The sequence below is a fragment of the Gymnodraco acuticeps genome, unplaced genomic scaffold (genome assembly GCF_902827175.1).
Source record: "Gymnodraco acuticeps unplaced genomic scaffold, fGymAcu1.1, whole genome shotgun sequence".
In the NCBI taxonomy this organism is placed as follows: domain Eukaryota; kingdom Metazoa; phylum Chordata; class Actinopteri; order Perciformes; family Bathydraconidae; genus Gymnodraco; species Gymnodraco acuticeps.
This window is the reverse complement of record NW_022990919.1, coordinates 1,232,343-1,304,431: the sequence shown is the minus strand read 5'-3', so window position 1 is coordinate 1,304,431 and position 72,089 is coordinate 1,232,343. Positions and strand designations below refer to the sequence as shown.

At 42.1% G+C, this 72,089-nt stretch overlaps 2 long non-coding RNA genes across 6 annotated transcripts; one reads left to right on the top strand and one right to left on the bottom strand.

Moving 5' to 3' along the window:
* The first annotated feature begins 29,768 nt into the window (after positions 1-29,768).
* Positions 29,769-39,660, top strand: LOC117558023. 4 transcript variants are annotated; one of them, XR_004570781.1, is made up of 7 exons: positions 29,769-29,825; positions 30,268-30,309; positions 37,119-37,157; positions 37,392-37,538; positions 37,835-37,950; positions 38,286-38,381; positions 38,643-39,660. It is a non-coding gene; the product is annotated as an uncharacterized LOC117558023 (long non-coding RNA). The 4 variants fall into 4 exon arrangements; XR_004570783.1 differs by having other exon boundaries at positions 29,809-29,825; positions 37,467-37,538; XR_004570782.1 differs by lacking the exon at positions 30,268-30,309 and having other exon boundaries at positions 29,788-29,825.
* LOC117558022 lies at positions 32,479-36,168 on the bottom strand. Of its 2 annotated transcripts, XR_004570780.1 has the most exons (9): positions 36,059-36,168; positions 35,023-35,152; positions 34,611-34,875; positions 34,209-34,485; positions 33,683-33,860; positions 33,439-33,515; positions 33,154-33,335; positions 32,755-32,994; positions 32,479-32,618 (listed from the first exon to the last, which is right to left on the bottom strand). It is a non-coding gene; the product is annotated as an uncharacterized LOC117558022 (long non-coding RNA). The 2 variants fall into 2 exon arrangements; XR_004570779.1 differs by lacking the exon at positions 36,059-36,168 and having other exon boundaries at positions 35,023-35,208.
* Positions 39,661-72,089: the final 32,429 nt, after the last annotated feature.

Here is a 72,089-nt window from a genome sequence, read left to right as displayed (position 1 = left end):
TGCCAGTATGGATGGTAAAGTGAGGGGACAGAAAAACAATGATTGGCTGGTTGCCAAGGAGACAAGTAACAGTGAAAAGGTGTTTGTAAGGTCAGCTAGCTTTGTAAGTCTCCCAGCCAATGAAGGAACTACCTTTAGTGATTTGGCGAGTAATTCAAGAGGCAGTATTAAGGCTAGTAGTTTTGTTGGCACAGCTGCAAATTCATCAGGTAGGGTCAGTGGTAATGCAGACGCTGTCATTACAACTGGAGAAGAGGGAACTTTCAGGCAGGGAGGTGGAGACTGGAGGGTTTATGGCGGAAGTCTGGGATGCACAAGTACAACTTTACCCAGAACAGGGAGTGAAGAAAGCCTGTCAGGCAACACGCTCCCTGTAGCAAGCCGAACAGAAAAAGGGAGGTTCGACAGTAAAGGAACTGGGGAGTGGGTATTTTATGGTGGCAGTCTTGGACGAAAGAGCAGCCTTGATGGTGGCACTTGCTTACCAAGTGAAAGAAAAGAAGAAGGCCCATCAGTTGCCTCAAACCCTGCAACAAGTGCACCAGAAAAAAGAAGATTCAGCAATAGAGGGAATGGAGAATGGATGGTTTATGGAGGTAGTCTTGGCCGTGAAAGCAGCTTGCCCAGAACAGGGAGTGAAGAAAGTCCGTCTGTGGGAATGATCCCTGCTACAAGTCCACCAGACACAGGAAGGTTTGGAAGTGGAGGGAGTGGAGAGTGGATGGTTTCTAGCGGCAGTCTAAAATGCAGTGATATTGTACCCATTCCACAGAGCAGGGACAGCCAGTCAACTGCCATGCACCTTCCAACAAGTCCTACAGGAACAGGGAGATTTGGTCTCAGAGGGAGTGGCGAGTGGAGAGTCTATGGTCAGAGTTCTGGACGTATGAGCAGCAATACCTTACCCAATGCAGACAGCGTAGAAAGACCTTTTATGGCAGTGCAACAAGCAACAAGCCCACCAAGAGTGCAGAGGTTTGGCAGTGGAGATAGTGGAGAGTGGAGAGTGTATGGTGGGAGTAGTGGACGTTTGAGTAGTGCCAGTAATGCCAGTAATGCAGACAGGGTCAGTGTCAATGCGAATTTTGGCAAAGTCATCAGTCCGCCAAGTAGCTACATAAGTACTGGACGAAGGCTCAGCAGTACTGGTAGTGGTGGCAGGCTCAGCTCGGATAGTGTTGTTAGGCGCAGTAGCAGTGTAGGTAGTGGTGGTAGTTTAAGTCGCTCAGGAAGTGGAAGCAAACTCAGCAGCTCGCCCAGGAGCCACAGGATCAGCAGCTCTGGGAGATTCACCAGCACTGGCAGCGGCGACTCAACGCCAGTTTACAGCGCAGCCAAGGAAAGGAGGAGCACAGTGGGTATTGCAGGGCGATCAGGTGGAGGAGGGACAACCAACAGCCAACGAGCCCCTAGCCCCGGGTGGCTGAGCAGTTCACCAGCTGGCAGGAGAGGCATGGGAAGCCCTGGGACCGCGTCTAAAAACAGCAGTGGAGGTAGCAGCGACCAAATTATCAGCCGAGCCGATGTAGGGATAAGCAGCTCCCCTGGGTCAGGGGGTACTAAATGCACAGGGGGGAGGGTAATCAGCAGCAGCAACCGGACAATCAGGAGCACTGGCAGCGGAGCCGGAGGCAACAAGGAGAGAATCAGTGTGTGTAAGATGGCGGCTCTGTCAATCTCTGCAGCAGGAAGGGAGAGAAGTCAGGAAACACAAAGAAAAGCTCAACAAAAACAACAACAACAACAGGCTTCAGGTGAGGGACTAGTTTGACTTCAAGTAAACCAATATTTGTAAATGTGACCGTTGCCAGGAGAAATACTATAAAGCTTCTAGTTACTTAAAAACTGATTATAAAATAAACATTGTTGTAAGCCAGTATAATCAATTAAGAATAATCTTTCTCTTGCAGTTACCTCTCCCCTCGTGCAGCGCTGGCTGACTACAGGTGTCAGGGTTACAGGTGGCAAAGCTGACGACATCTTGTGAATGGACCACTAAAGCAGGGGTGGGGAACCTTTTTCCTCTCAAGGGCTATTTCAATTTTTTCAACATCCTCCGAGGGCCGTACAAATTATTGACCTCTGCTTAAAAATACTAAAATCACAGCCCATTAATTTCGCCTTTCTTTCATGCTGTGCAAAGAAAAAGCAACCTCTTAATCCAGATATCTTATCATGACTCACACATGCATTCACGTGCACAGTTGTGGCATGACCACCAAAACAGAAAGATATGGACACAAGATATGTGCAAATGTATTTAGTTTCCTATCCATGTGGACATGATTTAAGTGGGGGTGGGACCTAACCTCCTCTAGGGGCTTGCTCCCCCGGGAAGATTTTTTTTTAAATGTTGAAGTTAAAAGCATCAATCTGGTGCACTTTGAGAGCAACTTTAGGAGATCTATGGAAACATCTTTCAACACCCAGATGAAACAGAACTGTGAGCATATTTTATTTTTCTTTATGGATATTTGACAAATCACTCCCCTTTTAAACTGTATTCTTGTTTATTAATAACAACTTTGTTTTACTGTCATATAGTATTTTATACCTGTTTACTTTATTCTCTTATTTTTTTATAACTATAATGATCATATAAAGATGTGCCTTTACCTCATTGGTTGTAGAAAAAGCTTCTTATATTCGTTAGCTTAGCTAGCTAACCAGATGCTAATAACAACAAAGTTATTGACTGTATGATCAGTATGACAGATGAGCAGATCGCCACTGGGCTTTCAACTAAAGACACAGCCACGCAAAAACTGCGGCATGTATACAGCTCCTTATGGGTACTGCAATTTCTGAACTGCCGGAGCGGCGTTCCAATGCTCTCTGGCAGAACTACATCCGTGTCAGACGAGACATATACCACATTAGTGACGTGTCGGTCGCGAACGAGCCGATTCTTTTGAACGGCTCTTTGGTACGAACGAGGGGAACCGAGTCCTACTTGGTGAGAGCCGTTCTTGTTATCGTTCAATCGTTGGTCCGCAAATTCAAACTAATTCACTGGCATGAATGACATGGATATGGCACCACCTAGTGTTATGTTTACAATGCCGACTATTGACATTAGGTCTGGCAATACAGTCAATCATTATCCTGGTGATTATTTCGCAGAAAAACCTAGTAACCCCGCCCCCTTTAAAAACGACTCTTTTGAACGGCTCTTTGAAAGGAACGGAGCCATAAGATCCGGCTCCCTTCAAAGAGCCATAATTCCCATCACTATGACACATTAGGCTCGTGTTGTGTTCAAGGACCCTGACCTTGGCCAGGAAAAACAGGCACTCGCTTGTTTAATTCTTTTGCGGTCTAGATTTCTTTAATTTTTTGCGTGTTTTTATAAATTACCTCGAGGGCCGTACCAAATGGTCTCGCGGTCCGTATACGGCCCGGAGGTTCCCCACCCCTGCACTAAAGAGAAGCAGTGTGACATCATGTACAGTTATAAATGGTAGTTATGATGTGGTATTATGTGGTATATTAGTTCAGTGGTTCACAAGATACATTGGAGGAAATGTACTTCAATGTATCTTTTCTCCAAGCTTATCTGCTTTAGTGAAATATTTAGTATTTTCTGCCCCTGTTTGTGCCGAAACTCTTTTGATTAACTTCATTTGAAAAATGTACATCTTAATCTGTGTAATAACTCAACATAAAATGGAAATATTTAAGTAATTCACAAGTATCTCTAAATTGGACGGAAATCTTTCAACTAATTCCACCACTGAATAATACTGTCTTACATTTCCACAGGAGTAGTTTCAAATCTGGAGCGGGTTTAATCAAACTTAATAAAGATTATATTAGAATAACAACCATTGTGTAATTTAAAGTTGTATTGATTTTTTTTAAGCGACTTTAAGAGACTTTTAATCATAATCATCACTTTCTCTATTTTATATTTTTACGTTTTCAATTGTGTGGTGTTTCACAGATATTAAATGGGGTTTATATCAGTTTCTGAGTCTTTGTGTTGCATTCATCTTCACAATATAATTAATATTCAGCCTCACTTGTCATGTTGAATCTTACTTTTTATTAAAGATTTTATCTGGTCATGTTTCTGCTCATGCTGTTGTTCTATCTTTCAAGCATCATATCTAAATTGTACATTTTAATCTGAAAATAAAGAAGATAAATAACCAGACTTGTGTTCTCCTGCTCAGATAAAGGGTAAAGAAATCAACTCATACTGTAGATATCACAAAGAAACTTCCCCAGTTGATTACTTACATTCAGAGAATCAGTTTTCAAAAATATATGTTTTGAACATGCAAATGAGGAATTATCTTATTTAAAGTCTGCTTATTGGCAATACATTTCCAGAGCAGAAATGTGAACATTAGATAAAGACAGATTGAAAATTAATATTAATAAACATTTTACTGAGGCAATTTTGGTTATCCCTTTTGTATAATTTCATAAATCAGGAAGCACTGACATCAGTAAAAAGTCAATTCAGAGCACAATGCGTTGTTATCCAAAAACGAGTTTGCTCATTAGAAAGTCAGTCTCTCATCTCCTTGAAATATATGTCATTATTTCTAGCTAGCACGGATGGAGTACATTATAACACCACCTCAACAACAACAACAACAAAAACACATTATACTTCAAAATGTAAAATAAAATATCAATAGGTACATCAATCTATACAATTTGCATATCATAAATTGTTTAGAGTTAAACGGTTAAAATTGATGATAAAGTGTGGCAGAAGAAACTTCTGAAGTAATGGAGACAGGACTCAGAGACACAGGGAGAGCAGGAACGTTGATGGCAAACACTGATGGTTTATTTGGAGCTTCGGCCGGAGAATTCACAAGACATGTCATGTGCCACGAGTTGACACAGCGGATGCCAAACCAATTCTGAAGATTTCTAATAGAATAATCAACATGCTGCATAACAAGATAAAACAGGCAAAGCACTATAACACCTCTATCAGCTGATGCCAACAGGCAGGAACAGGGAGACAAAAACACTGAGAGCACAGCACCCAAGGCTACAGGTGCCTGTGCTCAGTGAGGTCAGTACAAACTGATAAACGAAAATATTTCCCCAACATATCCCAGTAGGAAAACACACTGCTCCTCAAAGTATTGTACCAACATATTTACAGTAAAATGTACTGAGTTACAGTACAAAGCTTCTTCCTGAAGCTTGCTGATGAAAGAGCAATGATATTTAACTTCTATAGCAGCAGAGCCAAAGACAGACCGACTTTTCCCTATTCATGAATTTCCCAATACTTGCTTTTATTTTTTTGATGCATCAATTTATTAAACAAAATGCCTTGTATTAGAAAAATGTGTAAAGAAGGAATGGTGTAAGACTACAAATTGCTAAAAACATTTATTTGTATTTACGCTTTAGATATTGAAGTACTTAAATTAAAAGAATCCACCACATGCACGTGATTGTTCAACACTATTTGTTGAAAAGATTTTAGCTTTTCAATTTAATTTAATTGAGCTGCTTTAGTTAAACTTTTTTAATGCATGCTAAAACATTTCTGACAGATTTCACAAACAGAAAAAAAGATTTTCTCATGTCTTTAATTCAAGGTGAGACCTGAATAATTTAAAAAGACAGGTAGAAAACAGAGTAGGTTTAATGCTAATATGTTGCTATTTAGTGGAAGGAATCAAGGCTAAGTTAGACAAAGGAGGGATAGTTGGAGCAGTGTTCCTTGACCTGCGAAAAGCATTTGACACAGTAAACCATATCAAACTTTCAAGCGTCGACGGAAGCGCCAGCCAATCAAATCATATGCCAGTACAAGCTCTAGCCAATCAAACCGCGTGCTTGTGTGTCCGGGGCGGGAGATTAATGTGATTGGTTGTTGGTCGCACGCCACACACGCCCACCGGCAAGCTTCAACGCACGCTGCCGTGTGGACGTACCGTAACATTACACTCACAACATAAACAGATAATTAAAGGATTTCTATTTCCACTGGATGGCGCTCTGAAAAAGCTTTTGAGAATAAGAGGCTTAAAACAAGGAAACCTAAAATACATTTATCAGGGGTGACTATTTCATCCTGGGCCACATCGGCAATACAAACTTAACACAAAAAGTAAGGCGATTTGTGTTTGGTACTTTGGATCCTATACTGTTGGAAAGCCTGTTTATTTACCTTTCAAATGGTGCCACATTTGGAACATGCATTTGTGGGATGAGAAGCAGAGCTGAGTCTGTGGGGTGCGCCCATTAAAAATGTGACAGAACTCTGCCAATGCCAAACAGATTTTTTTGTCTGTTGACTCTTGTTTGGTGGTGTTTGGTGGATTGGATAATTAAAGTCTGATGAATAAAGACATATTGGCAACAATTAATTTATGAACAATGTATTCATTTAACAAGCAGCCTCAGTAAGAAGAACCAAACACAGCCACAACAGCCTCTCCTCCTAATGCTGTCACCAACTGCTGTGGGATGGCATCCCATTCTTCAACCAGCATTTGTCCCAGGTCAGCCAACGTGGTTGTGTTGGTCACTCCGGCACGGACAACAGGGCCAAGTTGATTCCACAAGTGTTCAATGGGGTTGAGGTCAGGACTGCAGGCAGGCCATTCCATCCTCTCCACTCCCAAACTTTGGAAGAAGTCTCTGATAATCCTCGCTCTGTGGGGGGAGCGTTGTCATCTTGGAGGATGGAGTTTGGTCCCAGACTGTTGAGATATGCGATTGCCACTGGTTGCATAATTTCAGTGAAGGGTAGTCATGGCAGCCGTACGAGACCAGAGATTGGCTGCTGTGTGGCTTTGGCAGAGGAGATTTGTCAACACAAATGCATGTTCCTCACAAATGTGGCTTAATTTGAAAGGTAAATATACAGGCTTTCCAACGGTATAAGATGTATTGCCATGAAGCATTGTTACAACAAATAAATAATCTACTAAACACAGATTTACTTTTTGTATTAAGTTTAGTTACCCTCAAGGGCCGGTTGAAACTGAGAGACCATATACATTAATCGCTATCATGTCACATAATAGCCTATGCATTGGAATATTATTAGTTTTAGTAATAACTTAATAAATAACTACATCTGAAAGCATAAATCTAGGGAAATTCCTTGCAAGCTGTGTACAACTATTGTATAATTTGCTTTAAAAATGATTTTGGTAACAATAACACATGGCTGTGCATTGATACTGTGTGCATGTACGTGGACACACAAATACTTTGTGGGCACACACACTGACTTTTCTGTGTTTGCATAAAATAAACCCATTAATGTATTCGATTATAGCTCATTACTCATCCATCAAAGATAAAAAAAACTCAGTCAATTATCTGAATTTGGCTATTTGATATTCTGAAAGCCTGTTTTAAATTGAGATCGGAGAAAGACCCACTGGCCTGGAACATGCCATGTAACTATATCAGCACTGATTTCAGCCTGTCACTCATTATTTCAGCAAGGAATCGAGAGGGGGAGCGGCCTTGAGGAGGAACATGAGAGCAGACTGAGATCGCTGAAGTTGTCATGTCTCCTTAACAAGCAAATTAAAGGTTCATATTGTGAAAGCCGAGACTCTATTTGCTTATAATCAACACACGCTTTTGACACAAATCCGTGTTTGTTGCCACATCTGACTGATTTTGATGAAACGGGTCACATTCTGGTGAGAATGCAGGCTGCCTTTAACTCTTGGGCTTTTTGGACGGCTAAGGCTAGCATACTTGGCTCCGTTTTTGGTGTTGAAATGTTGTCGTTAATTGTATTCCTTACTGTCACTGCCTCGTACTGGAGCTAATAAAACATGCCGGCTCGTCTCCATTAAGCACAAACGTGTTTTTACGTTCTCATCTCTCATAAAATTGTCTTATCTTTGGCATCAATTTTTGGTACTAATTCCCTATTACTTAGCGAGAGTGATGCTGCTGGAAACAATTTATATAGAGACGCTTAGGGGCGCATTAAACAAAAATGAGATGAATTGTAGGACATGTAATTTCTTGATACCATCTTTAAAGTGGCAGATGTAAAATAAAATATATTCTTTACAAGCTCTCCTGGCCCACATAAAACTAGGTAGCGGGATGGTATTGGCCCGCTAGCCTTAGTTTTGACATACCTTATATATAATTCCTGGTATTCGCAGGTCACTGGGTCCGGTGCCGTTATACAACCAGATGCTTTCCACTTGGTGTGTATGTGTGTGTGTGTGTGTGTGTGTGTGTGTGTGTGTGTGTGTGTGTGTGTGTGTGTGTGTGTGTGTGTGTGTGTGTGAACATGTCCATTATAATCACAGGTATTTCCAAAAGAGCCTGTTGGAACAGAGCCTGTGAAGTATGGAAGGAGGTCAAACAAACAGAAAGTGCTCCTTGTGTCACACACATTCACACACTCCCAAAAAAGTATTAAGTGACAACGCCTAGACCTGGACGTGAATCAAACACAATATGAAGCACTTGAAACTCATTAACCTGTCATTTATCCAAATGATCTATTCTGTGAGAATATCACTAGCGGTTCAATCAGTGTAGTGTCCTTTATAGAAACCTTCTGAGCAGGGTTACAAGTCTTATAAAGTTTGTATTTGAGATTCACTGAAATGTGGTTAAGAATGTATATAGTTTGATGCCAAATAATAAAAAGAGCATTATTTTTCAGATAAACTACTTATTTTAAGAATGAGGAATAAAGCTGTAATTATGCCAATGCTTATCATAATTATGTTTTATTCCTTTAAAGATAAGATAAGTTTATTTTGTATCTGCTCAAATGTACATTTAAACAAATATAAATAAATAATCCTAAACAGTCAGTATACTAGTTAAGTCCCATGTGTCACTTACCCATTATATAAACGTTCTATTCATGGTTACTTTAAAAGAGTTATGCAATGATTAGAAATGAAATGTCAGTAACCTCTAAGAATGATTTTGAAGTTACTTGATCATTTTCATTACTATTTGATAACCTCTGTATCAAGCACAAGTACGGGCACGAGCAAAAAATAGGACTCAAGAGCACAACCAGGCAATAAGGTCTTTAGTCAAGCGTTTAATCCAAAAGGTAAAAATAAAACAGGCAATGATCAAAAAATGTACTGACTTGAAGTAACGAAAAACAACCAACTAAGTTGGCGGAAAACTACTAGAGAAGCAACAAAAAAACAACCAACTAGGTTGGTACAAATGCTAAGCAGCTAGAACAATAGCTTACGTCAGAAGAGAACCATGGAGCACTTTCTGCTATACCAGGGGTCTGCAACCTTTTTGACCAAAAGAGCCATTTTGCTCCTTTTTCCAAAACATTTTTTTGTCTGGAGCCGCAAAACATATTGCATAGTTTTTTATTGTTATATCAGAAAAAAACTACAGTTTTTTTGCATTTATTAGGCTATTTATTACATGATATAAAACTGTTAACCTCTAATAAGAAACAAAGAACTCTTATAAGGAGAATTATACAAAATAATACACAGGCCTACTTTAAAATAAATTAAACACAGCACTTGGGGAGTCCTCTGCACATTTGAAGGAAAAAAAAATATTATTAAAATGGGCCCACTTTGAAATAAATAAAACATATAGCTGCACCCTAAAAAGAGTTAAAGGTAGGGTCGGTAAGAATGGAGAAACCAGCTTGAGTGCGCTAGAATTTGAAAGTACACAACCGGAAACAATATGCCTCTTCCTTCAGACTTTCTTACAGAGTCCCTCCTCCAACACACACGAACGCGCACATGACCAATGAGGGCACGAGATAAGTTTGTGCACAGATGGAAGGCTAACAGGCAGTTAGGCCATCCAGTTATTTTAAACCGGGCCGGCTCAGATGATTGGTCGTGCTTTTTACAGCGCTATGGCTTCCAGAGATACATTTTTGTATGTATTTATTGTCAAAGCATTTAATATATTCATTGCTATCGGGACGTTAAGAGCATTCCATGGAATATAACAAAAATGTTTTCTGAAATAAATTACATACCCCCTTGAATTATGACTGAAGATCGTCAGCTGTCTTCCTCTCCCGTGTTGTTCCTCGATACGTAAAGGCTGCAGCACCTTTAACAACTTCTCTCTACATATCAGACATACCGGTAAACCAGCATCGTTTGCTGTGAAAGCATATAACTCTGTCCACACAGAATTAAATCCTGTGTTCCTCCGGTACTTTTCTTTGATTTATCCATAGTTCGCTCATCGAGCCGGGGGTCAGGTTATTCGCCTCCAAGAAAAGGCGCTCGCGCGGGACCGTAGCAGGATGTGACGCATATTTTAGTTGACCTAATTAAAACCGTTTTGTTTTTTATTTATGTGTCACAGTATCACCTCAAAATACGAAACATTTTCAACCATGCAACACAATATAAATAGTCCTACAAATACTTTTATTTTATTTCCTTCTTATTTTTGTCTAAGCTCAAGGGAGCCAGAGCAGAGGGCTTAAAGGGCTGCAGGTTGCAGACCCCTGTGCTATACAGACAAGACGAACTGGCACTGACCAAGGAAACAGCACAGACTAAACACACAGGTGAGGAGTGATCATTAGGGACAGCTGAGGCTCATTGAGACCAGGCAGGTGATTAACAGGGAGCGAAAATACACAGGTGAGGGAGTGAGGCGATCAGCCAGGGCCAGGATGTGACAGTACCCCCCCCCTCAACGACCGGCACCGGACGGTCCAGGCTCGTTTGGATGATGGCTGTGGAAATCCCGGATGAGGTCTGGGTCGACAATGTTCTTTGAAGATACCCATTCCCTCTCCTCAAGACCATAGCCCTCCCAATCCACCAGATACTGGCGTCCACGACCCCGCCGGCGAGCCGCTTGACAGAATAAACTGGCCCTCCATCGATGAACCGGGGGGGCGGTGGGGGTCTGGATGCAGGAACCAGAGGGCTCTCTTTGACCGGCTTGATCCGAGCCACATGGAACGTTGGGTGTGACCTCATGGACCTGGGAAGCTTGAGTCTCACAGCAACAGGATTAATAATCTTTGAGACAGGGGAAGGGACCAACAAAGCGAGGCGCCAACTTACGGGACTCGACTCGAAGAGGAAGGTCTTGAGTGGAGAGCCATACTCTCTGGCCGACACGATAGGTGGGAGCAAGGATCCGTCTGCGGTCTGCTGCCCTCTTGTACCGAGCAGACGTCCTAAGCAGCACTTGTCTAGCCCCAGTCCAGATGCGACTGCACCTCCGAATCAGTGCCAAGGCAGAAGGAACCCTGACCTCTCCCTCCAGGGACGGAAACAGGGGCGGTTGGTAGCCATAAGCACACTGAAATGGGGAAAGACCAGTAGAAGAGCAAGGCAATGTGTTGTGCGCATACTCAACCCAAATGAGATTCTTACTCCAAGTAGTGGGGTTCTGAGAGACGAGACAGCGCAGACCGGTCTCTAACTCCTGGTTGAGCCGCTCGGTCTGTCCGTTGGACTGAGGGTGATGGCCGGAGGAGAGGCTAACGGTGGCACCCAGGAGAGTGCAGAACTCCTTCCAAAACTTGGAGACGAACTGGGGACCCCGATCCGACACAACATCTTTAGGGAAGCCATGTAACCGGAAAACATTGGACAGGACAACCTCCGCCGTTTCCTTGGCAGAGGGTAACTTGGGCAGAGGAACAAAATGCACCAACTTTGAGAATCTGTCGACAATGGTCAAAATGGTTGTGTTACCTTGGGACAGGGGAAGACCCGTTAAAAAGTCCAGAGAAGTCCGACCAAGGGCGAGTAGGTACAGGAAGGGGACGTAGGAGACCAGGGGAAGGCCGACGAGAAACTTTGTTCCGAGCACACACTGGGCAGGCAGCAACATACTCCCCCACTTCACTCTCCATCTTGGGCCACCAGAAGCGTTGCTTGACCACAAACATGGTCCGTTTGATCCCCGGATGGCAGGAGAGAGGGGACGCATGAGCCCAGTGGATGACCTGAGAGCGAAGAGGAGAGGGCACAAACAACCTGTTCTGAGGGCAACCATTCGGCCCTGGGTTACCAACATTTGCTTCTCTGACCCTCTCCTCAATAGCCCAGGTAACAGCACCCACCATACATGAGGGAGGCAGGATGGTAGCAGGGGAAGAATGGTCAGAGCCCGTATCAAAGAGACAGGAGAGAGCATCAGGCTTAGTGTTTTTAGAACCAGGACGATAAGACAGTGAAAAGTTGAACCGATTAAAAAAAAGAGCCCACCTGGCTTGACGAGGGTTGAGTCTCTTCGCTGTGCGCAGGTACTCCAGGTTCTTGTGATCGGTCCACACAATAAATGGCACTTCAGCTCCCTCTAACCAGTGACGCCACTCCTCTAGTGCCACCTTAACAGCCAACAGCTCTCGATTCCCCACATCGTAATTCCTCTCAGCAGGAGAAAGCTTCCGGGAGAGCAAAGCACATGGGTGAACCTTGTTGTCCTCTCTGGAGCGCTGGGAGAGCACAGCACCAACCCCCACGTCTGAAGCGTCCACCTCCACCACAAACTGCCGACGTGGGTCCGGGAGGGTCAGTATAGGGGCCGTGGTGAAGGCCTTCTTGAGCCTCTGGAAGGCTTGGTCCGACTGAGAGGTCCACTGAAACCTTGTGTTTGGGGAGGTTAGTGCATGCTATGGAGCAGCAACAGTGCTAACGTTTCTTATGAATCGCCTATAGAAGTTGGCGAACCCTAAAAAACGCTGCACTTGCTTGCGGTTTGCAGGGACAGGCCATTCAGAGACATCATTAACCTTAGCCATCAAAACATTGCCCACTGACACAATAAAGCCCAAAAATGAAACGGTGGAAACATCAAACTCACACTTCTCGGCCTTGACAAAGAGGTGGTAGTCCAGGAGACGCTGTAGGACACGGCGTACATGATCTCTGTGGGTCGTTTTGTCAGGGAGAAGATGAGGATGTCATCCAGGTACACGAAAACAAAGATGTTAAGCATGTCTCGAAGTACATCATTGATCAAAGTCTGAAAAACAGCTGGGGCATTTGTGAGGCCAAAGGGGTGTTAAAAGCAGTTTTCCATTCATCCCCCTCCCTTATTCTCACCAGATGATAAGCATCTCTAAGATCTAACTTGGTAAAGATCTTAGCACCTTGTAACTGGTCGAAAGCTGATGACATAAGAGGAAGGGGATACCTGTTATTGATGGTAATGTCGTTCAAACCTCGATAGTCAATGCAGGGGCGAAGTGACTTGTCCTTCTTTGCCACAAAGAAAAATCCGGCTCCAGCGGGAGAGGAAGAAGGTCTAATTAATCCAAGACTCCACATATTCCTTCATCGCCCGTGTCTCTGGAGCAGATAGGGAATAAAGACGACCCCTGGGTGGTGAAGAGCCTGGTAACAAGTCTATAGCACAATCGTACACACGATGAGGGGGCAGCGAGGTGGCTCTGGCCTTGTTAAAAACCTCCTTAAGGTCATGTAACACTGAGGGACCTTGGAAATGTCAGGGTAATCAGGATCTGACATGTCTTGAATTACAGGGACAGCTGGAGGAGCAGTCAGGGAACATTTGGACGGAAAACAGGTACTCAAACATCCCTTACACCAAGCAATAATCTTGCCAGTGGACCAGTCTATGTGGGGGTTGTGTAGGGTAAGCCAGGGGTACCCCAAAATGATTGGGTGTTCCGGGGACCGAAAAACATGAAAGACGAGAAGCTCAGTGTGACCGTCCTGGAAACTTAGCTGAAGAGGTTGGGTGTGGTGAGTTACCCTACAGAGAAGACGGCCATCCAAGGCACTTGCTTCCATTGGTCTTGGAAGGGGAAAGGTCTCAAGGTTCAGCTTCTTAGCCAACTCAAAGTCTATAAAACTGGCATCTGAGCCAGAGTCTACCAAAACAGGATGCCTAAGAACCACAGAAGACGAAGACAGAGTGACATTTGGGAGACAACGTGAGGGACTAACATTAAGTGTAGTGCGGCTCACCAGTGCCCTCTTCTTTACTGGCGAGCCAGATCTTTTAGTAGGCGACAGTTGGCGACTGAGTGTCCCCGTTCACCACAGTAGAAGCACCTGCCCTCCCGCAGGCGGTGCTGTCGCTCCTCGGGAGTCAGCTTGGTCCTGCCGAGCTGCATGGGCTCCTCCGGAACAGCAGGGGCCGACAGAGGCCCAGTAGACGGAAACCAGGGCCTGGGGTGATTCCATGAGGACGAAGAGCTGGGCGAAGACTGCCTCTTGTGGGAGAAATAGGGAATCGCAGTGTCTCTCTCTCGCTCGCTTGTCAATCTTAATAGTCAATTAAATTAGGGAGTCAAAATCAGCTGGAAGCTCAAGGGGAGCTAACTGATCCTTTAATGTGCCGGACAATCTATAAAGGAAAGCATCAAACAATGCTGATTGGTTCCAGTCACTGTCTGCTGCCAGGGTATGGAACTTTATAGCATAGTCAGAAACCCTCTGCTTACCCTAGCGCAATCCAACGAGTGCTCTGGCTGCCTCCCGCCCTGGTGGGATGTGCTGGAAGATCTTGGTGAAGGTCTCAGAGAAGAGATCGAGGGAGTCACAAACAGGAGACCTTCGCACCCACTCTGCCGTTGCCCAAGCCTCAGCTCGGCCAGAAAGGTGGGAGACAATGTATGCCACCCTTGAGCGCTCAGATGGGTAGCATGCAGCCTGGAGCTCAAAGTGGAGGCCGCACTGAGCCAGGAAAGCCCGACAATCACCGGAATCCCCAGAAAACCGCTCTGGTCGGGAGAGGTGAGGGGACAGGGTCGGCGTTGGAGACTGGACTGGAGTAGGATCCACTGGGAAAACAGGCAATGGGGGAGCTGGAGGACTTGGCTGGAGTAATAGTTTTTGGATATTTTCGACCAAATAACAGACTTGCCCACCAAAAGACGACAAAACAGACTCCTGTCTCTCGGCCATCAACTTTAATTCCTGGCGAAGCCCGGTAAGTTCCTGCTCTTGGTGGTAAATCCTGCTCCCTTGACTCTGAAGAGCAGTCCGTACAGAATCCTGGTCGGCTGAGTCCATGCAGGCCAGTTCGTACTATCAAGCACAAGTACGGCACGAGCAAAAAATAGGACTCAAGAGCACAACCAGGCAATAAGGTCTTCAGTCAAGCGTTTAATCCAAAAGGTAAAAATAAAACAGGCAATGATCAAAAAATGTACTGACTTGAAGTAACGAAAAACAACCAACTAAGTTGGCGAAAAACTACTAGAGAAGCAACAAAAAAACAACCAACTAGGTTGGTACAAATGCTAAGCAGCTAGAATCTAATCTGATCTCAGAGCACGCTCCCCTCTCCTGCAGGGGGGCGTGGTCAGCTGCAGCTCACAGAATCAGCCCCCTGCAAAAACAGCGCTGGAAAAAGCAAATGGAGCTAAATGAGGCATGGCTAAAATGCAAGATATTTTTGGTATTTTGAAAAAAGAAAAATATTTATATACTTTATATAGGTCGATACAGTAAAAATAAAAATAGTTTGTATAGGTGTTGCTATCTGTTTTGTGTAGCGTGGTTCTACAAGCAAGTCAATGCATTCATTGGGTGGTATCAGAGATTTACACGGGTCTGTAAATGCAATGAAAACAATTGGCCACAGCAAATCATTTATATTAAACTTTATTTACTTTATTTACTCTTGAATACTTCAGTACAAAGGATGTATTGAATAATTTAAGTGATATATGTGTACACAGAGCTGCAGATCGGGTAGTCACAGGCAATGTGGCTGAGTTTTGTGCGCGTTCTGGAAAGTGAGAGAGTAAGCTACTACGGAGTCCCTTAAAGCAAAACAAATCTGCGGAGTCTAGAAATGTTTTTAAATCGCGATTTTTCGGTTCAGCCATTTCACAAACCGTAGGAAAGTAAAAATGCAAATTAATCGTTAAAACCGAAAAAATCGCCCAGCCCTACTTTAAAGTAAGAATTACACTGATAATGCTCGAACACTTCGATTAGGAAACAGGGTGCAAATCCAAAGCTCATACAACTTAGTACACCATTTACTTTTTACTTTTGATGTGGTTACACAACAGCGTTAGCGATCAGGTTTAATTTTGTACAATTTATAGTTTGATAGAAGTTTGGCAATAAAAACAAAACAGTGTTTTGAACTGTTACGTTTTAAATGTTAGCCAGTCTGCGACGGTGCTATTAGAGTGTTCAAACTCGGTAGTTGATTTAGCTATAAAAAAAGATCTGGTGATTTACAGACGTCTCTTTACCAATGTAAGTCAATGGAAGAAAGTATTTGTAGTCCAACTCCACAGACGTACACAAATTTGTAGTACCGTCGTTTGGCCACTAGTAAAATTTGCTTCAACGTTCGGCAAACTTGGTCCATCCGGGGGGCTTGGTGATAGTCGGCGGCCATGAACTCTAAGCGAAATAAAATGCTAATGCACTTAACACAGAACTCTAGGTATAAATCGATCGATATACTTATCGGATCTGCACAAACAAGCGTCGCTAGCAAGCTGAGATTCCACAGATTCTAGAAATATAAGATTATCACTGAGCGATTAGAACTGGCGACAGGGGAAGCAAATACAGACAACACACGACGTAGCTTTAGGTAGCAAAACACGGAGATATGCGTTGGAAGCTTTGAATGGGGTGACGTCACTTTTCGCCAAACTGCATTGTGGGAAGCAGAGCGGAGCTTTCCTGGCGTTTCAGGCTGCAAAAGTCGAGCAATGTTCAACTTTTGAAGTCTCGGCAGAAGCGTAAGCCAATCAAATCCCGTTTATGCAAATCTGCCAGTACAAGCACTAGCCAATCAAACCGCGTGTATGCTGGGAGTGACATACCGCAGTTCATTTCCATATTCCAAAGAAAATGGAGGAGAAATTAGTTATTGCGGTAGCAAATCACCCGGTTCTTTACGACCAGTCCCTATTTAATTACCGGGATACAAACCGGAGGAACCAGGCATGGAGGGAGGTGGCAGAGACAGTGGGTGAAACTGGTAGGTTTTCACCTGTTTGGGGAGTTTATATCCAGTTTACTTCGTTTTAACATTGAATGAACAGCTAGCAAGCATACAGTATATTTAGCCAGCATGGAATGTAGCATAAAATAGCACCATAAACATTCATATCATAAATGTTCTGCTTTGTATGTCGGGGGCGGGAGATTCATGTGATTGGTTGTTGGTCGCGTTGCTCGCATAAACTCCCCCAAGCTTCAGACACGCCCACCTCCAAGCTTTTTCCAAAGCCGCTGTGTGGACGGGCCGTCACTCCACCCTAACTCCGCGGCTCGTGTGGGTCTTCCCATCCCAGTGCGATTAGCCGGCTTCCCCGCTGACATCGTCTCTCCCTGCCGCCTACAGCCGGTGGCTATCAAGCTAGTTAACAAGCTAGTAGGCTGGTCACCCGGCTCCCACTCTGCACCAGGCTGTCAGCCCCTCCTACGATTCTCCTCCGGAAACCACTGGAATTATTCTCCTGATATGCTGTGGATTAGCCTTCTGATTTTACCTGGACTCACACCGCTCCTTCTTCCACGGCCATCCGGCTCCTGGTGCCCGGGTCCCCAGCATTAGCTAGTAAGTTTTTCTTTCATTCCACGTCTCGACACTCCATCCCGTCCATTCGGTTCTGTCGCATGCCCACACTACGCCATCACAACAAACAACACGTGAATCTGACCAATCTCCTTCCACTCCCCCGGTCCACACAACCCCCCCCCCCCCCCCCCAATGCAAAGTCACCTCAGAGCAGCCCTGCTCACACACGTTCCATCCACAATGAAAGCCACATTCTGAATGAATTCATTAAAGACAATAACCTGGACTTTCTGTATCTGACCGAAACGTGGCAAAACCCCCTGGACTATTTTTCTTTAAATCAAATCACCACAGCAGGATTCACATACAAACGCCCACGGCGGGGGTGGTGGTATAGCTGCTATTATCAGAAAGGAAATAAAAGCTACCATAATCCCCATCCCTGATGTTTCTTCATTTGAACACCTGATCTTCAAACTCTCTGGTCCCACTCCCCTGGTCACAGCCATCATCTACCGTCCTCCGAAGCCAAACCCCTCCTTTCTCACCGACCTCTCTGAAATTCTCACTCAGCTTTCTGCCATATCCCCATCTGTTCTCCTCTTAGGTGATTTTAACATTCATGTTGACGACCCAACCTGCAAATATGCCTCTGAATTTAAGGAAACCCTTCACTGCTGCAACTTCTCTCAACACATCAACTTCCCAACACACAGCCGTGGTCACATCCTGGACTTGGTCTGCTCCACTGGTCTCACCATCCATCATCTGTCCAGCCTCAATCTCCACATCTCTGATCACCTGGCCATCATCATGGACATCAACATCCCCATCCCCGCCCAAAAGCAAAAACGCACAATAACCTACAGAAATCTCAAATCCATCTCACCTTCAGCAATCACTGCCTCCATTACCTGCAAGATGTCTATCTCCCCCCCCACTTTCTGAAAACCCATCTGAACTTGTGGACTATTATAACAGCACCCTCTCCTGTCTCAATTAACTGGCCCCCACAAAAACCAAAAATGTCTCTTTCATACACTCCGCCCCCTGGTATAGCCCCGAACTCCGCCAAATGAAATCAAGGAAACGTCAACTGGAACGCCAACACAAGAAAACCACACTAACAGTCCATCTTCAAATCTACAAACACTATCTCCAACAGTACAGTAACGCACTCAAAGCAGCCCGGTCTAATTACTACTCACAACTCATTTAGTCTGGCTCCAGCAACCCCAAGCGTCTGTTCTCCACCATCAGCAAACTTCTCAAACCCTGTGACAACGCCACCTCGTCCTTCACCACCGAACAGTGCAACTCCTTCCTCTCGTTTTTCCAAACCAAAATCAGCAACATTTACAGCAATCTGACACCCTCATCACACCATCCTGCTGTCCCTCCTCGAATCATCGCTCAACATCACCGACACTGCACTTTCCTGGCTGAAATCCTACCTCACCGACAGACATCAGTTTATCAACATCAACAACTGCACCTCCTCCACTGCTCCTCTGTCCCAAGGTTGTCCCCCAGGGTTCGGTGCTTAGCCCCCTCCTCATCATCCTCTACATCAGTGTTTCCGCCAGACCAGGGCTGAGAGGGCGTTCACCCCGAGAGCGGGGGGGCGGGGGTTGTTTTGAATTTAGACTTGAGCCGTCCCTTATAGATACTGTCTTTTTACGTTAGTGAGTTGATCATTTGGCTCGGCTCTCTTAAAGCGCCGGCTGTTTCGGCTCCCAAACGGCTCTTCATGTTACCACAGTTTACCACGGAGCCTCAGTTTCGCCGCTGCAAGGCTCTGGTGCTCGCAGCTCATGCGTGTGCTCCACTAAAAAAACCCCACTCATCGCGTCCAAATCGCGCACGTTCCATGTTGTCCTGTAGCAGGTACCTTCGATGTCGGGGAAACGATCTTCAATACTCCGAAAATAATTCCACCAGACTCCTTTGCCCCTCCAACAGAGGGATGTCCTTGTCCTTTTTCCCTTTCGTCATTTCAAGCGACAAAAACTCTCGATCTTCTCTCGAATTATTAATATTTTTTGGACGCCCTCGGCTCGAGTTCAGGGCGTCCCGAGCTGAATAAGGGCGTCAAAGGACGGCAAGACGGCCCCCTGGCGGAAATGCTGCTCTACATGCTCCCCCTTGGCAAAATCATTCGTCGCCACAACCTTCAATTTCACTGCTACGCCGATGACATCCAACTTTATATCTCAACAAAAACCACAACACACTCCACTCTCACCAACTGTCTCTCAAAAATAAAAGCATGGATGCAAACAAACTATCTCCAACTGAACAATGCCAAATCAGACATCATCATCATCATCATCGGCCCCCCATCCAGTACCAAAGCCATCCAGAATTTCAACTTCACCATTGACAGCCACACTCTATCCCGCCCCCTCAAATCCGCAACCTCGGAGTCATCTTCGACAGTCAGCTCAAATTCAATCACCACATCAATCACATCACCAGGACCGCCTTTTTCCACCACAAAAACATTGCCCGTCTCCGCCCATCACTCTCCTCCTCTGCTGCTGAAACCCTGATTCATGCATTCATCACAACACGACTACTGCAATAGCATCCTCTACTACGGCATACCATCCAACCTCCTCAATAAACTCCAACATATCCAGAACTCTGCTGCCCGCCTCCAAAGAATCAACTTCAAAGTCCTCCTGATTACTTACAAAGCCCCAGGGACGCGGGAAGTCAGTCAGAGTTGGGGGTGTGGCGTGCGGGTGCGGTGGGAGGGGGATTTTTTTTAAATATTGAAGTTAAAAGCATCAATCTGGTGCATTTAGAACAAAATTAAGAGATCTATGGATAACTGTTTTTTATGTATTCTCTCTGGCTGTCCATCTCATAATGTTCACATAGAAACTAGCTGTCAATAGGAATATAATTCAGAACATCCATATATTTCAGTGCTAGGTTGATGCTTAGCTAAGCTAACTATGAAACACTTTAACTGACAGGACTCCGGATCAACGGTAAGATAGCTTCTAGCTTCATGTCGAACAGTAAGTCAACATTTCTTTGAAATCACCATGTAATGCTAAAAAACATTACGTTTAGATTGTATGACAAAGTGTTCATTTAATATCTCTGGCTAGCTATAGCTACTTGCTAACGGTTTAGCTTACCCCCGTGATTCAAAGTAACGTCAACGTAGCTGTAATTTATGCTTTGCTTACATGTTCGCATAACTTGGAAGTTGACTGACATTTACATACCTCGTTTACATGGCTCAAGTGGTGGATCTGGGTTGTTGTGTGAGCCACCACTTGAGAATTGTCGTCTTTTTTAAGAAAAAATGTTCTTATGTCCATCTTCAAAAACTCTGAGTCCGACTGACTGTTTAAACATTGTCACAGCTCACAGGATAGGTACCTGTCAGAGCCGTATTATAGAAGAGTTACGACAACGGAAGTCCAAAAACGGTTATCGTCACGTGGTTCATGTAGACGAGGATCGTTCCCCGGAAGTTCATGGCGGGCAATGTGAATAGACTGATAACAGGAGATAGAACTACGATTTTTGGTAATTATTAGTGAATAAAGGTTTTGATTTGCAATATTTATACAACAAATCGATATGTGTATGTATTTACATCAATATGTTTTAAATAAAATAGAATTTGCTAATATTAAGTGATAATATTAGGATTAGTGTGAACAACTAGTTTACATGGTAGGCTAACAGTGCCTTGGTTAAAGAGCCTGTTGCTGTTTATTTATAGCTTTGAATTCTTTAAAACCAATATTATCTTCTTAAACTTGTATGGTAGTCAGGAGCATCACTTTCTAATGTTTATTGATATATTTAGAGGGAGGGGATCTAAAGTAATGCTTTAAAATTCAGATTAGATTAATGTCTACCATTTTCTTAAATTCATGGTAGTTTCAGTAATCCCATGGTAATTGAGGACACAAGTTATCTAAATGACTAATGTCATCTTTATGGCTTTCAGAAAGGACAGGAGACCGACAGGTGACTATCAAAGGACTAGCAGCAGCAGCATGATGATGATGATGTTAAATGTGTTGTTTTAGGAACATCCATTGCAAATACATGGAATTCAATAAACATTGAATAGCATATCATGCAGTTTTTCTGTGCCTTTTCCTCCGTGTTGTCCTGGTTTGCTGTGCTGCCTCCCAGTCGCCACCATGGTTTGCTGTGCTGCCTGGGGATGCTCAAATCGCTCCGAGAAAGGAGTACGAATGTACGGCTTCCCCACTGACACAGAGCGGAGGAAAAAATGGCTGGCTCAAGTCAGCAGGAGCAATTTCACAACCAACAGCAAAAACATATGTGAGGTAATTATATACAAACACTGCATTTGCACTTTTTCACAAAACGAAAACCACACCATTGGGAAAGCTTAATGTTTTGTTTAATACAAAAAAACAGGGAAAGGCTTGAAAAACACAGAGTTGAGACTCAGGGTGCAGGGTGAGGGTCTCAGTGCAGGTATTCAGGCTCCATTGAATCCCCCTCTGGTTCTTGTGCTGAAAGAGGGATAAACAGACAGGAGAAAGGGTTATACACACCTATATAGCACACCTATTGGATGGGAAATTGCCTTGGGGAGATAAGGTGTGGTCTTTGTTCCCAACTGAAGTTATGGAACTTTATTATTTGTGAATTTAATAAAGTATGACAAATGGCATCAGTAACAGATGTGATATGAATTTCTATAAAGTTGTCTCACATTCTTGGTCAAATTTTATATACAGTATGTAATGAGTATAACATGTCCAGTAAGTATAAAGTGTTTCCTAATACTGTGTATTCAACCACTATGGAATATGTATGTGGGCAGACAAGATTCAGACACAGTTGTTCTGTGTGTGAAGTAACCTCAAGTCACTCCGCAGGCACATTTTGATGCAGACCAGTTTGTCAAGACAAAAAAGGGCAAGGCTGAGAGCAGAGGCTATACCCACCATCTTCGTGCATCGCCCTGTGGTCAAAAAGAGAAGGGCCCCTGCACCACGATTCACCCCGGGACCTGTATCTACAAAGCCCATAGCTCATGATCACAGCTATAGTGTGAAAGGTGACACAGGTATAATAAGTATGAACTCTTAGTAACAAAAGTAATATTTCTTATTTTTAAGTGGTATAATATTTTAAATGTTCGAACATTTACAGTGCCATGTCTTCTACTTACATTAGTCTCAAAGATTGAGGGAAGAAGGGATGAGGAGACTGAGAGAAAGGAAAGTGAGGGTGAAGAAAGAGGACATGGCTAGTGAGGAGAGACAGGGAGGGCGGACACCACCCACTCAGCAGCCAGTCAGCATACGAGGGAACCAGCAGCCAGTCAGCATACGAGGGAACCAGCAGCCATTCAAACAGATCTATTACAACAATTACAAATAAAATTAAAAGATGGCCATTTTGGAAGCAAGAGCCAATCCAAAAAGGTGAAAAGGAACAACAGCAGCCAAGCTACCACATCCAGCAACCCCCAAACATATCCACAGCTGCAATCATTTCCATTAGCCGTTGCAATGGAAATATTTGGACTAAACATTGCTCTTCCACCTGCCAGCACCCAGCTAACATCACTGCCCCTCCACCCGTAACATCACTGCCCCTCCACCCGTAACATCACTGCCCTCCACCTGCCAGCACCCAGCCAGAGGAGAGCAAACAACAAAAACAAGCAAGGTGTCCTGTCATGTACCTGGAAGTTTGGGTTGGCAAAATGGAGTAAGAGAGGGACTTGAAAAACCTTGGTGGCTCTCTACTCCTGTTGTTACAGTTGTCTTGGTTACAGCTCTCACGTGTTTTTTTGTTGCCATTTCCACATCTTTAGAAAATATGAAATACAAAATGGAAGTGAAATCAACCTCTTCTCTGGAGAACAAACTTTGATTTCTCTGTCTTGTGAGTTTGCAGTCTTGCTCCTCCACCTGTAACATCACTGCCCCTCCACCTGCCATACAGTAGGTTACTAACAAGATTACTTATATAATACAGTGATAGAATACATGTTTAGTATGCTTACTTATATAAAACAGTAGTATTAAACTTACCTTGTGTGTTCACTCTCACTTAAGTCCCTCTCCCTTTGCCATCAATCCAAAATCAGCTGAGCTGCAACATTATACAGGCAGGTAATAATCAACATAATCACAAGGACACAATATGGCTCTGCTAAAAACACTCACTCTTACACGCACCAAAGTTATATTTATCTAATATTTAACTCCCTCCACCCCCGCATACAATCCCGTTTAGAAGCCCCTCTTCTCTAATTCAACAACGTTGGACCAAATGACATTAAGAGAACGGAATTTACAATTAAAAGGTTCAACGTGTGTTGCTAACTTGCTTCGGTATCCTAGCTTGATCTGTTATCTGTAAACGTTCCCTAAATCTACTGATTTAGGGATAATCCACTGACATCCTTTAATACACATGTTAATTTGAATCAGATGTACTGATAATATCCGCAATATAAATCTTTAAACTTCTTCTTACCTTTAAAAGTCCGTCACGAACGGTTATTATGCTGCAACTCTACCGCTCTGCTAGCCTTGGCGCTAACTTCCGGGGAACGATTGAGAGGCTCCACGATCCGCCATTGCTGTAAAAAAGTGGTCCATTGGAGTGAACGGAGATGTCATAACTCTTCTATTATACGGCTCTGGTACCTGTCAGCCAATAAGACACGTTTATTTCCATGCAACTCTCTGGTTGGTCTGGTGCCTTGCCTCTGTTGCATTCACTGAACACGGGAAATTACAGTTCTACGGTCCTCTCATGATGAGGTTCAGGTAAAGCACGGTTAATGTATTATATTATTGAGGGAGAATTGTCCGGGGCTACAGAAAAAACATTCGGGGCTTTGGTCCAGTATAATAACGTCATATTAAATGCAGTCATTTGGTCTTCAGCAACATCTTGTGAGAGCAGTGCATTCATCGGTGTTCGTTTTAATGCTGCCAGTTTGTTGACGGCCTGTGTGTTGATGGGACTTCTCATGCTCCCTAAATGTTTCCCTGCCTTTCGCCAGTTCTTAAATCCTCCTTTCACAAAACTTCCATCCCAGATCGTGTCTGCACTGAAACAGAAGAAGCACACCGCATTATCACTTTCTCTTATTATTTAGTGAAGCTTTTTATTAACTGCTTACACTAAAATGCTAACTCAAAAATAGTAACTCAAAATGAAACTTTTGTATTGATTTGTTTAGTGAACTTTTTGGCGTTGCAGTTACAACTCTCCGCCAACAGATGGGGGTGCTGAAAAACTCACCTCTTCAAACTGGCTTTTAACCCTTAAAGACCTAGACGGAATTTTCGCCTGCCTGACTCTCCTGTATTTATTTGTTTCTCCTAACCTGTTCTAACCTTTTCTTGCAGTCAGCATCAAGTGCCTTACCTCATTTGATTCAGGAGAACCTCTAGTTCAAGTCTGGCTCATTTGAAATCCAAATTTTACCATAACTTTGTGTGATAATGGCTGAATTTACCAGCACTTTTCAAAAACGCCAGTACAAATGTTGTGTTTTTTTACTGTTTACTCCGCCAGGAACATAGGGATTTTCTTTTTTATTATTTACAAAGCTGCATTTAGATGTTTTAGGCTTTCAAATTAAATTTCATCTGCATATTATGTTCCCTGAGCAAGTTACAGCTATTTATTACAGTATTATCCTAGGCGTTTTTCACTGAAAAACGCCTAGGATCATATGGAATAATTAAAACGAAATGTATTTCCATATTTAAATGACTGATCATGTTTCTTCTGTCAAAAAAAGGTTGAGAGAGTAAACAATTAAACCATAACAGATGACATTGCAACAAAAATAACTTGTTTCAGAGATATATATTATCATTTGAAAATTTAAATACAAACACAAACAGTGAAACAAATTCAAAGTGCAAATTAACAAAGTGCAAATTATATTAAAACTATAAACAAAGTATTAGGAATATATAGAAAGTGCAAAAGTACAAAGAGCAAATGATCTTCAAACTATAACCAAAATATTAGAAAAATATATAAAGAGCAAAGGAAATGTATCCACATTCATCATGGTCTGGGTCGCTCAGGTGTACAGCTCTGCTGCTTGCCATGAACCTGTCTCTTGTCATGACAGAAGCAGGAAAGAGAACACTTAGGTGTGATCCCTTCCTCCAGTAGTCTCTTACTTTGAGCAGTTTTAGAAGTGCCATGAACATCATAAGGCCGACATACATGAGGAATTGTACCGGCTTTCCCAAACAAACTTTTCCCCCTTAGCCTGCTCCTTTTCAGCATTTTTGTTTGTGTTCTTGCAGATGATATTTACAGCTTGGTTGTTAAAACAATTTCTAAATATTTGTGCAGGAGTATACTCCACACCAACAAAACCTTGGACTCCAGGGGCTCTTTTCGGGCAAAAGTGTGGTAGTTGTTGGGCAGTATCTGGCACCTCAGGTCCGTTCCAAACAGCTCCTGGCTCTTCTGGGGTCAGAGATGTTTTTTTCCTCTTCCTCTTCCTCTCCCTTTCACTGTCAGGGGGGCTGGCATTGGTTTGGCCTTTTTTCTGGATGCTGCACCCTCCTGGCCGCATTATTTTCCCTCTCGGTTTGAAGGAGGCCTACTGATGGGGACAGTGGCTTGTGCATCCCCTCTCTCATCCTCTGTACTAAAATAAAAGGGAGGAAAATATACAGATATAAATGTCTGAATTTATTTTATTTCCTTTATTGCTTTTATTTCTCCAGGTGTCATCCTATCTGTTTTCTAAACACAGTCTCAACTTTTGATTTGATTCACACTTTATCTCTCTGCTAACATTACTAGTTGATGGAATCAGTAACTGAATTGTAATGCAATGAATATAATAACATTAGACCTCATAACAAACAACCAAAGAGGGCAAGCAGAATGAGGCAATAAATGAAAGGTATTGCTTGACGTTTTTTTACTGAAATAAATAGTAGCCTCTATTGATAGTGAATCTTGAGCTCAGGACTTCACTTTATGACACAATTACGGCAAATGGCCATCCATTATAAAAACTCTTAGGGCTAATTATTTTCGGCGTTATACAGCAACAACAACCGATAAATGCAACACAAACAATAAGAAATAAGCAAAGTTACTCACTTTTTTATTTTCGAAGGGATCAATCCCGTGATCATACTCCTCTTCCTTGCCAGTTGTCAGCTTCAGAATCTGAGGAATCCACCGCTGCATCGCTAAGCGGTCCGCCAGACAAAATAAATTCTACGGTTTCTTCCGTAGTGTAACGCCGTTTTGACATGTTGGTTTGAATTTGTCTTGGGATATGTGTGTGTGTGTGCGTGTGTGTGTGTGTGTGTGTGTGTGTGTGTGTGTGTGTGTGTGTGTGTGTGTGTGTGTGTGTGTGTATGTATGTGTATTTGTGTGTGTGTGACTGTATCTAGATATCTCGTGTTGTATTTATTTCTCTTACGCTGGCAGAATTACTCTTCTTTAGTATTACTCTCTCGTCTCTCTGTTTCTCTTTGTTTATCTCCCGCCGCCAAAAACATACACAGCAACCTATGTTGATTGGTCGAGAAGATGGTAGCATGGGCAGAGGTTTGCCTGGACCTTTACATTTGAAACCTATCCGGACACAGGGGGGTGGGACTTAGTCTAAAACCTTTGCTGTTTGGCTCAGACAGAGGGGCCGCGTGGGTCTCCTTGACGAATCAAGGCTGTAAAATGTGATAACGTTGCCCCGATCACGTCGGAGCCTCTAAATCCCGGAAAAGGACATAGTGATACCAGCAAAAAGCCTAGAATAGCCGCTTTACCTCACTTTTTAAATCAGATGGATAGAATTAGCGGTTAAAAAGTTATTAAGCATTTTAGAACGCTACCTCTTTGAAGCCGCGGGCGGCTCGCTCGGCCTTTAAGGGTTTTAATGTGTGATTGTTTTTGTATTATTTGACTTTAACTTTAACTATATATATATTTATTTGTTGTTCTTTTCTTTTCACTATATCTGTAAAGCGTCTTTGAGCACCTGTAAAAGTGCTAACAAAATAAATCTATTATTATTATTATTATTTGTTCTGGGAATGTCCTTTTCGAGCCTGAGACCTGGAACACATATATTTAGGGTGCGTTCACACCTGCCTTGTATAGTCCGGTTGAATCGAACCCTTGTGCATTTAGCCGCTTGGTGCGGTTCATTTAGGTGGGTGTGAACACAGTCCGAGACCTCTTAAGTGAACTAAACAACCGGACTCCCTTTAGCGCTTGCTTGCGAACTCTGGAGCGGTTCATTGCTGGTGTGAACGCAGTCCGCACCAAAACATAGGAAGCGTAGTATTTACGTGTCACAAGAACGCGGATATCTTCAAAATCTTTAGCGAAAGAGTCTTTCAAGACATCCGCGGTTGTTTAGTTAAAGAGTGAAGCAGAATTAAGTGTTGAACAGTGTCGTGAAAAGTAAAAATTCTCCGTCAGCTACATAAAAGTAAGAACACCTGTCGTCGGTGAAACGCCCCTCCTTACTGCAGAACGTCTCTCATTATATGTGTTATAATGTTTTTTATCGGACGTTGTCTGATTATATAATTATATGCGCGGGCCGCTAGTGTCTGTTGATCTCCAGATTAACAGCAGCATGAGAATAACCTGCCGTAAATGCCGGTGCTCCATGGCGGAGGCTCCGGTAGAAATTGCCGGGATTTGCGTTTTTACCCCCTTAATGTCTGACCAATGTGTTTTAAGTTTGAGTTTTGCCCGTGTGAACGCAAACCAAACCTTCTGAAAAATGAAACAATGTAACAAACTGTACGGTGCGCACCAGAAAAAGGACTATTAGGTGTGAATGCACCCTGACCCCTAGATTCCACCGGGTCCGTCTGCGGCGTGTTACGGCTGCGCCGCGGTTTTGGTCCGGCCTCCTCCGGCGTCATACGCTACCGGGTGCGTTTCAGAAGCATTTCAGAAGCGGAGCATCTTGCCTGCCGGCTCGCAGTTTTTGTTGATTTGGGCATATTTCCTGGACAGGCTACTTTGTACAGACAAAGTTAATAATAATTGTAATATCCCAGTTATAAACAACATGAATCAAAGATGTGTTGCTGTATTTTAGTGGTAAATAAATGCATTCATCATCATAATTATTCTATATATATAATTTACACAGTGCCTGTAAATAGGAGGAGAACGCTGGCATTTCTCCTCCTACTTGAAAGACTACGGAGGGATAGGGTCTGCAAAATTTGTTTGTGTGGTGTGTATATATATGCTATATATGCTCTGAACGTTCTACTTCCTGCCTGCCCGATATTACCTTACGGCTGCGTCACGTCGAAAAATAGACTTCAATCCTATTTCGAGCGGAGCCCAGCGGCGAGACGCTTCTGGGACGCTTCTGAGCCGTAACGAGGCGCGTCTGGTGGAATAGCACCCATTGACTAGAGTGGCCGCGATCCTTGCGGATGCCGCGGCGCAGCCATAACGCGCCGCAGACGGACCCGGTGGAATCTAGGGGTTAGTGTGCCCTATGTTTGTGCAGGTTGGACGGGGCAAAGGTTGAATCGTGGCGGTCTTTTGGGGAGGGGACCTGACACCTTCAAAATAAGCCACTTTGTTGTCTAAACCAGATGTTACAGCCTTTCCCCAAAAACACTAGCACTCCACATAAATTTAGAGCTTTAATCGTCTAAAATAAACAAAAAAAGTACATTTCCTTCAGATGATTACGCTTTTCTAGTTTTACATGTTGACTTTGCAGACCGCCATGACTGTCTGGAATGGGAACAGTTCTACCACTTTACCCTGAGTGCAAAGAAAAGCACAGCTAACACTCACCTCAACGTTTCCTTCTATGGTAAAAATGTGAGGCAGGAGGTCTGAAAGAGAGGAGTGGGCACGTTGGAACAATGCACAGTTTTTCTAAAATCTGCAGCAGCAGGAGAGAAACGCCAATGACAAAACTGAAAAGATTTACTTTGTTGTTTGTACTTGATATAGGGGAAATGCAAACCTGCAAAACAAACTTTTTTTACTGCTTTATTTAGGTCTTAAGTATATTGTATGTTGCACTTCTGGAGAAGAATAGGCGTAATATTTGTAATTGAAAAAAAAACTATGCTGTAACTGTACACTGTAAACCCCAACGGTACTACTAACTCATAAGTATTATGGGTACTGCAATCAAAACCAAATATCAAGTCAACCGAACAATAAACGTATACGTTGTTTTAACGAAAAGTGCTGTTTAATTTTATGTGAATCATAGTTTATGAGTGAATATTCAAATTTGAATTAAAACTTCTGAGTGAACAGTCACGCAGCGTCTGACGTCATTACGTCATGACGTTACGACGAATCGAGAAAAATCCATCCAACAAGCTCTTGCAAGCGAAGGGATTCCACGCATGGTTTAACTTGTAAGTACCTAAATAAATCGTTAAAATTGTTTTTCTTGTTATAATATTGTAAGGATATATCACCCGAAGATTATATGTGATCGTTAGACCCCATTGTTTAATTCAGAGTTACGTGCTGAGCGCCGCAGTTACCGGCTGCTTCGCGCTATTTTTTGAATTTCGGACTGCCGGTTAAGTACTGTAAGGACGTTAACGTTAGAGCAGCAGCATGTTAACTAGAAACTCCTATTAGTCAACGGCAGCCCTACTGTTTAAAAGTGTGTTTCTTACTGGTGCTTATTAACGCTATTATCTGGTAAATGTGATGTAATTCCTGAATATTCTTAAATTAAGCTAGTAGCTAGCTAGAGCTGTTTTGCACAATTACGTTGATGCTAGTGACAGTAAGCTAATGAAAACGGCAAGCTTGTATTACAACTCTGCACATTTATTTTTGCCGTAGGGTGAAGCTGGTGCATAGCAGTGAGACTCCTCAATATTCAAGGTAACTTATTGCTAACCCATAGCTACTGTGTTCTGTTTTTTAATTTAAAGGAGACCTATCATTCTATATTTAAATGATATAGTGTATGACCATACCTATATAAGGTATATTTATACATTTTATTTTTCAAAATACCAAACGGATCATTTTTTAGCCATGCCTCGTTTCGCTCATTTTCGCTCTATTCCAAGCCTGTCTTTGAAAATTCTGAGCAGCAGCTGACCACGCCCCCCTGCAGAAGAGCGGGGCATGCGCCGGCGAGAGTCACGTTACCATGCTTGCTGTGATTACGTGTGGAATAAACATGTAATCTCAGAGCAATGCATGTGTTCAAGCATATTATGAATTTGATCCAGAGACTGACCAGCGGAGGTTTTGGTGGAGGTGGAAACATCTCGGTTGCAGCAGGACGTTTCTGAATGGTTAGTTGACAAGCTGTTGTCCCTATTTATTTTACTCTGTTACGATGCTTGCTACTTATTCCGTTCATATGTTGGCTAATTAGCAAGAATGCAATGTGTACAGTTTGTAACTTATAGTTTGTAACGCAAAAACAGCAATACATATTTATAAAGGGAGACATTCATATTTTCAGCATATATACAATGGCCTCATTGCGTTTATTAATAGTTTACAGCCCTTTTCTTCCAACATCGTGCAACAACCGTTGGAAAGTTCAATAACTTAGGGTGATAAAAAGTATAACTCCAACAACACCTCAGTTGTCAGCAATGTGTGCAGTTTCATGTGTTTTTAAAAGCTCAGTTATTGACTTCTTTCTACAGTTGTTCATGTGCAAATTGCGCCACGATGCCTTCTGAACGGAGAATGTGTGCTGCATGGAGATACCACAGGTAACATTTTTGATAGCTTCACTAAGTTGTCTGTTTAGAGAATACATTTTTAACATGTCATTCAATATATCTTTATCACACTAGGTGTCAAGACGGATGCAGGAACTTGAAGACTCTGTTAACTGTATGGTGGACCATCCTGGATTGGAGCCTGTGTGCCTGAATGTGTTCTCCCTGCAGAATGCATTTAATATTTACAGAGCTGAACATGGTGGACTACAGTTGAGGCAAATAGAGCAGTGAGTGGTTTGTTTGTTTTGACTGAAATTGTAAAACGAATGCTAATATTGTTCATGGAAATAAATACTGGTGTATATGGCTTTATGCAATCTTTCATTGTACATGTACTATTATATATATATATATATTATTACACAGCAATGGCATAACACACCCAAGTGTACGACAAAAAAAGTCCACACACAACCTTATGCTTTTGAAATCAGAATATTCTTTACCCATCCAAACATAAATAATCACGACACATTTGATATCAACTCTGAACTTTATTGTCATAATGAACGGTTCTTTGAACCCATAAAAAAAAACTAAATGTACTTGTATTATATATAAATGACACTAAATATATTTTGTAATGATTTCAGGCGTCACAGGTATCTAGCCTACTGAAGCTTTGTGAGCTGGTGCTGGGGCTTCCTTGGACGCAGGATCAGAGTGGTGATTCCGGCCTGCGTTGTCCTCAGGATTCGCAGAGAGTTTCCTGATCCGCGAAATATCTATGTTGGGTTCAGACAGCAGCCAAATTGAACCGAGTAGCATACCCGGAGATGACCTCCTCCCTGTCAGGTCGCTCATATTGGGAACACAGGTCCTCTGGGATGGGTATCTTCAGAAGCTCCTGTGTGAATGGTGCAGGGTCCACAAAGACTTGGTCGAAGATGAGGTCCATCAAGTTGGCCACGTAGCCTGTGCAATGTTAAAAAAAGCACAACAAAAAATGTGGTTTACATTAGTATATGCATGTACAAAACTGAAAGTTATTTTTTATTTATTTATTTTATATTTGTAAATAGTTGTATAATAAATATTTTAAACACTTACAGAATGTGGGGTCAGTCTTTACTGGTTTTGCTCTGCATTCTCCCTTCCTGGCCTTTGGGAACTGCAGTTTATACAGAGGCTTTCCAGTGGATGTAGTGGCTTGTGCACGCTCAGCGTTTTCATTGTAGTGCAGGGCTGCCAGGTACAGTCTTTCATTTCTGCCATGAGTAAAAAAAAAAATGTAAATAATAGCAAAGGATGTACAAATTGTCACTAATTAGTAAGTAACTATGGTTTATTTTACCTGCACAACATTCTTTGGAGCAAAGCGCAGGATGACGGCATGGAATGACTCCAAAGATGAAGTCTGGTGGTGTGGGCTGAGTTTGGCCACAGCTTTCAAAATCCTCTTGGTTGAGAGAATTGTCTCCAGCTTGTGAAAGGCCGGCGTTCCTAAGAATTTGAAAATCAAAGTCATATTTGAATTGTCATGCTTTATAGATTGTGTCTGACAACATCCTGTATTCAATAGTTGTCCCTTACAAATATTTATAGAGGAGTAATGTAATATGGTTTATGAACAACATACCTGCAGCCATCCATTGGTATTGCGCAATGCGCAGTGGATGAAGGCACTTGGGGAACAGGGGGTCATCATGAGAGTGGATATCCTGCACGTGGTTCAGGATGGAAGTCCATTTGGCCACTCTCTCAGGCCCGGTGGTGGAGGTTGCTGCAGTCCAGTATATGTGGTTTCTTATACTCTTCACCCACCCTCGAAGTTTTTCGCAGTCCTTTTTTGCAGCCTTCTCCAGTTGCTTAGAAATCCCTAATAAATACATTTAACATGTAGTTAATATACATACAAGTTTACTCAAAATATTATTATACTAATGTGATTGTAGGAAGCCGGGTTTGTGTCTAAATAAAATAATGATTGTATTTACAATCGATTTATTTACATGGAAATTAATATAAAGAAAAATACCTTTTTTCTATGTGCCACACATCAAAGAATTGGGTGATGCTGCTTTCCCTTAGGAATTTCTGAATTTGCAGATGTCTGTCCGTGACAATACAGTCCAGAGTCACACCACGTTCCTTTAACAACTCCAGACTCCTTTTCAGGCCCTCTAACTCCATGTGGTAGCTTCCACCAACCTCATTGCTCTGTTATGACACATACAAATAACCATTGATACACACATTTTAAATATAACGTGCAAACAGTGTTAAAGAAAAAAACATTGATATTTCATTTCACCCCACTTACCTGAACCAACTGGAGGTCAACGACTTTGTTGTTCTTCAGGTCCATCATAGTGTAGCTTCCGAACTTTGCAGAGTGGCCTGTGAAAATATGTTTTACAGTAATTACTTTTCTCTGCGGATGGTGAATTTGTATTTTTGCTTGTAGTGTTTAGCATATGTTTTTTAGGAACCATTAATTAAATAAATCACGCATAGTGAAACCCCTTTCTGAAATGTAAAATGTGAATTATATAAAAAATACATACCTGGGGAGTCAGCCCTCATATCACCACCAACTATCACTTTCTCCTCTGCATGGAGCTTCTGTAGCATGTCTTCCTGTGATTTTTGCCAGTAAGAAACAATCGCTGGCTCAATGAACATCCTGGCATGCCTTCGGAAGGTGTTGTATTTGCATAGCTGCATATTCATTGCTTTGAAGACCTAATGGTTGAAAGAAAACCGCAAGAATACATTTTAATCTCAAAGATCACCTGTAGATGTGTCAATGAGGAGAACCTGGAAAGTGCAAATGAGCTGCCCTTTTTTTAAACAGGGAAAGAGCTGAACATGTCATATGGGGTGCTTACTCTACAGTGCCCCTTTCACATCTCTTCTCTTTCTCCACACCACCCTCCCAAAATATCTTTACATATTAGCATGGGTCGTTACCTAACAGTGCCCTATTCCCATCTTTTCTCACTATTGTTATTGTTACCTTGTCCTATCTTATTCAACAACAACATTTGCATTTTCAAACATTGGCAAAACAATCTTCTGCAGTTAATTTACCTTTGAAAGTTTGTAGAAAGATGCTCCGTTGACATATGTTGCAACTGATAGCTACAGGTTTCCAACTGGAGTACTCCCAAGAACAGGCTGGCTATTCCAGTTTCTTGTAAACTGACAATGGGGGCACAGCTGCTGCACTGATATGAATGTACCGATCCTTCTGGTTTGTACATCACACACACGCTTGCACACAGGACATGATTCAAAAAGCTCCATGAGGCAGGTCTCATACACGATGTATGTGTTGATCGTCTGGGGGGGGTTTTGTTCTTGACCACTAAAACAAAAAAATAGAAGTTAAGATCCATCACACAGATTGTTGCTTTAGAGATCTTTGGTGTTTCCCTATTATCAATGTTTGAATTATATACAGCAAAAAATACAATACATAGACAAACTCACACATAGTGATATTTCAGTAACTTATGACATGGCTGTTGTTTCTGTAGCATTTGTTATGGATTCTGCTGGATCATAAGTTGCATCCTGGCCTTCGGAAAACACCAAAGAAGAGCTTCCCTCAAATGGATCTTCGTATTCCTCTTCAAGATCCACACGGGCCTCTTTGGTGGTCTCTTTAAGGGGGTGGATGTTAAAAAGGGCACTGGCACTTCCAACGGAAGTGTTTCGACACCAACGCTTCTGCAGGGAATTTTAGCCTGGACAGCTGTAACATAATTGTATTTGACATTAAAAACAAAACAAAAGATAAAACAAAAATATTTTTACAACAATTAGAAGCACACAAATTAAAGGCTACAACATCAGAATGTCAAGATGTATCCAAAGAACATTTGAAAAACGTGCTTCTAACCTGTACTTCGATGTGAACCAAGAGTCCTCGAGGATAGCTGTGTACGAACAGTACGGTACTTGGGTGGGTCAGTCTGACATGCAGAATCTGTCATCACAGGTAATCTGCTGGTAGCATGTGAGGTGCTGGCCTGTAAAGAAGAAAACAAAATCATCTCAATTTAGTATTCAGGATGAGAAAATACTATTTGGATAAATATTGTCTGAAATCCCAAAAGATGGGGGTTAAAACTCTCTATTTAGCAAAGCTCTTTGCTTAGCCTTTTCCAATCTGAGTTAGTTTTGAACCGTAACGTGCATGCTGTGTTTCTGACTCAATACAGATGATGTGTTGGAGAGGGGCTGAGCTCAGTAGACTGACTGTAATGAGTGCTAGCCACTAATTAGCCTGTTGCTAGGTAAGGCCTCGTCAACAACAACAGACCAACGGGGCTTTAGTTCTGTTTTACTCATGGTGTGTGTGTCCCCTCACATACATACACACAGTGTTGTATCCTAACACATCCCCATTTATATTCATGTGCGTAAACAAGTAAACATACAAAAGCTTTTACATATAACGCTGGAAAAAAACGGCATGTCTCATTAGCGTAGCTTAGCTTACAGATCTGATCGTTCTTAGAGACTACAATCACAAAAGCTTTTACATATAACGCTGGAAAAAACGGCACTTACCTACAGAAGATTACGTTTGTTATTATAACTTACTCAATATGATTTTAGAGGATACAAAATACTAATAAATAGGAGAATAAATACTTGTGTTATCGGCTAGGGCGTGGCTTTACAGCCTTCACACAGATCGCCATTACGGCAGTATGTCTGAACATGTTAGCAAATGCCTGATAATTAAAATAAAAGACAAAGCAAAGACTGCGGAGCGTACAATATAAAATGTTATAAAAACATATAAACACCTAACCGATTACTATTTGGGTTTGAGGCGACATTGATACGGCGAAGCTACATACTACATGCTACATACTACAAGCTAGAGATAGCTTTATCAGGAAAAACACCGCTAAATAAAAACTTACAGCTTCAAAATTGGATGTGTCCTCACTGGCCTGCTCCCGGATGGTTGGTATTGATCCCGGGTTTAGCATTAGCTTGGAGGCATATCCGTGTTGGACTTGAGAGAAGTTCATAAACATGTCCGTGGTAAAATGTTTGGAACACACAAACAGAAATCTGCCGTGGTCTTCTGGCACATGTCCCTTGAAAATGAAGTCTAGCCACAGATTCTTTTCTTTTTCCACTGATGGCATTGCATGCAGTCCCCCTTCTCGAGTCTTGCAGCCAACAACAGCACAAAGTTTAACTCGCTTAGACATCCTGGCAAGAGCAGACAAAAACACAGATGTGACTGGAGTTGATTTAGCCTGCCGATAGCCTATATGCGAATGAGAGGTTTGGCAATGCACGTGGCCGTGGCTCATTCCCCTGATAGGTGGAGAGTTGACCAATAAGCGGAGCACGTCTCTTTGTGACGTAGGAAAGTGTTGAAATCTGGATCCGTTTTTTTCAGATCCGTTTCAGCCCCTTTTTTAGAGATTTGGCGAAGGAGGAAAATAGAGAGGGTTGTGTTTTCTGACACTTGGTGAGTTCCCTGGAACACCGGGGACACATATTCATGTATAAAAGACGTCCAAAGGTGCATTTTGCATGATAGGTCCCCTTTAAATTATTTTAGAACTTTTTTCCAGTAGCTTTATTTAATTAATTAGGTATTCAGAACATTAAATAGAACTGGCCTTTCTACAGTAATCCGATCATCATGCTTTGTTGAAGTTTCATGGTTGAAATGGTTCAATGGAGTGTAAGGACGTTAACGTCAGAGCAGCAGCATGTTAACTTTAGCTAGTAACTCATATCAGTCAACGGCAGCCCCACTGTTTATAAGTGTGTTGCTGGTGCTTAATGTTATCCGCTATTATCTGGTAAATGTGATGTTATTCCTGAATTAAGCTAGTAGCTAGCTAGAGCTGTTTTCCACAATTACGTTGAGGCTTACACACAGGCATGTTTGCTAGTGACAGTAAGCTAATGAAAACTGCAAACTTGTATTCAAACTCTGCACATTTCTTTTTGTCGTAGGGTGAAGCTGGTGCATAGCAGTGAGACTCAAGATTCAAGGTAACTTGAACAGAACTGGCCTTTCTACAGATCCGATCATCATGCTTTGTTGAAGTTGCATGGTTGAAATGGTGCAATGGCATGGAAGTGCAAAGTGTGTGCTGTCTCGTCAGACACCCGGGCTCAGTTATTTAGGCACTATTGTTTGAAGCATAGCCAGTACTCAATAATTAACCCTTTGCCATTTGTCTATGACTCTTTCATTTTTTACATTTCAATCATTTATCATTGCAGGAAGTTGAGAAAAGTGAGAAGAACCTCATCTTGATAGAAAAGCTCATGCAGACGACTTTTACCCTTCGTTGCCAGGAGATCGTTCAGGAAAATCCCTTGGTCGGGGACTTTTTAGAGAAATGGCTGGCCCTCCGGATGGAATCACAGGTAAAACACAGACGCTCTCAGAAGTTTTAATCTGTCTCTTAGTCTGCACACCGTTTCCCAATTTTGCTTGCAAAAACTGCCTACTTTGCACACAATGGAACAGTGTTGTTGTTCAATGTTAATTATAAAACAATATTTATTTTTATAATATAAATAATAATACAAATTAAATGAATACTTTGAATATGATCATGTTGCAATATATTTTTACGGAAACAACAAAACAGGTTGCATCACTAATCATTTTACAGTTGCATATCCATTAATGATCTTTATACATTTGTGTGTTCCTGTAGGTTTGTGCCGAGTTTCACCGAATCACAAACGTCAACCTACGGAACCAGTTATTTTCTGAACTAGACGGACACACCCTGAGGCCCTGCGTGAAATCCTAAGGATTTGTGATCTCCAGGTGAGTTTAATAGAAGTTTGGTCCAAATCAAGTGTTTCCAAAGACAGCCGAGGCTAAATTACTTGATTGGAACACACCTTAGTATCAATGCTTATTTACTTTTACACATAACCACATTCATTAAAATTCACAAATAATAAACAGATAATGTAAAAGATACTGGATTGTATTTTTCAGAAGAGTTTCACAAATATAACAATAACAAATAGGGGGGGGGGGGGGGGAATATTTAAAATTATTAATTTAATTTGACAACAATCAAAAATAAATATGTATATATTAATTTAAAAAAGCCATTGCTTTTTAATTATGCTAGTTTTTGCTTGTCTTTCCAGGAAGTACAGGATGTCCACATGAAACGCAATGCAGCCCTTCGAGCCCTCCCATTATACCTGCGTGAGGAGGACCCACAGTTCTTCAAGTCTTGGAGCGTAAGTATTTAGTGCACTCAAAGTACTGTTAGTGAGGTCAGAATGTGTGCTTGTAAGAAACTGTTTCGCTATTTTACCCTTCCAGTTAAAAAAAACAAACAGATGGGAGCAATCAAAAATATTTTCAGATATATGAAAGAAAGGTTCACCTAAACACATTTTTTAAATGCCTTCCTATATACTTACCTGTTGAGGAATATGTGAATGAGATTGTTTAGTTACTTCAAGTCAACCTTACAGTTGGACTCTATGCATTTCCAGGCAGAGGAGGTGGACCGGCCAGACATCACCAACACACCGGTTGCTATTGTCAGCATGGTCACCGAGGGCACTCCAATTCAAGTTGATCTCAGTCCGGCAAGTACTGCTATTCTGGTGGAAGGTGATTTCGTCATCAGCAATATCCGCAGGATGGCGGATTCCTTTGCATTGTTGTTTGGCTTGATGTACGTGTTACATTTGGACTACCCCAAGAAACTCATCAACACTTTCACTTTCATACAGAAAGTGCTGATGGGCCTTGATGATGGTAAACCACTGAAGCCCTGCATACTCAATCTAAAAAAATGACCTGTTACTAAAAAAGTAGGCCGTGTTACAGGTTGAAACTTTGCACATGCCAATGTTTGTTTTGCACAGTTAAAGGTGGGGTAGGTAAGTTTGAGAAACCGGCTCGAGATACACTTGTTGTTATATTTCATGGAATGCTCTTAACATCCCGATAGCAATGAATATCTGAAGTGCTTTGACAAAAAATCCATAAAGAAGTGTCATCTGTGGAAGCCGTAGTACTGTAAAAAGCACGACCAATCATCTTAGCCGGCCCGGCTAAAATAACTGGATGGCCTACCTGCCTGTCAGCCTTCCATCTGTGCACAAACTTATCTCGTGCCCTCATTGGTCATGTGCGCGTTCGTGTGTGTTGGAGGAGGGGCTCTGGAAGGAAGTGGCAGATTTTTTCCAGCTGTGTATTTTCAAATTCTAGCACACTCGAGCTGGTTTCTTCAAAATTACCAACCCCATCTTTAATTCGTTGCTTAAAGCAGTTGAATGATGTTTACATTGGGTAGAATGTCTAAATCTACCTCAGTTGTTCATGTTTGCACTGAAAGTGCTGATGGTCCTTGATGGTGGTAAACCACTGAAACCCTGTGCCTACAGTTGTTCATGTTTGCACTTTAACTGCTATGGCACGCTGTTTTGAGTATTTATTTCATATCCTTGATATCAGACAGCAATTACCTACACTAACTGGCTCTTTGATTGCACTTGTTAGATATATGGTCACTAGTTTGACATTCTGCTTTACTAGTTGAATAACACATTATACTAGTCACTCTTTTTCAGCCACTAGTGGCACTTTTGTCTGACTAGTTACTACATAAGCCTTACTAGTGATGCCAGGAGCAGCACCAAAGTCCCAACGTGTAAGCTTTTTTGATGAACTAGTGACCCTCTGACCGTACTAGTAACACTAAAAGTTAACAGCACTGCAAAAACTCAAGTTGGGACTTTAGTGCTACTAGTGCTGCTCATGGCGTCACTAGTAAGGCTTATGTGGTAACTAGTCGGACAAAAGTGCCACTAGTTGCTGAAAAAGAGTGACTAGTATAATTGTGTATTCAACTAGTAAAGCAGAGTGCCAAACTAGTGTGACCATATATCTAACAAGTGAAATCAAAGAGCCAACTAGTGTAGGTAGCTGCCGTCTGATATCAAGGATATGGAATACATACTCAAACGGCTTGCAAAACTCCTTGAAATGTTTCTTTTTACAAATAGAAAATATAACTAATTTGTATTAAATTTCCTTTTTTGTGAACAATAAGTACCTTTTGAAAAATGTATTTTAATTTCTAATTCTTTTATTTTGAAATGTGACTTACAGTTTGATGGTCTTTTTAAAAAAAAGTGTTGCAGTAAGAAATTGCATGTTTTAGAATTCACGTTTTGATTGGATGAAAAATTTAAGACTGAATAAATAAAAAAACTAAAGTCTACAGAAGTTGTTGAAGTTCTTTGAGTATTTTGTACTTAAATAAATAAGAAAATATTGGCCAATGAGTTATCTAGAAATATATTTTTTGATTTCAATATTCATGCAATGAAGTACTTTTGCATCAAACTAATTCATTATGGAGAAATATTTTTTTTTAAATGTGTCAAACAATGTTTATAAGTACAGTATACTTAAATAATACACAAATAATAATTAAAGTTTGAAGTTTAAGTAACTTATCATTTTTGATCAATCATTTACTCTATAGTCTTAAGTTAGTTTACTTAAAACTTTTGTGGTAGTCAGTTTCCACAAAAGTTTTGAGTACTCCGAACTAATCGGGTTTTACAGTGTAGTGCATACGACAAAAAATCCTTTCATTTATTATTATGTGATGTTTTAACCAACACAGTCTCACTCCCTGAACGTCCAGGAGCGCCGGATTCATTTTAGAAGTGGGGGGGGGGGGCCAAAAAAGTGCGTGTGTATGGCCCTATCCCAAACCACACCCTACCCCTACACACTCCCCCTCCGTGACGGAGTGAACTCCGTGGAGTGACACATGAGGCCCCCTCCTGTCAGATGGAGGGAGTAAATACAGCGGCAAGCTTTGGGACAAACTCCCCTCTCTCCGGCAGAAACAGGAAATGCCGTAACTGTATGTAACAACGGTTACAAATCAGCATCTCTTTGACAAAAAATGTAAATTAGTAACTCAAATAAAACTCCAAACATCTTTAATTGTGTTTTAGTTTTAAACCTGATAATGTCACACTCCTGGTTTATGTCACAGTTGTAGTGTTGTCTGTCTGGTTATGGGTTTTGTAAGTCTGTTCATTCTGTGTTATGTCTTCCTCCTTGAGTTTTGTCTGGTCCTCCTCCCTGTCGTTAGTTTCCCTGGTGTGTCCGATTGTCTCATTGTGTTCACCTGTTGCCCTTGTGTTTCTCCCTCCCCTGCCCAGCTGTGTCTTGTCCTGTGATTACCCTTCTGTGTATTTAGTCTAGTCTTCCCCTGTCCATTCTGTCAGGGTGCGTGGAAAAGGTAGGACCCAAATGCAGAATTTTAACAAAAAGCGAGCTTTATTAAATAATAAAAGCTGTGTCAAAAGGCAGTATCCAAAATATCCAAAAACAAATGAGCAGCACAAGGAACATGGACCGTGGAATAACATGGAGGGAAAACAATGGTAAAGTGCACTGCTCTCAAGCAGATAGCAGAAGGAATGCAGGCAGATGAGTCTCCATTTCACTGGGGAATCAACTACAGTGCTCACTGAATGAGCCACACAGAAGCAGAGCAATTGGAGGGTTGAAATATGGCGCTCTGATGAAGAGTTTGAGCCAATCAGCACCTCAGTGCTAATCTACAGTATCAGGATGCCTGTACACACCAGACACTCTTTGTCATAAAGAGAGGAGGAGAACGAGTCAGAAAGACTGAGGGACATGTTCTTCCAGCTCTCGTACAAAGATGAACTTTGAATTGATTTTATACCTTGGATGTTTACAGATGTACCATTAATGACTGTTTTTATATTTCCAATGACCAGACATGTGTTGAATAGTGGTGATTAATATATTTTTGCCGGATCAGATTACACTTTCGCACTAAACAAAATATTATTAGACTAAGGTTTTTAGATTATCAAAATTGATAAAAAGAGAGAAACTGTTGGGGAAATATTTTCCAAGGCCCATAACTTTTACCCAGTTTATCAGTTCAAACTGTCCTGACTGAGCACACGCACCTCGTAACCTTGGCTGCTGTGCTCTCAGTGTTCTGTCTCCCTGTTCCTGCCTGTTGGCGTCAGCTGATAGAGGTGTTATGGTTCTATGTTCCTGCCTATTGGCGTCAGCTGATAGAGGTGTTATGATTCTATCTTGTTATGCAGCATGTTGATGATTCTCTCTGAACTAGCTAAATACATGGATCTGGGGTAGAGTTCTTCAGATTTGACGTGGCAACTCTACCGTGAAGTCAGAACCTCTGGCTCTTGGACTTGTGATGTGAATTCTCCGGCCGAAGCTCCAAATAAACCATCAGTGTTTGACATCAAAGCTCCTGCTCTTCCCGTGTCTCTTTCCTGAGTCGGTGACTCCCACTGCATAGCTACACAGAAGTTTCCTCTACAAAAAGGGAGGGAAGAGTCAATTATATTGTGTAATTTATTTTATATTGGAACATTTATTTCTCAAACCTGTTTTATGGAAGAGAAAAAAAAAGATTTCTGATAAACTAATATTTTATCAAACGGTAAATGGTGAATTAATATAACATTGAGAAGGGGTTATATCCACAGGGACTAGCTCACCTTTAAATTACAATAACATTTCTCTGCTTTGGACTGATGAGTATATGATTCTTGCATGTTAAATGACTAACACAAACCTTACATTTATAATGTGCATGTGTCAGGAAGGCTCCCAAATAATTCTGAGGGGCCTATCCTATTTTTGTAATTAAATGATAATGTGCTAATCCATTACTTTGAGTTGTCTGCACTCAGGAAAACATCCCTATGAGGTGCTAACCCAATAACTAGGACAGCTCTGAAGGCCAAGGGTCAGAGAGAGAGGGTCACACTCTCCGGCTGCAGAGGGCACCCCCATCCACGGGCAAGGAGGCACGAGGTCGTTCGAGATGAGAGGATTCTAATCTTCAACTTTCTGAGGAGATGGGATGCTTCTTCATCTTTCTGCTCGGTGGGCTCAAGCAGACAACCCTGCAGGACGAGCGAGGGCTTCAGAGGCTTCATACAAGGTTCCTTGTTTCTTGGAGGAGCAGATGTCTTCCTAACCTCTCCCATCACGGGGGGAGACCTGGATGCGCCACTTGGAATATGCAGTTGCACTGCTCTCAAGCAGATAGCAGAAGGAATGCAGGCAGATGAGCCTCCATTTCACTGGGGGATCAACTACAGTGCTCACTGAATGAACCACACAAAAGCAGAGCAATTGGAGGGTTGAAATATGGCGCTCTGATGAAGAGTTTGAGCCAATCAGCACCTCAGTGCTAATCTACAGTATCAGGATGCCTGTACACACCAGACACTCTTTGTCATAAAGAGAGGAGGAGAACGAGTCAGAAAGACTGAGGGACATGTTCTTCCAGCTCTTGTACAAAGATGAACTTTGAATTGATTTTATACCTTGGATGTTTACAGATGTACCATTAATGACTGTTTTTATATTTCCAATGACCAGACATGTGGTGATTAATATATTTTTGCCGGATCAGATTACACTTTCGTACTAAACAACATATTATTAGACTAAGGTTTTTAGATTATCAAAATTGATAAAAAGAGAGAAACTGTTGGGGAAATATTTTCCAAGGCCCATAACTTTTACCCAGTTTATCAGTTCAAACTGTCCTGATTGAGCACACGCACCTCGTAACCTTGGCTACTGTGCTCTTAGTGTTCTGTCTCCCTGTTCCTGCCTGTTGGCGTCAGCTGATAGAGGTGTTATGGTTCTATGTTCCTGCCTGTTGGCGTCAGCTGATAGAGGTGTTATGATTCTATCTTGTTATGCAGCATGTTGATGATTCTCTCTGAACTAGCTAAATACATGGGTCTGGGGTAGAGTTCTTCAGATTTGACGTGGCAACTGTAGGAGTTTTGAGGTTTTTACAACCCCACTCGGCTCCGCGTGTCGTTTTGACGAGTCCTGCTTAAAATCATAACAGGAAGGAAATCAGAGAACACCAGCATACCAGTTTAAACAATAATCTGTTTTAATTATAAAAGGTAATCATGCAATGCAATATAATACATTACAATATAATACAATACAATTATATTGTAATGTAAGGAGTAGGGCCCACTCCTGCCCTGGTTCGCGTGCTGCGTAGATCCTTCGGTCCTGGCAGCCCGAGAAGAGAGAGCGAACGCCAGGACTAATACAGGAGATATACAAGAATAAGAAGGAGGGGTTAGGTCAGCTGGTCATCTTTTCAGGTCATCTCATTGGGAGACGCAAAATATGCTGTGTCACAGTAAATCAGCGCGGGCCAGCAGAAAACAAAACAGGCTCACTTTGCAACAAAACACATCTTATCATGTATTTTATCACATAAGTCATGTGTTTCTTTATGAAAGCCATACTTGTTGGAAATGTAACAGTCATAATTTCATGACCTCCTCAGGACCAGCTCACCAACAACGCCTAACTGTCTTCATACCGCCAGGCCATCTCTGAACTTCCATTCACCCGAAGTCAGCTTACCCAGAATCAGAAGGACCATTGTCTCTCTTAACTGTGTGACTCAATTCTCAAGGCCTGCAGGATGCACATCATTAACTTAAGAAGAATTGAACCATTATATCAAATGGTTAACCAAGAAAAACAGTCAAAGGGGTAATCTTTTCACTCAAAACAGAACTCGCAAGTAATTCTGCATTTTACCTCCTCAAAAATAGCCTAAAAACACCCTTTTGATAAAAAGGGTAAAAGTGGAAGAAAAAGACTATTGCGCTAATCTACTTTTAAGAAAAGGGAACATTGTTTCAGGAATCTATAAAAAACCTCTCTATATTTAAGAGGAAAATGTACTTTGTTCCTTCAACTATTAACACACAGGAATGTATATACCCACACATATATTAGGGATAACATGATGCAATACACCTCTTATATATGGGTGACATTAAAATGAATATACCAAAAATATGCTGCATCACATCTTCTGCATAATACTTTTCATCAATCTCCACAATTCCCCCTTTTTATCTCTTTCTCCAGAGATAAACTTAAACAAGGCATTTTGAAACATACCCACTGTCATTCTTTTCTACTGTGTCCGTCCCCCAAACATTGTATAAATCCATCCGAAGCTGGTATTTAGAGTACTTGAAACCTTCATGGAGACAGAACACCACTTTCCATGGCAGTGAAGGAACCATGAGGGGGCAGCTGAGTGCTAGAATCATCAGCCGCCCCCCCCCCCCCCCCCCCCCTCGGAGGAATAGCCCACAAGGACAGCTGATAGGGAGGGGGAGATGCGGCTTTCCCTTCACGGGTGGAACTGATCAGAGAGAAGTAGACTCCTCTGCTGCCTCGACAAGTCCCCTGTGCTGTCCTGGCTTGCCGTGTCTTTGTGCCCTCGATCCGATCCGATTCTGGGCTGCCTGCTAGAGAGATGTCTTCCTCCTCCGGCCCGCTGATGGCGGCTTCCGGGTCGATGCTGGAGAGATATCTTCCCGATCCTCCTTCTCCGGCCCGCTGATGATGCCTCCCAGTCGACCTCCTTGACGAGAGCCAGATCCGTCCTGATGTCGTCCCCTGGTCCTAGTAGGTGGTTTCCCCGCCGCACACTGGCTCCCGTGGTACGAGCTGTCCCCCTTTTCTCCTAGGCAGACGGCATGAGAGGTCCGCTGGGTCACTCGGTCGGGGCCGGAGAGCCTGGGGTTGAGCCACTTTGTCCTGATGACCTTCAGCCAGACGAACTCCGCTGTGTCGGCCTCCTGGGTCCCCCCTTTTGGCGCCAGCAACCTGTGTGGAGAAATCTGATACAACTCCCTCAAGCCTACGCTCAGCTGTTTTGACCCACTTGGAGCCTGTTGGTGGGGTGTCTTGAAACAACAGCCGTCTGTGAACAGGTTTTCTAAATTAATTGTAGACCTCTTATCTGCCAGTGCAGCTTCAGAATCTTAATACTTGGACTGTGCCAACTAAATAAGAACCTCAACATCTTTAGGTAAACTAAATAACATATTTCAATAGCTCTGAATTTCTGACAAGCATCTGTGTTTATTTTTAAATGAAATCCTTGAGATCCCCTTTAAAATCTAAATATAATATGAACTGCTAATGTTTCTGGTAAAGAAACACACTAATGTTATGGATTCAAAAACAACCAAAATCACGATACTAACAAAGTGAATGATTTCCTGGTGATACTGCTTCTACCTGTCAGTGCTTAGATATTATCACGCTGAAAAATGAATACAGAATTCCAACAAACTGTCATCAAATGTCTTTCTATTATAAATGTAGATGAAATGTATATCCCCATAATGACCTAAACAATAAAGTCTATGGCTTTTACTTCTTTACCAGGCTAGTTACATGATGTTGTCTAAATTAAATTCTGTCTCATTACATTACTATGTTTTAGCTTTAACTGTAATATGTTCTTTCTACATTTCAAACCTCAGTTACTTTAATACCTGTTGAAACATTACTCACAGGTCAACTTCTTCAGTATTCCATTCTGGAGTTACATCTCTTACCGTAGCCCCTTGGCCACTGATTCTGCATCTGTGTTACCTGTTATAACTCAATCAATATTAGAGACATGTCAACATTCACCAAACAGTATCTTATCCCCAGATATGGAGCAGGTCAATTCTAAAACTGTCAATCAATGGTCAGATTGAACAATCGAGTTGGGGCAGCAGTACACTCCCCCTTTTTACACATGACTCATGTGTAACCAAAATCCTGTATGGGAAGAAAACCTTCAGGTAATAATGGATTATAAGAAAATACCAAACATTTTTTCCCAAATGTACATCCATCATTTCCACAGTAAACACTTCAGTGAAATGAAGTGTTTTTCTCCATCCTTCAGTCCTAAAAGAAACAGAATCTTCATGTTTTAGTTTGAGTTCCACATTCTGCTAACTGCCACCTCCTGTGTAAAAGTGCGGTTTTCCAATTCTGTGGAATGTTATTGAGGCCCAGAAAAATGTGTTAGTCCAAAAACATGCTTGATTCGTCATTGTTTTAAATCATGCAGTTGCACTGATCACATGCAGACATACACTCACATTCACACTCACACTGTCAGGTTGTAAAGTCAAGTTTGGTCAGGTTCACCCCAGAGTCAGTCATTCACAGTGCCTTGTCAAGTTACACTGTCGGTCAGGGTCAAAGGTCAGTTGGTCTCAGTCTTTTTTGGCCATGTGTCGTGCTCTGCAGAGACTTTGACATTTCAGCATAGGCCAGTATCCTTTGTCTACACAAATATGTATATATGGAGCGCCATCATTTATTAATTCACAATTACAACTATAATGTTCAAGATATCTCTAACTTTTCATTGGGACAGCTGTTTCCCACATTCCCTGAAATGTGTTAGCCAAAAAATGTCACTTCCTTATTGTACTACTACTGCAGTTTATCAACACCTAATCCATATTAAAATGTCTAATAGATCTATTTCAGAAACTTGTGCACATAATTATTATCTTGAGTCAAACCATTACTAGGACCTGTAAAGCTCTGCTATGTATTTCATAACTCATATTCATTTATCTTCAAATCTGGTGCACTTAAAGAACAATGTTAACCTCTTTAACAGTGCGTGGAACCTTGGGTGTCCGAATATGTAACAATCACTCCTTCCTTTATCAAGGATTCCAAAAACAGAAGTAATTTCATCAATGGTTTGTAGCTAAATTTAGGAATGATCATTTATGGTAGGTATGTTTTTACTCTTTAACATCTCTAAATGTCAGTTAATTACTAACTAAATTAATGTCCATTAGGAGGTGGTGACGCTAGTCTTTCAAACTCATAATCTGGTGCCGTGCGCTTCCTGTGAAGCTGCAAGTAAGATTTTAAAAACCACTGCAGGGTGGGTCGAGTGACCCCTCCTCCCTATTGGTCGTCAATAATATGCACCATTACAATGGGTGATTGAAGGCCCCACATTATTTCCAATTTCAGCATCAGCCTTCTTTACTCTAAAATTACTTTTTAAATAGGAATATTTAGAAATGGAACAAACATTCAATCTTCAGAAAAGTTCTTAACCAAAGTCTATCTAGTGAATAGCCAACATATTTGAAAATGTCAGATGTATAAAAATAAGCCTAAATACTCCCTTACCATCAAAGTCCAAATCTAGACATAAGGTGAACAGTTTTGGTAATGGACAATTTAATCTAAAAACAAAACAAAATTGTGTCCTTGTTATTTGTTCTTCAAAATACATTAGCAAATACCTTGTGAAGTATTCGCAACATAACTAACCCTCTCTAGGATATGCAATCCATTCATCTTTTTACTCATAGTTAGTTTATATGTCAAGATTATTATGTGTGACCTAATAATCAGTTTGCTAAAAAAGGATATTAAACTTTAATCTTTTCAGTATTCCAGACCATCGTTTAAACAATCAGCCTCCCTTTTCAAACACTAAACCTATTGTTGTACACCACCCTCTGGAAAACTCTTGCACAGTGTTTAGAGTCGGAGAGGTCCTGATAATTTATTCCGGTAAATTACTCTGACCTACTAATTGACCTGACCGAAGTTATTGAGTCTATGTAAGTTTGCTGCTTGGCTCAGATCCACCAACGTCAGCAAGATCTCACCTCTTCCTAACCCCCCGAAGAACCAGGTTCAATTAACTGCTGTTTCAATTCAGACAACTCTTTTTTAATCTGTTTAAGGGATCCCGAAGGATTTTGATATCAGTAAATGGAGTGTGCTCCTACCTAAGTGTGTGTGGCAGGGTGCAGTCTTACCTTTTACGCAGGAGAGGAGAGCACAGGTGTCTTTTAAATTATCCCAGTCCAACAGGTGGGATTCAGTTTATTTGAAGAAAAATAGGTCCAAACTAATACAGGGTTTTTACCTTCTCTCTTTACAACATTATAATCATACTAAAAAACCTTGGTGCTGTGATCATGTTCAAATATGAAACTTTAATTCACAGTCTTACATTTATTACCAAAATGTTTAATTGCCCAATTCAGTTGTGACATTTTAAAATTCTCCCGATAGAATTTAGAGGTATTTCCTCGTAAAAAGACCGGTGACAATAAAAAGCGCATTCAACTTTTCATTCACCAACTCAATTCACATCAGTTTCATACCTTTTTTCCGACACATTCCTATCCGCATTATTTCGGAGGAAGATTTCCTCACAGGTGGTGGGTTATAATATTCACAAACACATCTCTTGTGTGAAAATTGGTTTTCTACACGGACCACTATTGCGGTAAGCATGTTGTAACTTCCGGTTGTTGTCATCTCCGGGTATCCCGTGTGCCCGTTCTGTTGCTGATAGCTTATTATCTTAACTTAATCGATCGTTTTAAAACTCTTGATCACGGCAACTGCCTGACGTTGTAATCACACGTTACTATAACTTAAGCTCTCACAACTCTCCTTCTCTTAGCGACTGTAACTCCACAGTTGCCTACACTCTTTTCGGGTTTGCTAACGGTAGCTACTTTAGCTTGATAGCTAGCCATGGCTCTTTCCCCACCCTCGGGTGCTATTTCCTGCTCTAACTGTCTCATGTTTGGTTACTTCCCTACCTCCTTTACTGGTACCGGTACATGTGTTAAATGTAGTATAGTTGTTAGGTTGGAGGCGGGAATCATAGCCATAGAAGCCCGGCTCCGCATCTTAGAAAGAAACTCAGCTACAGTAAAGCCCATGTTAGCCGGTGCGGACCGGCAAAAGGTAGCTCCTATTAGCCGTCCCCCGGCAACTCCCGAGCAGCAGGGAGACTGGGTGACTGTTCAGAAGGGGCATAACGCGAAACCCGCAGGTCCCCACCAAACCCGTTCACGTATCTAACAGATATTCCCCACTCAGCGAGACACCCGCTGAGAAGCCAACTCTGGTTATTGGTAGCTCTATTATGAGACACGTGAAATTAGAGACCGAAGCCTCCACAGTCACATGCATTCCGGGGGCCAGAGCGGGCGACGTTGAGGCGCATCTTAAACTGCTGGCTAAAAATAAACGTAAATACAGTAGGATTGTTATTCACGTCGGTGGTAATGATGTTCGTATACGCCGATCAGAATGCACCAAACTTAATGTGGAGTCGGTGTGTAGTTATGCTAAAACAATGTCGGACACCGTAATCTTCTCTGGTCCCCTCCCCAATCTGATCAATGATGACATGTATAGCCGCATGTCATCATTTCAGCGCTGGTTGTCTTGGTGGTGCCCAGCAAACAATGTGGGCTTCGTAAATAATTGGACAGCCTTCTGGGGAAAACCTGGTCTGATTAAGAGAGACGGCATTCATCCTACTTTGGAAGGTGCCGATCTCATTTCGGCAAACATTTCAGGGCTTTGTGGACTTAATCCATGACAAACTGGAGTTGAGACCAGGAGGCGGAGTCGCAGTCTTACACGCTTCTCTGCGCTCTCTCCTAGGCAGTCATCCATAGGAATCCCGAACCCAATAAAATACCCAATATTAGCGGTGTGTGTGTCTGCCCAAGGACAAGTTAAGGTAAAACCTAATAGAGGTGTCATACATAATAACCTAATCAAAGTAAATGTAACAACTACTACAGTGCAACAAAACAGGAATATTAAATGTGGTCTCTTAAACATAAGATCTCTAGCATCTAAAGCAATATTGGTAAATGATTTAATATCAGATTATAATATTGATATATGCTGTCTCACTGAAACTTGGTTGAGACATGAAGAATATGTCAGCATAAATGAGGCCACTCCACCCAGCCATATCAATACTCATATTGCCCGAGGCACGGGCCGAGGAGGTGGAGTTGCAGCCATCTTTGACTCAAGTTTACTTATCAATACTAAACCAAAATTAAATTATACCTCCTTTGAAAGTCTCGTTTTTAGTCTTACGCATCCGACCTGGAAAACTTTGCAGCCAATCTTATTTGTTACAGTGTACCGTGCACCAGGTCCTTATTCAGAATTCTTATCTGAATTCTCTGAGTTTTTATCAACTTTGGTTCTTAAAACAGATAAAGTAATTATCGTAGGTGACTTTAATATTCATGTTGACGATGATAAAAATAGCCTTACTGTTGCATTTAACTCTATATTAGATTCTGTTGGTTTTTGTCAGAGTGTAAATAAACCAACCCACTGCTATAATCACACTCTCGACCTTGTTCTGACTTATGGTATTGAAATTGAGCAACTATTAGTCGAACCGCATAATCCTGCTTTATCCGACCATTTCTTAGTAACTTTTGAAGTACTGTTACGAGACTACAAAGCATTAGTCAAAAGCTCCTGCAGCAGAAACCTATCTGTTAGTGCTATAGCCAAATTTAAGGAAGAGATTCCACCAATACTTAACTCGATAGCATTTATGCATGTAAGGGAGGAAACTTATACAAAATGTACACCACCCCAAATTGATCATGTTGTTGATAGTGCTACAGATGCGCTGCGAATAAAATTAGACTCTGTTGCTCCTTTGAAAAAGAAGAAAATAAAACAACATAGACTAGCTCCATGGCATAATGCCGAAACCCGCAAAATAAAGCAAAAGTCGAGACAACTTGAAAGGATATGGCGTTCTACTAAACTTGAAGAATCTCGTTTAATTTGGCATATTACTCTCAATGAATATAAGAAAGCATTGCGTAAAGCGAGAGCAGCTTACTACTCTTCATTAATAGATGAGAATAAGAATAATGCAAGATTTCTTTTCAGCACTGTAGCCAGGCTGACAGAAAGCCACAGCTCGATTGAGCCTTCTATTCCCATAGCACTCAGTAGTAATGATTTTATGTGCTTTTTTAACGATAAAATTGTTACTCTTAGAAACAAAATTAATGACCTCTTGCCTTTGACCAGTATAGTGTTATCAACAGCTCCCGGAAACGTAAGTTCTAATATTACACTAGATAGTAAACTAGAATGCTTTTCAGCCATAAACCTTGAACAATTAAATTCAATGATTCTCTCTTCTAAACCATCAACGTGCATGTTAGACCCAATTCCAACTAAGCTGTTGAAGGAAGTTTTTCCATTAATTAGCACTTATTTATTAAATATTATGAATATGTCTTTATTATCAGGTTATGTTCCACAATCATTCAAAGTAGCAGTGATAAAACCGCTTCTTAAAAAGCACAACCTCGATCCAGAGGTTTTAGCCAACTATAGACCTATTTCTAATCTTCCGTTCCTCTCAAAAATTCTTGAGAAAGCGGTCGCAAAACAGTTGTGTGATTACTTAAAAAACAATGATTTATTTGAAGCTTTTCAGTCTGGCTTTAGAACACATCATAGCACAGAGACAGCTCTGGTTTAAAGTCACAAATGACATTCTAATAGCCTCTGACAAGGGACGTGTCTCTATTCTTGTTTTGCTCGATCTCAGTGCTGCATTTGATACTATCGACCATGATATCTTATTGCAAAGACTAGAGCACTTAGTTGGCATACAGGGAACTGCTTTAGACTGGTTTAGGTCCTATCTATCTGAACGCTCTCAGTTTGTACGTGTCAATGATGAATCTTCCACGCAAACCAAAGTTAGCCATGGAGTGCCACAGGGCTCAGTGCTCGGACCTATTTTGTTCACATTATATATGCTTCCGTTAGGCAATATTATAAGGAATCATTCTGTAAACTTTCATTGTTATGCGGATGATACTCAACTATATTTATCAATCAAGCCTGATGAAATTAATCATCTAAATACAATTCAAGACTGCCTTAAGGACTTAAAAACGTGGATGACCTTAAACTTTTTGATGTTAAACACGACCAAAACTGAAGTTATTGTACTTGGCCCGAAGAATCTACGAAACAAATTATCTAAGGATATACTAACTATGGATGGCATTAATTTGGCCTCCAGTGAGACTGTAAGGAATCTTGGTGTTATTTGATCAGGATTTATCCTTTAACGCCCACATAAAATCAATTTCAAGGACCGCCTACTTCCATCTACGTAACATTGCAAAAATCAGGCATATCTTGCCTCAAAACGATGCAGAGAAACTAGTCCATGCATTTGTTACTTCAAGGCTGGATTATTGTAACTCTTTATTATCAGGGTGTACCAAGAAGTCAGTCAAGTCGCTTCAGCTGATTCAAAATGCTGTGGCTCGTGTACTAACCAGAGTTAGGAAAAGGGACCACATTACTCCTGTTCTGGCTGCCTTACACTGGCTCCCTATAGAACACAGGATAGAATTTAAAATTCTTCTTCTCGCCTACAAAGCCCTTAATGGGCAGGCGCCATCTTACCTTAAAGAACTCATTATACCCTACTGTCCTACTAGGGCATTGCGTTCCAAGAATGCAGGGTTGTTGGTTGTTCCTAGAGTCTCTAAAAGTACAATGGGAGCCAGAGCCTTTTCTTATCAAGCTCCACATTTGTGGAATCAGCTTCCAGTTTGTGTTCGGGCGGCAGACACCCTATCCGTTTTTAAGAGTGCGCTTAAGACCTTCCTTTTTGATAAAGCTTATAGTTAGGGCTGATTAGATCCAGCCCCTAGTTTTGCTGATATAGGCTTAGTTTGTCGGGGGACATCTTACTTCTTCCTTCTCTCTGTCTATACCTGTGTACTCTCATGTTCCGATTAACCCAGCTTCCCCAAATGTCTTTCTTTTTGGTGTCTATATACGCCGGGATCCGGAGTCATGGATGATCTTGCGCTCCTCTGTCCTGGATCGCGAGCCCTGGATCTTGAGTCGTGGCTGTGGTCCTGGATCATAGGTCCTGGATGGATATCCTCGTGGATTCATCTTCCTATTATACACACATGCATTTCCAAACATTTGGACTACCTATTTTGCAAATGTATTATCTTTTCAATTTACACACGGCATCTATTGCACGTCTGTCCGTCCTGGGAGAGGGATCCCTCCTCTGTTGCTCTCCCTGAGGTTTCTCCCATTTTTCCCTTTAAACTGTGGGTTTTCTCCGGAAGTTTTTCCTTGTACGATGTGAGGGTCTAAGGACAGAGGGTGTCGTATTGTCATACTGATATTTTGTACAAACTGTAAAGTCCACTGAGACAAATGTAACATTTGTGATATTGGGCTATATAAATAAACATTGATTGATTGATTGATCTCTCATCAAATCATTCCACTCAGCCAACAACCAAGAAATTCGAGAGATATTTACCAAGTGTGAGAGGACCTTTACCGAGCTCTGAAGGACACAGCCTACCGGGAGAGAGTCTACCAGGGGTTTCCCCCCCTCTCTCTCGCGCTCTCTCAAAAAACCAGTCTCTTTATGCTCAAAAAACCGGAACGAAACCCCAAAAAAACAAACTCCTCCTCTACACCCAATTTGTGGAAAACTGGGCAAGGACTCTAATGTACAAGGCTGGACATGACTCGACATGTTCCATAGCTTTATGGCATAAGACACACCTTCCTATGTTAGTGTAAAAAGGACTTGACCCTTTTTTGAGGCCTCTGTGTTTCTCCTTAAGCCTGGAGCCCCCCTCCCTCTCTTTATCAGAGACACCCATAAATCATAGACCTTACACACTCAACCTAAACAAACCACTTTGTTTTGTTTATACTGTAACTATAGAAAAAACTAAAATATGAAGCATTTTCATTGTGGGTTATACAAGAATATAATTGATTATATTTAATTATAACTAACTTTCGTTTTAAGTATTAAACATACTATGAAAACTCACAACAACAGTTATGCTGTCAAATCATCGCATAATTTCTTCAGAGTCTGAACAATCTGAGACAAGCCTGTCTCAAGATCTTGTCATAATGTGAACAGTCAGTGATGTGTTGTCTTCTGCAGCTGTAGTCAATTGGATCAATTAAACTCTTGTTTTGCACTGGGATGTCCTGAGGGGGAAGGAACCTCTGGATCAATGTGGTACAATCAGCAGACACACGTTGTCCTCTGCACAGCATGAATCCCCAAAAACTGCAGTTCCTCTTCACACCACTGTTGCCTTGACAACGAGGCCCAAGCAAAATATCAAACCCTCCTCAGAGATGCGTTCTTTGCACAGTTCTTCTGTTTCTGTAGTGAGCAACTTTTCACCAACACACTGATTCAGAGTACAACCCAAAGGTGGCGCACAACTATCCAGTGCTGCTGTAATCACAGCAAATCAGCAACTGGAGAAAAACTCAATTTAAATCTCTTCCCCAAAGGGTTACAAAATAAAACGGCTGAGTGTCTATATGGTCAGGAATGCTGAAACATGTGAATGTTAAAACAAACCAATGGCAGTAGTCTACCCAGATTCTTTACTCCATTAAAAGTAGTAAAACCACATTGTAAAATCTCTTTTGTCTAGTTGAAGTCCTGCTTCTAAAATTCTAGTCAGAAAAAAATAAAATAAACTTCATCTTTAAAATCTTCTTTAATTTGAAACCAAAAAAGGTCTTCCTTCTCCACCATGATCCTATTTCTACATCAAAGTCCAAACAAACTGATGATTTATCTTTAAAAACCATGAGGAATGACAGTTCTCATAAAACACTATTCTTCCTTACTTCAGTTCTAAATCAAATGAGCCAAACAGGAAAACCTCCTTAACCATTTGCTTATTCTGTTATTTTTCAAATTGTTTATCTAAGTTGTGTTACAAGCATGGTTAGATTTGTAACAGAATACAAAACTAACTGTATTTAGCGCTATATTTGAAAAACAAGTAATCTGATTACAGTTAATGAATATATATTTTTGAACACTTATTATTGGTGGAAAAGTTTCCTCACAAAATGTAATCTCCATTACTAAAGCTAAAACCTAAAGAAATCATCACGGAACAGTTTTTCTGTCCTTATCACTTAATTGTTTCAATACAAACTAAAAAGCGTTGTGAAAACTCCCACTCTTGAGAACATCTCAACACTTTATTCCATCTGAGCACGAGTGTTTATGACAGACACGCCCTATTAATCCAAAACGGTCTTTAATGGTATCAATTGTGAACTTTCTTAATATGAATTGTAAATGAAACATATGTTCTCTTTGGACCACAGATAGGACAGTAGCTGCTGAAACTGGTTAATAGCAGTTTTCTGTTAACCTAGATAAGCATGTTGTTACATTACATTACATTGCATTTAGCTGACGCTTTTGTCCAAAGCGACTTACAATAAGTACATTCGACCAGGAAGACACAACCTTGAAGAAAACAGAATCATATAAGTACATCAGGTTTCATAGAGCCAAACATTTCAAGTGCTACTCAACTGGCTTTAGGTAAGCCAGTCCTTTATTAGTATAAAAGTGCTTCGTTAATAGTTCTAACGCTCGAAGTGGAGTCGAAAGAGATGAGTTTTCAGTTTGCGCCGGAAGATGTGCAAGCTATCTGCCGTCCTGATGTCAATGGGGAGCTCATTCCACCATCTTGGAGCCAGGACAGCAAACCCACGTGTTTTTGCCGATGGGAACTTGGGTCCCCCTCGCAGCGAGGGCGCAGCGAGTCGTTTGGCTGATGCAGAGCGTAGTGCACGCGCTGGGGTGTACGGTTTAACCATGTCCTGGATGTAGGAAGGGCCAGATCCATTTGCAGCATGGTAAGCAAGTACCAGTGCCTTGAAGTGGATTCTAGCAGTTATCGGAAGCCAGTGAAGGGAGCGGAGGAGCGGAGTGGTGTGGGAAAATTTAGGAAGGTTGAAGACCAGACGAGCCGCTGCATTCTGGATGAGCTGCAGAGGTCGGATGGCACATGCAGGTAGACCAGCCAGGAGGGAGTTGCAGTAGTCTACGCGTGAGATGACGAGAGCCTGGACCAGAACCTGAGTCGCTTTCTGTGTCAGCTGGGGACGTATCTTCCTGATGTTGTAAAGCGTGTATCTGCAGCAACGGGTTGTAGCAGCGATGTTTGCAGTGAAGGACAGGTTGTTATCTAGGGTCACACCCAGATTCCTTGCAGTCTGAGTCGGGGAAACAACTGAGGTGCCGATGTTGATTGTTAGGTCAAGAGTGGGACAATCTTTTCCCGGGAGGTAGAGCAGCTCAGTCTTGTCAAGGTTGAGCTTGAGGTGGTGAGCAGACATCCACTGAGAGATGTCAGCTAGACAAGCAGAGATGCGTGCAACGACCTGGGTCTCTGAGCGGGGAAAGGACAGAATTAATTGGGTGTCATCAGCGTAGCAGTGGTAAGAAAAACCATGCGGGCTAATGACTGATCCGAGCGAGTTTGTGTACAGGGAGAAGAGGAGGGGACCAAGAACAGAGCCCTGAGGGACCCCTGTAGTTAATTGACAAGGGTCGGACTCAGACCCTCTCCAAGTCACCCTGTAGGTACGGTCTTTCAGGTATGAGGTGAGGAGGGAAAGAGCAGAGCCTGAAACTCCATGTTTTTGGAGAGTGCGAAGGAGGATCTGATGATTCACCGTGTCGAATGCAGCAGACAGGTCCAACAGGAGGATGACAGAGGAGAGGGATGCAGTTTTGGCAGTGTGCAGTTCCTCCGTGACAGCAATGAGAGCAGTTTCTGTGGAGTGACCTGCCTTGAAACCAGACTGGTGCGGATCCAGAAGGTTGTTCTTATATCTAGTAAATATATTTTTACTTCCTGTTCACTCACAAAACAATATGACATTCTTCAGACTAGTAGTTAACTTTATATAAGTTTTACTCTCTCTGAACTTCCAAAACATCTACTTCTCCTGTCTCTCTCTCTCTCTGTGCCCTGCAGCTGCCTGCTCCTGCACAAGCTTCTCTCATCAATCACCTCTCTGTGTTTAGCCAACAGTGTGAGATGGCCTTTAGCCTCGTGCAGCACCTCTGTCATGTTTAAACATTAACAGCTTCCTTCTGACTGACAAAGTTATAAAAACCTCCTGTTTACTTTCTACTCTTTCTTCATAAACTTAACAACACAATTGTGGGTAACACTTTATATTAAGGTATACAAATTAACCATCAACTAGTTGTTAATTAGCATGCATATTAGCAGTATAATGGCTCTCTATTAGTCATTATACAACACTTATTAATGCCGTATTCTACATGACCATATTCTACAAGTAATAAGCCATTAGTTGAGAGTTTTTCCTCAATAACCCTCTAATTAGTGCTTATTTATTGCAAGTAAGGAAGTTGTTGTACATGAGTTTTGGTCTTAATATGCGCTGCTTAATATGGGCGTAATAAGGCAGTAGTAGCACAAGAATAGTAATTCTCCCATAATAACACTTAACAAATATGATCTATTCTTATGGAACAAGACATGAAACTATAAGTGTTAATTGTGTCTAAATAACTCAAAATTAGGTATTTATATCTTATAATATGTTTTGGGGTATTGACAGTTCAGCTACCAATAGCAAGGAGATATTGACCTGTATATTTCATATTTGCACATTTATAATTTTGTAAAATGTGTACTGAAGGTTAGACCCGGGTACAGGAAGTAGGAGAACGTGAACGGAATATAATGGCAGTAGACATCCATGAATACACTGCCACTAATTTTCCCTATGCAACCTGAAGAGTAAAAGGGTCAAGTCCGTCAGAAAGCAATGACTGTAAGTGTAAGTGTGAGCCTTACACTTACACTGTAAGGATTAGTAACATGTATTGTGTTTATGTGATGACATGTGGAGATGTTTAAACTCAATGAGAAAATGCGTTAGCATTCGCATACATGCTAGCGTTAGCCATACTAGCCTGTATACATGCTTATTGTACAGCTAGCATTAGCTATGTTTACCTTGTTTACACTAAGCGGTCCTAATGTGTTCATCTGTGTATGTTACACTTGCATGTATGAGATCATTAAGTGCCTTGTAACTTCTTTTTTTATAGTTTCACTCCGTTTGAATGTCAGTGGACTGCAAATAAGTCAATAAAGGAGCATGGCTGCTCATTCCCTGGCTCTCAAAAGAGTTTGGCTGGCTGTTTAATCTATGTTCACACTGAGACAACACAGAGAGAGAACAGTACACCTATTGTGTAAGAATATACAAGCAGGTCACACAGTATGATCACAAATACATAAACTCTGTTAAAAATCAGTTTTTATTAAAAAGTACAGGCTGCATGTGTGTTCTCAGCCTTGGAGAAACTTGACATGTTTTGGTACATGTATGTGTCTGAACCTCTCTTCAGTGGTTCAATAATAAAACAGATATTTCAACGTGTGCATACTTTGTTCATGTACTGTTGAGGTTAATTTCAGTAGTTGTGTGCTATAATGTATTTACAAAGTGTGAAGAGGAGGCAACTTTAGAATAGGGAACCTGTTCAGGTCAATTAGAGACAAACTAATAGCTTATTGGTTATGAACAAGACTTCACTTTAGAATAGGGAACATGTTCTTAGATAGAAATACCTCATTTTGAGTTGTTTAGACTTAATTAACACTTATAGTTTCATGTCTTGCTACATAAGAATAGATTATATTTGTTAAGTGTTATTATGGGAGAATTACTATTCTTGTGGTACTACTGCCTTATTAGGCCCATATTGGGCAGCGCATATTAAGACCAAAACTCATGTACAATAAGTTCCTTACTTGCAACAAATAAGCACTAATTAGAGGGTTATTGAGGAAAAACTCTCAACTAATGGCTTATTACTTGTAGAATATGGTCATGTAGAATAAGGCATTAATAAGTGTTTTATAATGACTAATAAAGAGCCAATATACTGCTAATATGCATGTTAATTAACAACTAGTTGATGGTTAATTTGTGTACCTTAATATAAAGTGTTACCCAATTGTGGTAAATTGTTTACGTTTTTAGTTTCCTATCTACTTTTAGGTTGTTTAACTGGATTAAATAAATCCGGGTAAATGAGGGGGGAACTGAAGGGGAGAACTGGATCCTCTATAGGTCCTGTCTGAGACTTTTCTTCTGAGCCAGCCTTTTGTACAGTGCACATGTCATTTACAGCACTGCTGAGAGTTTGCCTCCCCATGTCTTCCCTGTTTGGTTCCACTGAGAATCAATCTCTCAGCCTGTCCCCATTGCTCTCGGAAACTTCCGGGAATTGGGACGTGTAAATCATTTTTTTTAAAACTGTCCATCCATAGTGATTGTATCGTATTTATCTGACTAGGTTGCTGTGTGTTCAGTGGTATTTATTAATATAATGGACAATACTTGTCGTTACTCCCAACGTCGTTAATGTATTTATGTAACTGCCCTGCCCTTAATCCAAATGTGTAACTATTTTGAGTGTTAAAACTCAAGTATTACCCCTCCACTTCGAATGATATATATTAATATATATTAGGGCTGTCAGTCGATTAAAATATTTAATCGCGATTAATCGCATGATTGTCCATAGTTAATCGCGATTAATCGCAAATTAATCGCACATTTTTGATCTGTTCTAAATGTACCTTAGCGGAATATTTTTCAAGTTTTTAATACTCTTATCAACATATGAGTGGACACATATTCTTTATGCTAATGTTTATTATCATTTGAACAATGACAAATATTCTCATGAATATTAAACACAACAACCTCTGAACATTACAAATATTCGCCTGTGTGTGTGTGTGTGTGTGTGTGTGTGTGTGTGTGTGTGTGTGTGTGTGTGTGATGGATCGTTGGAGCTATGTGCAACTCAAGGCATATGCTCGAACGGGAGCTGCCTGGACGCTGCAATCATGTTGCACTATGCGTGCTGAGTGTGCTGACTTTTCGTACAATGTCCCACTGTCTGGCTTCCTGCATAAAGTCAAGTGCTCGGCGCAGTTGTGGCGAAATGTCGCTCCTCTGTTTTCATTTAAACAGCTCCTTATATCCGTTAGCGCAGCTAGCTAGCACCAGATGCTAACAACAACAATACACGTAAGGTCTCTCTCTCGCTCGCTCGGGCCACACATACACACACACACACACACACACACACACACACACACACACACACACCCTCCCGGTCCTCCCAACAGCCAGTCGGTGCCTGCCGGTGAGCGTGGAAGTGTGGTCTGCCACAAGCGGGCGGCAGGAGCGGGGCTGTCAGCATCAGCTTGTAGATGGTATTTTAAACTCGATGCGCTCTGAAACTACGGGGCGGCCGAGGACAAAAAATACACATGCGTTAATCGCGTTAAAATAATTAGTGGCGTTAATTTTTTTTTGCGTTAACGCATTATTAACGCGTTAACTTGACAGCCCTAATATATATATATTATATTAACCAAGAAGTACTAACAGAAGCACTTATGATAGCCTACTAACAACGGACTGGCTTATCGAAAGGCAGTTGAGTAGCACTTGAAATGTTTTGGCTATAAACTCAGATATATTTTAATGATCCTGTTTTGTTTTTGATTGTATTTTCATAGTCTAACGCACTTATTGTGAGTCGTTTTGGATAAAGGCGCCAGTCAAATGTAATGTATGCAAGAAATACTACAAAATACGTCCAGCAGATGGCGGCACCTCACCAGGAATGAGTTCCACATCACTTGAGGGGAAGAATGCTTCTGAGAGCAACAAGCTTAAACTTCGCGTCTTTATCTGACCTTTCTCCCTTATCTATTAGAAATTATTCACAGAAAATTATTCCCCGTACAGTCTATCCAGCTTTATGGTGCGATGTTTATTTCAACAGATAATGGACCTTAAAAACGCGCTTTGACACCGCTTTTCAGCGATGTGGCATTTCCATGGAGCCGAAACCCTAGGTCAACATAATCTCTTTATCGTCACGTTTAGCCTGATAGATTAACCCCACAGAACAAGAGAACAAGATTCCGGTCCTTTCAAAATGTATTTTTGAAATTTGCGTATCTCCTCTTGGATTATACTTATAATGCAACTGCAGCTCCTATGAGACTGGAAAGCAATATTCTGTTTTGTTCTGGATGGAATCGTTAGGAAACCACTGAACTCCCCCGATGGGTTAGCCGTTTCGATTTCTGAAAAAACCGCACGGGGCCTTTCACCTTCAACTTACACTCCTCATCGCTTCACGTGTAGCTAACGAGTTAGTCGTATGATTCTGAAAAATCCACGAGGTTTCTAATCGTTGCTTTATTAATCTTATTATTCTTAGTTAGTTACCTACCTATGCTAAAATATGCATTGCATTATCTTTAGCGTGAAGACTAGACACTGAGAAATATTCCTGACAACTCTAAACAATTTGAATATAGCCAAATCACAGATTTTGAGTGTAACGGGTATCCGTGCTTACCTGATATTTTGTATAGAGCTCTGTTTTTAGTTGTCAGAAAGTATTTCGAGGTGTCACCCCTGGACAGCTTCGTCCACTGGCTGCTGATGTGACTCCCTCTGAACTCCCACTCGCAAACGTCGGGTCATCACCTGTAGGAGTTTTGAGGTTTTTACAACCCCACTCGGCTCCGCGTGTCGTTTTGACGAGTCCTGCTTAAAATCATAACAGGAAGGAAATCAGAGAACACCAGGATACCAGTTTAAACAATAATCTGTTTTAATTATAAAAGGTAATAATGCAATGCAATATAATACATTACAAAACAATATAATACAATACAATTATATTGTAATGTAAGGAGTAGGGCCCACTCCTGCCCTGGTTCGCGTGCTGCGTAGATCCTTCGGTCCTGGCAGCCCGAGAAGAGAGAGCGAACGCCAGGACTCATACAGGAGATATACAAGAATAAGAAGGAGGGGTTAGGTCAGCTGGTCATCTTTTCAGGTCATCTCATTGGGAGACGCAAAATATGCTGTGTCACAGTAAATCAGCGCGGGCCAGCAGAAAACAAAACAGGCTCACTTTGCAACAAAACACATCTTATCATGTATTTTATCACAAAAGTCATGTGTTTCTTTATGAAAGCCATACTTGTTGGAAATGTAACAGTCATCATTTCATGACCTCCTCAGGACCAGCTCACCAACAACGCCTAACTGTCTTCATACCCCCAGGCCATCTCTGAACTTCCATCCACATGAAGTCAGCTCACCCAGAATCAGAAGGACCATTGTCTCTCTTAACTGTGTGACTCAATTCTCAAGGCCTGCAGGATGCGCATCATTAACTTAAGAAGAATTTAACCATTATATCAAATGGTTAACCAAGAAAAATACTCAAAGGGGTAATCTTTTCACTCAAAACAGAACTCACAAGTAATTCTGCATTTTACCTCCTCAAAAATAGCCTAAAAACACCCTTTTGATAAAAAGGGTAAAAGTGGCAGAAAAAGACTATTGCGCTAATCTACTTTTAAGAAAAGGGAACATTGTTTCAGGAATCTATAAAAAACCTCTCTATATTTAAGAGGAAAATGTACTTTGTTCCTTCAACTATTAACACACAGGAATGTATATACCCACACATATATTAGCAGTGGCGTTTCTAGGTGTACAAAACTGGGGGGGCAGAAAGAGGTCGGGGGAGAGAGAGAGAGGGGGGGGACAGAGAGAGGGAGGAGAGAGAGAGGGGGGACAGAGAGAGGGGGGGAGGAGAGAGAGAGGGGGAGTGTCAAATTACATACTGAAGACCACAGGAGCAACACTGTGAGCGCATACATTTACGTACACAGCGTGGGGATGTCATAGTAATGCACCTTCATACATGGAGTAAAGGTCACCATCACAAAGTAATTCTTAACAATAACAACAACCGTAATGCTTTAGCATTAAAACACCATAGACTGTAAATATAAGGAAAACACAGACACTCATCATCGAGGTCACAATATCAATCGATCCAGCAGAGGCAAAACACAGAAGATCAACAAAATATATGACATAAATGAACTTACCAAAGCTGAAGGCTCACTTGAAAAGAAAAGCGGCACGGCGGTCCTTCCTCTGACAGAATGTGTCTATCACTTTGGGGATGAAGTCCTGTAGTTGCTGGATCAACTGGCTTTCAATTGAAAGCATGGCCAATGCGTTAAGTCGCGGCTGTCCCATGGTGTTGCGAGTGAAAGTCTTTATCCTTTTGAGGGTGGAAAAGTTCCTCTCTGACTCGGATGTCGTCATCGGAGTTGTCACTATTATTTTGACCAAAATAACAGTCTCAGCAAACGTTTCCTCCAAGTTGTTCTCGTGAATGGATTTCAACAGAGACAGGGCAGTGTTTCCAGTGTGAAGCTCACTGTGGCGGTAGAGCGTGGTCAGCTCAGACTTCAACTTCTCCTTGTTTCCCAACGCAGGCCACAGTTTCACGGCGCAGTCAAGCTCAGGTGTAGGAAATGACAGGACATGCTGTGGGAAGAATGAGCTGTCAACAAGCTTTGCAGCGATCAAATGGTCACTCTGTGAGAACCTCTGTTCCACCTGTGAGATGACTGTGTCACAAGCCTCCTTCATCACCGGCGCTGTGCTGCTGACTCGTCGGCCTGGCTCGTCTGTTCCATCATGAGCGGTGGCGGCCAATGCATCAGTTTTCTGCCTCATTTTCTGAACATTTTCCTTGAAACGGCAGAGCGCGCTGTTGATCCCAGGTGCATCGATGCTTCGTTTTTGCAGAGTGTTGTATAGAACATCCACTTCTGGCATAAGCAACGAAAAAAACTCCAGGAGCTGCATAAATGCTCGGTCCCGCAGTTTCTTTGACAGGCCGTATGCCTCACTTATGGTGACCGCATCCCATCCTGGTTGTGCGCGTATATGCTTCATACACTGAAGTAGTGCATCTCGGGTCTCCCAAACCGCGTTCACAGTTCTGCTTTTAAAGTTCCATCTCACAGCCGGTGGCCGTGGGATGCGTCTCTGTGTTGCCTCTGCAAGAGCTGCAACACGTTTTGGAGCACCGGAGAAAAAAGTGGAAAAAGCAGTTAGATCTGCAAAAAACACCTTCAGGATGCTCATCCTTGCTGAACACAGAACTGCTGCAGGGTCAGGTTCAGTTGGTGGGCGTAGCAGTGAACAAACTGAGCGTTTGGGTACGTCTCCTTCATCACCGTCTGTACCCCGCGCACGTTACCGCTCATGACGGCCGCCCCGTCATAGGTCTGAGCGATTAGCTTTTCTTTCAGCTTCAGGGGTTCCAGAACAGCCTTGATGCTGTTAGAGAGACCTACACCAGTTTTGTCCTTTACTTCCACAAACTCCAAAAAACGCTCTGTAACTGTGAGGTCAGGCATAATGTATCGCAGCACAATCACCATTTGCGATTTACAGGAGACATCGGTTGTCTCGTCGGCCTGAACGGCAACAAATGATGTGTTGTCCACTTGCTTGGCTATTTCCTCCCTGTACACAACATACATGCAGTCCAAGAGTTCATTCTGTATGGTGCTTGATGTCCCTTTGAAAACAAGCTGAGCTTCGTAGTGCCGTTGAAGCCTGGAATCGCCCTCACACATTGTCTCGAAAATTGACCTGAATATCCCTGGATTCAGAGAGTCCGCCGACTCGTTGTGGCCCCGCAGTGCTGTCTCACATTTCCCACACAGTTTAATACAGGTGATGATCCGACCAAGCACGTACCTGTTTTCTTCCACCTTCCTATTATGAGAATCAATGCCGCGTCTGTAGGCGCTGTCAATCTGAGCTGCAACATTCACCCTTCCAAGTAATCCCAATTTTACGGCATTTTCCAAATGACTGTTGCTGCTCTCATGCTTCATTGTCCTCTCCGAAAGATGCTTTAAGTCCTTGTAACCTGTCCTCGACCAAGTACCTTGATCTTCACCAAAAAGCAGGCAAGGAAAGCAAAAGAGGGAATTCTTCTGGATGCTCGCCGTTAGCCATTTCTTTTTAGCAAACCACTCAGCGTTAAACCCACGTTTAACTTTGCCCGCAGTCTGGACCATTTGGAAATCCGGTGGATGGTGGGCACCGAGGCGCTTTACCTCCAGTTTCTCTCCGAGACTAAGTGTCTCAAATGTGTGCTCCAGTAAATGGTCAACTTCATTCATTTTCTTTCAGTTTTTTACTTCTTTTAATCGCTGGTGATGTTAGCTATATGCTGCTCTCTCGTCTCCTCTTCAAACTACACGTGACGTTTCGCAGCACTGCACACGTGAGTACTTACAGCCAATCAATTCTGAATTATGTGAGATGACGTATGGTGGGGATGGGAGCACTATGCCCCTACGGTCATTATTTTTTTGCCACACACATTAAATAGAAAAATACTCTGAGCATGCGCAGTGTAGTTTTTACAATCACCGTTCACTTAGACTGTGAGAGGGAGGGGCAGGATCGGGTTTTGTCCCACATGGCTCTAAACAGCTCAAAACGGCACTCTAGACACTAATTAGAAGAACACAGACTAAAACAGAAATGTACAGACGAATCAGATTATTAAACATGACCTTAAAATATATTTTATATGTTTTTTTATTTATTTTTTAGTATTTTTTTGTAATCATTATTTGTAATACTTTCTTCTGACACTAGGTGGGGCTGTGCCCCACCTGCCCCTAATGACCCGCCGCCACTGTATATTAGGGATAACATGATGCAATACACCTCTTATATATGGGTGACATTAAAATGAATATACCAAAAATATGCTGCATCACATCTTCTGCATAATACTTTTCATCAATCTCCACACAAATCTACCGTGAAGTCAGAACCTCTGGCTCTTGGACTTGTGATGTGAATTCTTTGGCCGAAGCTCCAAATAAACCATCAGTGTTTGACATCAAAGCTCCTGTTCTTCCCGTGTCTCTTTCCTGAGTCGGTGACTCCCACTGCATTGCTACACAGAAGTTTCCTCTACACTTACTATTGAGAAATGAGAGCTATGCGTACACAGTTTTGTATGAGAGCGAACCTATCTCTCGCTCTGACATCTGAAAACCGAAAAGCAGGTTTATTGCTCATGGGTTATCAGAAATAATTTCAAAGGGACACAGACACATTGGATTACCCTATGGATTAACTTCAGCAGCGTTTTTTATCGTTTTAATGCCATTGAAGACCACTTCTGACCAGACAACGACAAAGGTGAGCCATTTTGCAGTTTTTAGCTACCTAGCGCCGCATGTTTTGATGTCTGTTCTTGTTAATATCTTCGTGAGTTCTTATCATGGAGTGATGATGTATGTACCGATCGATTCTGTGTCATCTCATTATGGGTTGGGGGTGCAGCTACGATAATAAATAAGGGTGTTATGAGTGAGTTTCTGTGCAAAACACCATTACCACCATCGTCCGTAGGACTTCTCACCGTCCCAAGCTATCGCCTCAAAACCATGGGTGCTCGAGCTTTCAGCTGCTCGGCTCCCAGACTCTGGAACACCCTGCCACTACACATCCGACAGTCTGATTCCATAACAACATTCAAAACCCAACTCAAAACCCACCTGTTCAAACTGGCATTTTCTCTATAATCTGTACCCTGTGTCCTTTTGTAGTCAATTTCCTGTTGTTTGTCTTGTCTTACCCCGGCTGATACTTCACTAAATCCACTGTTTTAATTTGTAAGGTAAAATTGTAAATGTAAATCTGTAACCCTGTAAGGTGTCCTTGGGTGTTATGAAAGGCGCCCCCCAAAATAAATGTATTATTTATTATTATTATTAGCATTGTTTCGCCCGTGGCTAATATATAGGCTCAGCGCTAGCTTTGTGGGTTTTTAAAAAAAAAATTAAAAAAAGATAAGTTAGCTGAGTTTCTTCCCGTTACATGTATATAAAACATTCATAGTTTATTGTATATTAAGATGCCCTCAGACGCTGTTTCCTGCAGATGACGCGTTTTTCCCCCCGTTATCGGGGGGGGCGGTGTAGAACAGGTTAACAAAATAAAATATACTGCTGTTTCCGGTTTAGTTTACGACGGATATATTTTGTTATTATTTTGATATTTGTAACACAAAAGCGATGGAAAAAACACACAGCAACACAGAAAAGATGGTCTTAACATGACCCAGCGGTCTAGTAGTTAACCTGTTAAGCCCGAGAGACCCCGGTTCCGGGGGCCTCCTGCAATATCTTGCAGAAAACAGGGCTGAGGGCATGTTCATTTAATAAACTATGAATGTTTTATATCCATGTAACGGAAATAAACTCATCTAACTGATCATTTTCATTTTCTTTTCCAAAAAACCCCCCACAATGCTAACGCTGAGCCTCTGAATTAGCAACGAGCGAAAAAACCTAACAGATGACTGCACCGAAATTCACTCACAGAACCTTATTATTTATCTTTGCTGCACATCTCAACCCATCGTTTCACATCGTGAGGGGACACAGAATCGATGGGTACCCTCATTATCACTCAAGTATGCAAATTCTCGGAAATAATGACAAGAACACACATCAAAACATATGGAGCTAGTTAGCCAAAAATGGCAAAATGGCTCACCTGTGTGGTAGTCTGGTCAAAAGTGGTCTTCAATGGCATTAAAACGATAACAACGATGCTGAAGTTAATCCAATGTGTCTGTGTCACTTGATCAATGATTTCTGATAATCCATGAGCAATACATTTGCTTTTCGGTTTTGAGATGTCAGACCTAGAGACAGCTTCACTCTGGAGCAAAACTGTGTGCGTCAAGAAGCCATCTTTTCGTTTTACCATGTGTGTGTGTGGGGAGATTCCCCTTCGATTCTATTGGCTCTAACGGTCAGAAAGAGATGTCACATGTCAAAATCGAAGAAGGGGGGTGTAACGGAGGTGATCTCTGGGCCCATAGATCTCGGCCTCCGTTACGGGTAATATAGCACTAAAAACATTGCACAGGAAGCATGGGAATATATGTAATTGATGTAACTAGTTTGTCTGTCTCTGTTTCCTGGTTTCATGTTAAAAGTGTTCCCCTTCCCCCATGTCTGTGGCTGTTGATTGTGTGCACCTGGTGCCCTGTGTTGTCTCCTCCCCCCCACATGTGTCGAATTGCTGATTAGTGTGTGTATTTAGGGTCTGTTGCCCTGTCTGTTTGGGGGCTGGGAGGCTGGTAGCTGGTGACTGTGTGCACAAGAACAGCAAGATTGAGGCTGTGTCCTGTGCTCAAGTTTAATAAATGCCCACACCGGGTTATATTTTTGGACGTTCTGCCTCTGCCTCCTTGCTTGGTCGGGCCGCTCAATTGTCAGCTTCACAATTCGTGTCAGAAGTGGGATTGACCAAGTGAGGAGGTGAGAGTGATGGAGGAACTGCGGGAGATGATGAGGTCACTCCTGCAGCTTCAGGCAGCCGGTGAGCAGCAGTTTGCACGGGAAGAGGAACGGAGACTCCGGAGGCAGGACGGCAGATTGGCTGGAGGCTCGACGGGCGCTGGCTCTGCCGCTGAGGCATCAGAGATCCTGGCGGAGAACCAGAGATTGGGGCAAGAGCAGAAAGAGGAGCAGCTCTGGTTACAGAGGGAAGAAGAGAGGAAGGCAGAAGCATTGAGAACGGTTGGAAAGATGGTGGCGCACACTCAGAAGAATAACAAGCCAAGGAAACCTAGAGGAAAGGAGTCGCAGCTTTTGATAATTGCCAAAACTCCGGAGTTCGTCCGGGAGGTGATGGGTTCCAGTGCCGGTGCGGGCAGCGGGGAGTTCCACGTTTACCGGCACCTCCGACGCAGGAAAAAGCGGGAAAAACTGAAGCGCAAAATGCGGATGGCAAAGATAGCCGAGAAGGTCCGTCAGGAGAGAGAGCGCGTCAGACCGCAGAACCAACAGGAGCGCATGGAGAGGAAGAAAGGGAAGCTTCTTTTAGACTTCACGGCCCCCCCTGAGGAAGCCAAGATTCCTAAGACATTGTATTTCCTGGGGAGAGGGGTCAGGAAATGTAACGGAGGTGATCTCTGGGCCCATAGATCTCGGCCTCCGTTACGGGTAATATAGCACTAAAAACATTGCACAGGAAGCATGGGAATATATGTAATTGATGTAACTAGTTTGTCTGTCTCTGTTTCCTGGTTTCATGTTAAAAGTGTTCCCCTTCCCCCATGTCTGTGGCTGTTGATTGTGTGCACCTGGTGCCCTGTGTTGTCTCCTCCCCCCACCTGTGTCGAATTGCTGATTAGTGTGTGTATTTAGGGTCTGTTGCCCTGTCTGTTTGGAGGCTGGGAGGCTGGTAGCTGGTGACTGTGTGCACAAGAACAGCAAGATTGAGGCTGTGTCCTGTGCTCAAGTTTAATAAATGCCCACACCGGGTCATATTTTTGGACGTTCTGCCTCTGCCTCCTTGCTTGGTCGGGCCGCTCAATTGTCAGCTTCACAGGGGGCCAGAGATAAGGAAAATACACCCAAATGGCCCCAGAAGAGGTTTTTTTTGCTAAATCTGTCTTAAAAGGTCAAATATCACTTGTTTTGCATCAATCTTGATACAGGGTACTTATTATATGTTGTACTTTGGATTCCTAAAGCTTTTAGTCTACTAACCCATCATCCAAGGTTAGTGTTTGATGTTCTCATAAACGAGTCATGTTTATCATAGAACTTGGTTTAATAACCTTAATAGTAACGGAGCAACATTACATACACATGGCAGTTATCACAACACGAACCCCGCCTGTAGATCCCTACATCCGGTACGGTGTCTGCAGAAGGACCAAAGAGACCAAATGCGAATACTCTACATCCCCTTTCTTTAGCTCTTCCTACAGTAGTGAACAAAACTGTTACACAGAATGCTGCAAATGTACACATTATCAAACTATGTGTGCATTTAGTAACTGATGAACACAGAGGCTATCTCAAAGAAGGAGTGCAGCATTTAACTCAGTAATTACTACAGTAACAAGTAGATGACTAAAATAGAATACATTTGCACTGTGAAACAACACTTTAAGCCTCAATATGGCATAACTGTGTGAACTAACAGTTTAGAGTCATTGTTCTCAGAGTGGTATGCTTATGCATACGTGACAAAGCTTCAGTCTCTGTATTTGGAATTAGGCTTGATGGCACGGCCTGAGCGTGTCCTGTAGACACTCTCAGGAGTGTCTGACAGCAGTTTAGCTGTGGGAACATCAGCCCTCATGTGTTCACTGTTCAGTGATTCCTGTGTGTTACAATCTGTGAACTCAAGTCCTGTGTCCTGATGATCAGTGTCACTTATGGAGGTATGTGACGGGACAGGCTCTGCTACAGGCAGAATGTGCCTACGATTCCTTCTGTACAGCTTCCCGTCTGAGTGGACGACGTATGACCGGGGTTCCTTGCAAATCTCTTGAATCATTCCAGTCCTGTTGTAACCTTGTGGGGTCTGCATCCTAAGAACCTGTCCTTCCATCAAAGGTTGTAGTGGTCGGCTTGACTTATCATAGCACTGTTTTTGATGCAGCCTCTTGTTTAGAAGCTGGGCTTTTACCTCTTGTGGATGGCGCATGTCTGGCTCAAGCAGCTTCACCGAGACTGGGAGTGTTGTACGTGTTTGTCTCGACATCAGTCTCTGTGCAGGAGATCCTAATTTTGCGTCACGTTGTACATTCCTGATGTTTAATAGGTTGAGAGAGGTGCTCCATGAACTGAAAAAATGTCTTTTCAGCTTTGCAATGACTGTTGCTGCAGTGATATCACGAAGCATGTCTATCTCATACCAGCCTGAATATGAGTCCACTAGCACTAAGTATTGCTGATTGTGCCATTCAAAGATGTCAGTTGCTACAGTTGACCACGGCAGGTCTGGAACTGGATGCAGATGGAGTGGTTATTTCTGCTGGTGTGGTTTTGTGCTGTTACACACTGAGCATGACTGTATTTCTGTGTGAATGTTGTCTGTCATAGTTGGCCAGAAAACAATGCCACGTGCTCTCCGCTTTGTAGCTTCTTCACCAGGATGTCCTCTGTGCATGATGCTGATGTATTCTTTCTGTAGTGACAGAGGAATAACTGCTTTGTGACCCTTCATTATGACTCCATTTTTAACAATCAGTTCGTCTCTGAAAGGGAAATACGGTCTAATGGCATGTGGAAGATTATGCTGTTTAGCGGGCCACCCGTGTCTGATAGTGGTGCTGAGTGTTTGCAGAGTCATGTCTTCAGCTGTGTGCCTCTCTAACTCTTCTAAGCGAGAAGAAGATATGTAGTTAACAGTCATCACGTCAAAGTTGTCCTCTTCTTCAGCTTGCTGAACTGTGGAGCTGCGGGGAGCTCGCGACAAAGTGTCAGCCAGTAACATTTGCTTTCCACATTTGTACACAAGAGTGATGTCGTACTTTTGTAGTCGTAGCATCATTCTTTGTAGTCTTGCCGGTGTTGTGT